The sequence below is a fragment of the Mytilus californianus genome, unplaced genomic scaffold (genome assembly GCF_021869535.1).
Source record: "Mytilus californianus isolate M0D057914Y unplaced genomic scaffold, xbMytCali1.0.p SCAF_3, whole genome shotgun sequence".
Lineage (NCBI taxonomy): Eukaryota > Metazoa > Mollusca > Bivalvia > Mytilida > Mytilidae > Mytilus > Mytilus californianus.
Window position 1 is genome coordinate 41,303,791 of NW_026262679.1, and position 60,948 is coordinate 41,364,738.

General features: G+C 32.3%; 1 protein-coding gene across 2 annotated transcripts; it reads right to left on the reverse strand.

The window, feature by feature from the left end:
- Positions 1-10,968: 10,968 nt before the first annotated feature.
- On the reverse strand, positions 10,969-57,059 carry LOC127734584 (integrator complex subunit 3-like). Of its 2 annotated transcripts, none has more exons than XM_052244535.1 (32): positions 56,660-57,059; positions 54,548-54,631; positions 52,977-53,060; positions 51,231-51,344; positions 50,272-50,356; positions 47,037-47,103; positions 44,856-44,997; positions 44,344-44,473; positions 43,649-43,746; positions 42,865-42,912; positions 42,015-42,158; positions 41,732-41,819; positions 41,209-41,288; positions 38,069-38,160; positions 36,310-36,401; positions 35,403-35,549; positions 34,117-34,246; positions 30,734-30,791; positions 29,764-29,864; positions 28,302-28,346; positions 27,284-27,403; positions 26,520-26,613; positions 25,084-25,143; positions 24,586-24,654; positions 24,021-24,096; positions 21,821-21,934; positions 21,093-21,141; positions 20,320-20,487; positions 19,706-19,797; positions 19,045-19,117; positions 13,981-14,164; positions 10,969-13,699 (listed from the first exon to the last, which is right to left on the reverse strand). In XM_052244535.1, the coding sequence occupies exons 1-32, from the start codon at positions 56,735-56,737 to the stop codon at positions 13,631-13,633; spliced, it is 3,075 nt and encodes a 1,024-aa protein (XP_052100495.1). In that variant the 5' UTR covers positions 56,738-57,059; the 3' UTR covers positions 10,969-13,630. The 2 variants fall into 2 exon arrangements, with proteins under 2 accessions (XP_052100495.1, XP_052100494.1); XM_052244534.1 differs by having other exon boundaries at positions 35,403-35,552.
- Between the last annotated feature and the right edge of the window lie 3,889 nt (positions 57,060-60,948).

Below are 60,948 nucleotides of genomic sequence, written 5' to 3' on the forward strand. Positions count from 1 at the left end.
TAATAATGCATTAAGATTGACTTATTGCAACCGTAAAAAAGAATACAATAAATTTAAAAATAAACTAGAAAAGTTTTTTTTTCAATCCTTGATAAAACAAATAAATGATATAAATCCAAAGAACACCAAAGAATTTTGGGGTAGCATTAATAACTACAAAAAAAGAACAATAAATGTGAGCCTGCTATTTCTGCCAAAGAATGGGAGATTGACATTATTAAAATATACTTGCTTCAAGTGAAAATGATAAAACTGATACTTAAATCAAAATATAGAGAACAAAGACCATAACTTTATTAATACATCCCTTAATGTCCCTATTACATGTAAAGAAATCAAAGACAGTGCATTAAGAAGTTAAAAAAGGGAAAATCTGGAGGTCCTGATCTGATAATTAATGAGTTTCTAAAGGTAGGGTCAAACACTAGTTTTACTTCTGATAAAACTTTTTAATAAGATACTTAATTCAGAAAAATTTCCCAAAATTTGGAACATTTCTCTATTGACATCAATTTATAAATCTGGTGACCCATCTGACTGTGGGAATTATAGAGGTATAAGCATAACAAGCTGTCTTGATAAAGTATTTACCTCCATATTACAAAAAAGACTTAGTGATTTTCTTGAAACAAATAATTTATTATGTTCAAATCAAGGTGGTTTTAGAAAAAATTAAGGAACTGTAGATCATGTCTTTATTTTAAAAACAATAAAAAACAAATATTTGTTTAAATGCAAAAAGAAACTATACGTGTGTTTTGTAGATTTTAAAAAGGCTTTTGACAGTGTCTGGAGATCAGCTCTCTTCTGAAAATTACAAGATAAAGGAATCCAAGGCAAATTTTATAACATACTGCATGACATGTACTCTAATATGTTATATTCATGTAAATATCAGAATATGTTTACTAAGTCTTTTCTTGCTAATCAAGGAGTCAAACAAGGAGACAGTTTAAGTCCTACTTTATTTAATATATTTGTCGATGACATAGGGAAATACTTTGATACCAAATCAACTAGTGCAGTTAATTTACATGATCAAAAATTGAACCATTTATTGTATGCTGATGATTTGTTATTGATATCTGAATCTGCAACTGGTCTCCAGAACTGTCTTGATTCCTTGCAAAAATATAGTGCTGAATGGAAACTGGATGTGAACTTCAAAAAAAACAAAAATTATAATTTTCTCTAAAAAAAAGTAAATAAAGAAAATTTCTACTTTTATTACAGTTCTAATGCAATCGAAATCGTTGATTATTATAAATACTTAGCAGTTGATTTTCATAGCTCTGGAAAATTTATACAGGCAGTGTCAAGCATCTCAGATAAAGCTAAAAAAGCATATTTTGTGTTGGTCTAAACTCCCATACAGTGAAAACTTGTCTGTTAAAACTTGTCTCCAGCTTTTTAACTCAATGATAGTTTCGAAATTTTAAATCCCAATTCGGAAAAAGAACTAGAATCAATTTGTATGTATATTGAAGAAGCTCTTGATTTGAGAGACCACCATACTGTTTCATCGGATAATAATCCTTTATAGCCGCATTTACACATATATCTTATGTATAGGTGACTGTGTTTTTAAGTAAAATTATGAAAACTCAGAGTAATCATGATGTATATGTGTATGGTATCATGAAGAATTCTGAATGTTATGGTATCCATAGACCATATCTAGAATTGACTTATGACTTGTTGTTACATTAATCTTTATTTCATTTATAGTAGATGTTATTATTGAACATATTATTGTCTGTACTTGGATCACGCCTCTATTGTGCTCTTTCCAATAATATATTGAATTGAATTGAATATTACAAAATTCTTGGGACATGTTTTGACCATATAATACCAGATAGATGTATAGTTCTTTGGGAAAAGTTTCTTCAAATAATATAAATATGTGCCCTTTTGTACTAAGAAGTGGTTTTTCCAAATATTTTTTTATCACTTGAAATGTACCCCTCATAAAAGAGGGATAGTCATTACTTAGAGGGGTTACACCTCATTTGTGGGGTTGTTCCCAACCAGTTTATATGAAAAGTGTTCATAAGAATTATCTTTATAAAAAAGCTAACTATGTACCAAAATGCTGAAATTAAATAATATGCCAACGAAGTTACTGACTGCAAGAGTAAACTGCAACGATAAAATATTTCCATGTACAAACCTCTGCCAGGGACGTAAAATGAAAAAAAATATTGTGTCACGTGATCTGTACGTGGGTCTACTCGAAAAGAATAGTAATTAAGCTGGTTCTCGGCTGACTAGTCTACTACACTTTGTTCATAGTTTGAGTGAAGGCAGCCAAGGACGTGTGTTAGTTGTACGTCCTTGGTGCATATCATATAAGAAGTCAGTTGCTGTATGACCCATAACATTTAAATTATTTCCATATTCAATCTAAATATTTAATTTGAAAATTTATTTCAATTTTTAATCGAATGAGATATATTATATTGATATTTAGTCGGTGACATTGTATAAAATTACCAAATTTCATATTTATTGTTTATATGCTTATATCTTCTTTTATTCATGTTATAATATTTGTGCTCCTAAAACACGTTCAAGTGTCCTTAGTGCAAAAACTTTGTTCTTAATGCACTATGAAGACTTAGTCCTTTGCGGTATTGCTTTCTACACATCGCTATGCGGAGTCGTTCTTTTTTTATAAAGATATTTAGTAAAACAAAATAATTTTTGGTAAAGATAATTTCCTGTAAAAAATGACGGTCTTGTAATCGGCGATGGACGTTTGCGCTTTTTCATAGGACATTTGTGCTTTTTTAACGGACCTTTGCGCTTCAATTCATAGGACATTTGCGATTTTTGTATAGGACATTTGCGCTTTTACAATAATTTCTGTATGGATAAAAGTTAAACAGTAATTCCATTGCAAATTCGTGTTTAAAATTCATGTCATAGCACATTGATATATAGAGATTAATACATGGCCTTTTCCATATCGGCCTGGGTATCATCCCGAGACCCCCATATCAGCCCGAGACGTAGTCGAGGTGCTGATATGGGTCGAGGGATGATACCCGATCCAATATGGAAAAGGCCATGTATTAATCTCTTTATCATATACTTCCGAAAATAAAGAAGATTAACACAGGAAGCTGATATGGATTTTCTGCCCAGGCCGATACGGCCATATCATCCCGGATAGTGACGTCATTGGGCTGATACGGGGTTATCAGACCGGGTGTGCAAATTCCACTTGTTTTCTTCCGGTCGTTACACATATGCAAAAAGCACTGTATTAGGCATGAAGTATATGATAAAGTTATATATACCTAAAAGTAAACATTATAAAGTTTAGTTATCACAGGTCAGTTTTTGCTTGATACCTGAAGCCCATATTTAAGTCTCTATATCTTATAATTCTTGACTGAGATGCCTGTTCATCAATATAACGAATTTTAATGTTATAAAGCGACTTTTGTTCAATGATTAAAAATCCATCGTGGCATATGCAATGTGTCCTCTTTACTTTCTCTTTAACTTTAAACTCTATATTTAAGACTGTGTCAAAGTGAACTAACTAACGACAAATATAAGTCGAATTTATTTACGTAACTCATTAAAATTACAGGTAGACGGCTATAGATAAAAAGAGCAAATGTCCGGTCAATTTACTACAGGTGTATCAAAATTTAAAGCGCAAATGTCCATATTGTTTGGAGAGCATCGTGTTACAGGTAAAAAAGCGCAAACGTCCTGTGCCCCTTGTAATCATTTCACTTTTCACATCTCAGCTGACACTCTTTTATTTACAACAAAAGATTATAAAAAACACCTGTGGTTAGTGTATAGGTAAATTCAAGCTACTGCCACATTCAAGATGTTTTTTCTAACGGTTCCTTAAAAAGGAGGGTCTGGATAGGGGTTTACAGAATAGAGAATATTGGGTAAAAAGTGTCGAATAAAGGCAAAACAAATTTAATGAATACAGAAAAATCGGAAAAAAATAAAGAATAGAGAATGATAGAGTGCTAACAGGGGCGGGTCCAGGTGAGGGCGTAATGGGCGTACGCCCCCCTCCTTTTCCAAAAAAAAACAAAAAAAAAACTATCGTAATCTGCTAATATTGTATTGAATATCGCCAGAAACATTCAGGCAAAAGATGAGAATCTGGAAGTCGTTTTGGGAAAACCAACCGGACAAACCAGAGTCAATTACATCAACCTTAACTGATGTAAGGGCATGCTCGACTTTATTTCCAAACATCATGAAAGTTCTATTCTTACTTGCTTTGACGAGCGTCACGTCAAGCTCCACCGAAAGAGCTAACTCGTCACTTTTAAAGTTGATCAAGAATGATTTGAGAAGCACCATGAAGGAGGATCGTCTAAATGCTCTGCTTCTTCTTTATGTTCACAGAGACATTAAACTCAATTATGATAAAATAATTGACGATTACGCCATGAGAAATCCGCGTAAAATGGTTCTAATGAATCCACTCTAGTCAAACCATTCATTGAAAATGAGAGACCGTCAGTATTTCTGTGTTCATTTTAGGTTTTGCGTTAAGGTACATTTATACAAGTAACATGTGTATTTGGTATAGCATTTTTACTTCCCATCTGGATAGCCTTTGGTAGTATCATATTGTTTCAATATCCATTAGTGAGTAACTAAGTGACATTGACCTACATTTTGCCATGAAGTTCAAGCACCATATTTATTTATGTACCATATACCACCTATCGGAACTAGACAATGACATAATTACTTTAATTTAGTACTGTTACAGTAGTACAATGACGTCAATTTTTCATATTCAACCATGTATTCAACATTAAAGCCTATAATATTTAGAACGAAAGAACTTTATACTTCAGTGTTTGTTTGTCTTGTATCATGTGTGTCGTTCAACGAAACCAGAACTTAATCTAAAATAGAGAGATATTTATCAGTCTGGCTACCTCATAATTTGATGCTAAATTGTTGAAATCCAGGAGCTTCTGAGCTTCCCCATGGACCCTCTACAAAGGCAACCGTAATTACGTAAATACATGGTTGAATATGAAAAATTGACGTCATTGTACTACAGTACTAAATTAAAGTAATCATGTCATTGTACTTCCGATAGGTGGTATATGGTACATAAATAAATATGGTGCTTGAACTTCATGGCAAAATGTAGGTCAATGTCACTTAGTTACTCACTAATGGATATTGAAACAATATGATACTACCAAAGGCTATCCAGATGGGAAGTAAAAATGCTATACCAAATATACATGTTACTTGTATAAATGTACCTTAACGCAAAACCTAAAATGAACACAGAAATACTGACGGACTCTCATTTTCAATGAATGGTTTGACTAGAGTGGATTCATTAGAACCATTTTACGCGGATTTCTCATGGCGTAATCGTCAATTATTTTATCATAATTGAGTTTAATGTCTCTGTGAACATAAAGAAGAAGCAGAGCATTTAGACGATCCTCCTTCATGGTGCTTCTCAAATCATTCTTGATCAACTTTAAAAGTGATGAGTTAGCTCTTTCGGTGGAGCTTGACGTGACGCTCGTCAAAGCAAGTAAGAATAGAACTTTCATGATGTTTGGAAATAAAGTCGAGCATGCCCTTACATCAGTTAAGGTTGATGTAATTGACTCTGGTTTGTCCGGTTGGTTTTCCCAAAACGACTTCCAGATTCTCATCTTTTGCCTGAATGTTTCTGGCGATATTCAATACAATATTAGCAGATTACGATAGTTTTTTTTTTGTTTTTTTTTTGGAAAAGGAGGGGGGCGTACGCCCATTACGCCCTCACCTGGACCCGCCCCTGAATTATGAGCCAGTCCATGCGAAAAGGTACAAAAAGTCCTTTTGATAAACTTTACAGGAAACGTTGTTAAAGATCGTTAAAATATTTTTGAAAAACGATTTTATCTGAAAAAATTTATATTAATGTAAACATTCATAAACTTGTCAAGTCTGTCCCGAATTTGTCAAATAAAACCGTTGCCCACTTTGATTGCACTGATATCTGTATTGTAAGCGAGAGACTTATCCCCACTGCTACCGTTGAAAAAAAGGGTAGGTTGGGGTGGTAATAGCTTAACGTAAAGTTTTAATCATGGTTCAACTTTATTCTAGTAGCTTTTATCAAGCCAAAGATAAATTTTATTCCAAACGGACGTTTCTTTTCAGTAAGGTTTATTGTCGAGCGGGAGAAGTCAAGAGATGACAATATTTCTATACTCAAGTCAACCCTTTGGGTTTGAACAAAAAAGGGGATAAGGGTAAATATTGACTAGACAACAACCCAACGACATAGAAAATCAAGACATTTAGAGTCAACATGTAGTCTTTTATAACAGAGAGATCCCTATACAGAATATCAAGCTCAAAACCGCTTCATGTATAAATAAAGTAATTTAATATTATCTATCGATAACGATATCCCAACAGGCAATGAAATGTTTTGTATGGTTGAAAAGTTTTACCATTTCATTTTCATACGACCGCAAAAAAATTTGCGGTCGTATATTGGTATGACGTTGGCGTCGTCGTCGTCGTCGTCGTCGTCGTCGTCGTCGTCCTCCGAAGACACATTGGTTTTCGCACAATAACTTTAGTTTAAGTGAATGGATCTCTATGAAATTTTACCATAAGGTTTTATACCACAAAAGGAAGGTTTGGATTGATTTTGGGGGTTATGGTACCAACAGTTAAGGAATTGGGGGCCAAAAATAAGCATTTTTGTAACTTCCAGACAATAACTTGTGTGTTAGTGTATGGATCTCTCTGACATTGTACCACAAGGTTCCACATCACAAAGGGAATGCTGGGATTGATTTTGGGGGTAATTGCCTCAAAAGTTTAGGAATTAGGGGCAAAAAAGGGGCAAAAAACAAGCATTTTTCTAGTTTCGTGACAATAACTTGTGTGTAAGTGTATGGATCTTTCTGAAATTGTACTACAAGGTTCCATATCACAAAGGGAAAGCTGGAATTGAGTTTTAGGGTAATTGCCCAAAACGTTTGGGAATAAGGGGCCAAAAAGGAGCTAAAAATAAGCATTTTTCTAGTTTCCAGACAATAACTTGTGTTCAAGTGTATGGATCTCTCTGAAATTGTACTGCAAGGTACCATACCACAAAGGAAAGCCTGGGATTGATTTTGGGGGTAATTGCCTCAAAATTTTAGGAATTAGGCGCCAAAAAGGGGCAAAAACAAGCATTTTTCTAGTTTCAGGACAATAACTTGTGTGTAAGTGTATAGATCTTTATGAAATTGTACTACAAGGTTCCATATCACAAAGGGAAAGCTGGGTTTGAGTTTGGGGGTAATTCCCCTAAACGTTTAGGAATTTGGGGCCGCTAAAGGCCAAAAAACAAGCACTTTTCTAGTTTCCAGACAACAACTTGTGTTCAAGTGTATGGATCTCTCTGAAATTGTACTGCAAGGTACCATAACACAAAGGGAATGCTGGGATTGAGTTAGGGGGTGATGAATCATAAGGAGGTTCAAAAAATTTGTGGGGGGGGTCCTTTTTTTTTTTCCTTTTTTTCCTTTTTTTTTCTTTAAAATTTTCCTTTTTAAGTTGGTTATTTCTGATTTATATATAAAATCAAATAATAATGATATGGTTTGAATAGGTAAATTTAAATTTTTTAAGTTTTTAGACCACATTCATTCTGTGTCAGAAACCTATGCTGTGTCAAATATTTAATCACAATCCAAATTCAGAGCTGTATCAAGCTTGAATGTTGTGTCCATACTTGCCCCAAATGTTCAGGGTTCGACCTCTGCGTCCAGCGGAGCATTTTATTTTATATCGATCAGTGGAAATCATAAAAGGTACATGTAATAAAAACTTTTTTTGTTTTTGCTCCTTAATGCCACTTGCTTAGCAGAGAAACCGCAAGTACAAATGTTGACGTCTTTGGTTTGACCCGGCCGGGGTTCGAACCAACGACCTCCCGCACTAGAAGCAAAAACACTATCACGAGAAATCCGAAGCGGTCAGAAGAATACAATATCATACCAAAAAGCTAAAGTGCAATAAACAACTGTAGGATATTAATTTTATCCCATAGAAGATAAATTCTCCTATAGGATAATAAAAATCCCATAGGATTTAAATATCCTGTAGGATATTACAAATATCCTATGGGATTATGACTTTATCCTATAGGATTTCTGAAAATCCTGTAGGAATCATATGGGAGAAAATAATATCCTACAGGATTTTGTCACTGTTTTCACTCCAGTTGCCGAACCAGCCAAGCCACACCAAAAAAAAAATTGTATTGTTTTACCTATCCCCAGAGGTACATTATTGCCAAATTTGATGATTCTACCGTTAAAAAAAGTGTGGTTCCAATTTGCACTCATGAGAAGTGCAAATTAATCCAAGAACATGTTTATGGGTTTATACGACTATGGTATGCGGTATGGGGTTTGCTCATTGTTGAATGCCGTACTATGACCTATAGTTTGTTAACTTCTACTTCATTTGGTCTCCGGTGTAGAGTTGTCTCATTAGCAATCATATCACATCTTCGAATTTTTATATGCCGGTAGTCTCCAAAGTATGTTGCTAGTGATGAATTTTTAATGACAGAAATAGCATCTCTTTCTCGATAAAGCATAAGCAACAGGAGAGGCTTCGCTCCATGGAACCTCCTACAAGGGCCCAAATCCCCTGGCCGAGGTTTAGGCGTACACTTAAAAATGGGCTATCTGCGCCACTGATATATATTAACATAAGAAAAAGAAAACAAAAGTAATGAAAATCAACATCTAATGAAGTTTTAACATTGGGTGACATATTGTTGAGCCTTCAAGAATTATTTTGTGAATCTCTTAGTTTTCAATATATAGTCTTGTACAATAAGAAAGTTGTTTTTATTGTCCATATCTGTAATGTTCGGATCACCATAAAGTAACGTATCTATGTTAAGTGTACCGACTAAATTAACAAAACTGTCTTAATCTTAATACACCTGGCCTGTCTAAGAATATCACATATATCTTTGTCTTCCTTAGCACTTGGTTTGTGATTAGTATACTATAACGTTTGTTATACTACACAGAAATCGTAATATTTTTAGAATTGTCCAAATATTATCTTCATTTGTGTGAATACACCAACAAAATGATAAATATATCGCCGCGAAATCGGCTTTAAAAGATAGAAAGCTAAAACAAAATTATCTGCAAAAAATAGTTTGGTTATAGAAAAGGGTAAAAAGAATCATTTAAAAGCCCTTTGACGTTGTCGCAGACATGGAAATGAATTCTGATATAAAGGGCGAAGGACTTTAATTTAGAATTGGATGCTTTTTTTAATAATGTTATTGGGGGTGTAAAAGCGTTGACCAAAACAAATTTTTGTATGAAGCGTTTCATATTAAAAATGCAATTCTTATAATTACATCTGTATAGCGTTGTTATCGTAATCGGATTGATATAAAAATAAGAAGTCAAGATGTGGTATGATTGCCAATGAGACAACACTTCACAAGAGACCAAAACAGAAATTAGGATGTTTTGATTTGTTATTTTTGTTTTGTTTGGCCATCCAGTCGTGGTAAGTGAGTGATTGGTTTGATACGATTACCAGCTATTCCGTGTGTTTTCATCTATGGCTGTTTGGGGATGTTGACTACCTGGTGTTGTAGTTTCAATCAGTTGTTGGTGTACCTCTTTTTCATTTTTTTCATTGTTATTGTTTTTTTTATAGTAAGAGGTTCCCAATATATGTGTGGTCACTTGAAACTACAGGAACTATAATGTAGTTTTATTTATCTTGGTTGCCAAAATTAGTACTTTGGATGAAAATCACCCTCTACTGGTCAATAAGTGACATTTGTTGTTGAAATGCACATCTGGTGAAGTAGAATTTGGTACTGTTAATATTACTGTAACTGGTCCAAAAAAATAGTTACCCTTCCGGGGCACCTGAGATCACCCCTAGTTTTTGGTTGGGTTCCTGTTGCTCAGTCTTTGGTTTTCAATGTTGTGTTTTGTGTACTATTGTTTGTCTGTTGGACTTTTTCTTTTCAAGCCAGGCGTCGTCAGTTTATTTTTGACTTATGAGTTTGAATGTCCCTTTGGTATCTTTCGCCTCTATTTTGCTTTATAAATGAATAATGATACAAACTATAAATATTTTGTCATAATGCTATACAGTCAATGCAATGTTGTTCAACATAATTTACGAAATTTAATCGAGTAGAATAATTAATGAGGTGCGTACAATTTTCTACTAATTTTGTTTTTTCTCATGGAGCCATATGTAGTTTTTTTTGTCATGTAAATTTCTCACTTATTATGAGTAATAGGATAAATATATTTGTTATATTGGATCCTTGCAAGGTCTACATGTTCTTCAATTAAGGTTTACCTGACCTTGACCTCATTTCATCAATCAGTGATATAAGACACCATGTCCCCCTTTCACTATCCTATGTCCATGTTGAGTAAACCATGATTTTGATGTCAAAATTTTAACTTGGCATGTAATTTTAAAAGTTCAAATTATACAGAGCATGTGTACTAAGTTTCAAGTTGATGTGCCCAAAACTTCATGGTTTAACCACCTTTACCTGATAATGCACTTATTTCCCACGATCACATTTCTATGTCCAGCAAACGTGTAATTGGGATCAAAACCCCTAAGATTAAAAGTTGATGTAACCACACCTTCATGGTAAAGTATTTAACCTAATAAGGGACTAACTAATGGATGGACAAACAGAGGGATGGATGCAGACAAAAAACATAATACCTCCAACCTCCTATTGTAGGTGGGCCATAAAAGTAGCATAACTACAACCAAGCAAATAAAGACCAAAACAACACAAGGCATATTATCATGGTCGACAATAATGCCAAGGAAAAATGTTTTTTCTATGATCAAGTAAATAACAATATAAACACCTTTATCCTTAAAGGAACTGCTCATAACTTGTAAAAATAACAACTCATAAAATAAGGTATGAAAAATTTTATGTAACAATTATGACATGAATGTATAAACAAATGGACATGATAAAAATATATCAAATATTTAAACAGTATAGAAACCAGACATGTCACACTCATTCTACTGAACTGTAAGTAAGAAACATGAACAGACACCTAAAATTCATGCAAAAGGTGATTCATGGGTTGAGACCCTACACATTTTTATTTTTGATATTTTGTACTGAATGCAAATTAATATTAAAATTACATTACCCATAATTTCTACTTTTACCCATGGTCATGGGAAATATAAACTATATAAAATGCACTATGAAAAGTCCGAAAGGAGAGATAACTAAAAAATCTACAGTAAATTACATTGTATATATCAAGTAAATTTTCTCTCATGATCAGACAGTAATAATTATTCATTTAATGATGTACTCCAACAAGTTAGTAAAATATCAAAATTAAAAATGTGTTCCCTTTTTAGTGTGAATCACATTTTTCATAAATTGCATGATTTAAACATGGCATGCTACTTAATATGTGACAGGTAGCTTTTAAAGTACATGTTTTTTTTTTTTTTTTCATAAAGTCAGATCTGAATTCAAAAGCCTTATCTAAGTATTTCAATCTTTAGAATCTAAGATTACACCTTTGTTTCTACTAGTTGTGAGACAGCAATACAATATAAAAAGTACAATTTTTGATAGTGGCTGCTTTTCTGCGTACTTTAAGTTACTGATGAAGCTAGAGGATCCAAGAAGACTGGACCCCTCACCATGACTACTATGGTTAAAAAGAAAATATAACAAAGTAACAAATGGCTTAAAGAGGGTCTCCCTTCATCAACCCTGTAAAGTTCAAAACTTTTTACCTCATATTTTCAGAGAAGATTTTTGAAAATGATCAATTCTTGATCAAAGATTGTTTCTCGTGGCCTTGTTTTTCATCCACTCAGAACCAAATGAGGATATTGTGTATAGGTCTTTCTATACATCATTCCCACCAATTAGCATAAAAGAAATAGATGAAAATGTGAAAAGTAAATGGACTGCAAAGACGCCAAGTAATGGCAGTAAGACTGATGCCAAGGGATGGCAATAACTCACACCAAGGCCAGGTGAGCTAAAAGGTTTTCTATAAAGTGTTGTCAAAAAGCTTTCCTTAGTGTTGACTTTAAAAGGGAACATACAGTAGACAAGATTTTTACAACAGAGACATAGCAGTACACAACAATTGAAGGGAATATTCCAAAAGACACATCACTTTAACAGTTGAAAGAAAAGAGAACCCTGCTGACATTGTGATGTAAATGTTACTATAGTGATTTAATGTGTTACAAAATGATTCTTACATTCTTTTATAATTCATACTGACGTCGGAACAATTACTCATATCCCTTATCACACATTCTTTCAATCTGATGAAACACAACTAACATTCAAATGAATGGTTTAATTATATATTGTCTTTCCCGGCAATTTAATTTTATCTTTTACTTTCAATACAAACATTACAAATCCTTATACACCTGTCTATATCAATTGTATTCATTTGCACCCAAGAAACAAATAGTTACGTAAGTCTTATCAAAGCATTTTTACCTGCTGGTTACAAAACAAAATTGTAACATACAATCTCTTTTAATCTCATAAAATTCAAATGTACTCTTTATGTGAGAAAAAAATACGAGGGGTGTTTGAATTAAAATGTTCCTATAAAATGTTACAGCAACTGTTTTACAGGAAATAAACAGTAAAGAAAAATGTTATCACAATTGAGGCTATATTTATTTAAAATAAAGCCTAGATTATCTGCAAGACATTTCAAATAAAGTAACATGGCTAAAAGCAGCATTAATTTTCATAACCAATCTAACTGCCGAATTTTAGGCTTTATGAGAGTTTCCATATCAATTGGAAAGAAACAGGTCTATCTTAAAATTCAGCTGTACTCAGATAATAACAATATCTGAAATCTTTTATTTTCTAACCACTAATAGATGTACAAGGCTAAATATATATATATGCCCTTGCCATTTATATCCAGTAAAAAACAAATAGAAAAATTGTGGGACTTTGGTGGAATAATAAAATCCTGTCTTGGATGCTGTAAAGCAGTTTAATTTACATTTTTGTTTAAATTTTGTGATTTCTTTCACAAGGTTATATTTTTGCATTCTTCTTATCGTGATTCTAATATTCCTTAGAGATCAAATTTACGGGACGGGAAATTTTCACGTTTTAATTTGAAATGCAAAATATGCAAAAATAAACTCCCCAAAAAAAATTTCTCACTGTCAGTAATCATATATAGCAGTGCCAGATCCACGCCATTGTTTCTTGAAGCTCTGTTAAAAGTTCTTAGTCATTCATCTATGGTATTGTACTTATTATCATATATAATGTTGCTTCTTTGTTTACATGGCTCCATCCTTATACTCAAGTTGAAAATACATATAACTAAATGACAGCAAAAACAGACTTTCTATGCTGCAATGTTTAAAAAGTTTCTTCACATTTTGTTTGCACCACTTAACAAAAACAACAAAATAAGACAGATTCTAGACATCTTTTTAAGAAATTTCTCTTAATGTTCGTAAATCTGCAGAACTAATATGATTTTAAAGTATCCTCTGTAGTAAAATTCATAATTAAACAGACAAAGTTTTGACATTTTGTTCAGTCACTGTCGTCATCTACTGGTAAAGCCTTCTTTCTTTTCTTCGGTTTTGGTTTTATTTCTTCCTCCTGCAAAAAAATTACAAAAATCAATTACTCTTCCTTGTGGGCACAATCAGATAACTGTAAATATATAAACAAACTTTTTACAAGAAAATTGCAATTGAACTTAAACTAACTCACATGCAACATAGGATTTGAATATGGTTGATGGAATCTACAATATATAGTGTTGCTAATTAATATTTACTTCTATCATTTTGTAACATTTTTTTTTTATGCAAGCAACTTCTCCTTTCAACTAAAATATACCCAGCTAAAAGAGATTTGGTAATGATGTGAATACTTACAGAACTACTCTCAGTCTCACTACCACTGCTTTCCTGGACTTTCTTGGACTTTGACCTTGGCGGTCGAATGTCTAGTCCCATAGCTGCACTAGCACTAGCTGCCTTTCTAACAGGAAGACCCCTGAGCACTCGCGTGCTCTTTATATCATCAATGTCTTCAGCTAAAGCCAGAAGATCACTAAATCTGTAATGTAACACATGCATTAATTTGTGAATGCAACAAGATGCATACTCTTCACTGCTTTAGGTTTAGATCTTTTTTTATAAACTATTTTATGTTTAATAATGAAAATACTAGGCACATATCTATCATAAAATATTCCCTCCTTCATGGAATTAAATATCTTTAGAAAATTATATAAATGTAAGAAACATATTTGAATAAGAAAAGAAGGAATATGGGTTGGATTTACAAAATACAATCTCAGAAAACGCTAGAAAAAAACTGATGTATCATAGGAACAGTGATTGTATTGCTGTTCCTTATCTAAACTGTTACTACAAGGTCCTAAATGGTGACATAAAGATATTTAACATCATAGGAAGTCATCCCCTAGTGTTCATTTGAGGGGTACTCTTATATGTTTATCTATCATTAACTGTTATATATCTCAAGAGCCTGTGTCGCTCACCTGTATTTACTGATGCTTTGGAAATCATGTAAAATAAGGTTAAAATCATAATTAATAGTATGAGTTATTAGATATTATAATGATATCTAAGATAATAACAAAAAACCCAAAATTTTTGTAAAATTACTAACTCAGGGGCAGCAACCCAACAACGGGTTGTCGGATTCGTCTGAAAATTTCAGGGCAGATAAATCTAAATCTGATGAACATTTTTGCCACCTGTCAGATTTGCTCTAAATGCTTTAGTTTCAGAGATATAAACCAAAAACTGCATTTTACCCCTATGTTCTATTTTTAACCAAGTCGGCCATGATGGTTGGAAGGCGGGGTCATCAGACAAATTTTTAAAACTAGATACCCTAATAATGATTATGGCCAAGTATGGTTAAATTTGTCTCAGTAGTTTCAGAGAAGAAGATTATTGTAAAAGATTACAAAAATTTACAAAAAATTGTTAAAAATTGACTATTAAGGGCAATAACTCCTAAAGGGGTAGACTGACAATTTTGGTCATGACAACTTATTTGTAGATCTTACTTTGCTGAACATTATTGCTGTTTACAGTTCATCTCTATCTATAATAATATTCAAGATAATAACCAATAAAATGCTCCGCAGGGCGCAGCTTGATACGACCGCAGAGGTCGAACCCTGAACAGTTGGGGCAAGTATGGACACAACATTCAAGCCTGATACAGCTTTGCATTTGGATTGTGATTAAATATTTGACACAGCATAGGTTTCTGACACAGAATGAATGTGGTCTAAGAACTTAAAAATATTAAATTGGACATTCACCTATTATGGTCCAATATCCAAAATCTAAATACATGGTTGTCAATGAACCCACAGAATTCAATTTTTGATGAAATCAAACAAAGTTTAATTTTGGACCCTTTTGACCTCAATGTGGACAAAGTTGATAACGGGGCCCAAAAATCAAAAATCTAAATACATGGTTAGATTCAGTATATCAAAGAACCCCTATATATTCAATTTTTGTTGAAATCAAACAAAGTTTAATTTTGGACCCCAACTTGGACCAACTTGAAAACTGGGCCCATAATCAAAAATCTAAATACATGTTTAGATTCGGCATATCAAAGAACCCTAAGAATTCAATTTTTGTTAAAATCAAACTAAGTTTAATTTTGGACCCTTTGGACCTTAATGTAGACCAATTTGAAAACGGAACCAAAAATTAAGAATCTAAATACACGGTTAGATTCAGCATATCAAAGAACCCCAATACTTCAATTTTTGATGAAATCAAACAAAGTTTAATTTTGGACCCTTTGGACCTCAATGTTGACCAATTTAAAAACAGGGCCCAAAAATATTAAAACTAAATACACGGTTAGATTCAGCATATTAAAGAACCCCAAGAACTCAAGAATAAAACCCCATTGAAATTGGTCAAGAAATAAGCAATTTATACGAAGTATCTTCTTTTGCACAATACTGTGCAATTAAATATTTCTTGCTATTGCGCAATACTGTACAATTGACAATTTCTTGCTATTGCGCAATATTGTGCTATTGGATATTTCTTGCTATTGCGCAATACTGTGCATATGAAGATTTCTTGCTATTGCGCAATACTGTGCAATTGAAGATTTCTTGCTATTGTGCAATACTGTGCAATTGAAAATTTCTTGCTATTGCACAATACTTATTATATAATAATTTACACATCCTGTTTGGTGTGTATCTCCTACCATATCATTATTATTTGCTTTTAAATATAAATCAGAAATAACCAACTTAAAATGGAAAATTTTAAAAGAAAAAAAAAAAGGAAAAAAAGAAAAATCCCCCCCCAAATTTTTTGAACCCCCTTATGATTCATCACCCCTAAACTCAATCCCAGCCTTCCCTTTGTGGTATGGTACCTTGCAGTACAATTTCAGAGAGATCCATACACTTGAACACAAGTTATTGTCTGGAAACTAGAAAAATGTGTTTTTTGGCCCCTTTTTTGGCCCCCAATTCCTAAACGTTTCGGCAATTACCCCCAAACTCAATTCCAGCTTTCCCTTTGTGATATGGAACCTTGTAGTACAATTTCAGAAAGATCCATACACTTACACACAAGTTATTGTCATGAAACTAGAAAAATGCTTGTTTTTTGCCCCTTTTTTGGCCCCTAATTCCTAAAATTTTGAGGCAATTACCCCCAAAATCAATCCCAGCATTCCTTTTGAGATATGGAACCTTGTGGTACAATGTCAGAGATATCCATACACTAACACACAAGTTATGTCTGGAAGTTACAAAAATGCTTATTTTTGGCCCCTTTTTGGCCCCTAATTCCTTTACTGTTGGTACCATAACCCCCCAAAATCAATCCCAACCTTCCTTTTGTGGTATTGAACCTTGTGGTAAAATTTCATAGAGATCCATTCACTTAAACTAAAGTTAGAGTGCGAAAACCAATGTGTCTTCGGACGACAACAACGACGACGACGCCAACGTCATACCAATATACGACCACAAAAATTTGTTTGCGGTCGTATAAAAACTGCAAAATTTCCTTAAAATTACCAATTCAGGGTCAGCAACCCAACAACAGGTTGTCAGATTTGTCTGAAAATTTCAGGGCAGATAGATCTTGACCTGATAATCAGTTTTACCCTCTGTCAGATTTACTCTAAATGCTTTGGTTTCAGAGATATAAGCCAAAATCTACATTTTACCCCTATGTTCTATTTTTAGCCATGGCGACCATATTGGTTGGTTGGCGGGGTCATCGGACACATTTTTTAAACTAGATACCCTAATGATGATTGTGGCAAAGTTTGGTTAAATTTGGCCCAGTGGTTTCAGAGGAGAAGATTTTTGTAAAAAGCTAACGACGACGGACGACGCCGACGGACGACGGACGCTCAGTGATGAGAAAAGCTCACTTGGCCCTTCAGGCCAGGTGAGCTAAAAAGTAATTGAGCAAAATCTAAATAAAACAAGGGGGGTGGGGGGTTGAAAGCACTAAAAGGTGTGTATAACTTACAGCTTAATCGTATGAGGAAAAGTAACAGTGTTTTATTGATCACAAGTGTGCTAGCAATACCGTAGATACTCGCCTAATAGTCGATCCTACTATAAGTCGGGGGCCCTTTTCAGCTCCAAATTCTAAGGATTTAGTCTAGACCCTCGTATAAGTCGGACAAAATTTGGGCATTTTTTTTTCAGCTGACAGTAACTGAACGCCGGTAAAACCAATGCAAATCCAGGAATAATACTCATTTCTGCATTAATGTTTGTTTGGTTTGAATTTAGTTGATGCTCATCATGATAATTTATATTGCTGTTAATAATAAAGATGTATTCATTTCTCTTGTTTTGTTCACTGTTCAAATGTTAGATTAGCCATGTGTTGTTTACGTAATGCATCAATGATTTTGTAGGGTATGACTAACAACCTATTGTTTGAGAAAAGCGAATATAAGCCAATATGAACCTGAAAAATTTAAAGTCAATCAACACTTGATGAAAATATTTTTCACAGCATACATAACTCGGTGTTAAATGAGCATGTACACTTCATAATTCTTATTATTTTGTGATGATTAAAGGATTAAAAAAATTAAGTGAAGCTAATCAATATATTAAAATAACTAACTCCAACTCATTAGTGTCATCTGTTTACCTATCACTGATAGTTTTCACACCTTTAGCAAATACAACTCTTTGTCTCTTAATTGGGGTTATCAATGGATTATATTGGCTTGTCAATCAATTTTGTAATTTTTGTTTACCTGAGACACTTTAATGAATAATATTTTGATTTTGGGAATGAATCTTAAAATTATTTTTTGATTATTATATGATTTATAAGCATTGAATTGATATCATGATATCACAATAATGACACAATAACTCCGCTGAAAACATCCTTTCACATATTTGGTACATTGTTATCTCCTTTTCATTTTTGGTTCTTGGCTCTTCTTTTGGGTTTATAGGAAAACCATGTGACCATGAAAATCAATACACAAACCGGAAACAGTAGAATTTCAACACGAATTTGCAGAAAATGTTTACCAAAGAACAAATAAAACACAAAGACAGTATTGTAGTCATTTATTTTCAACAAAAACTTTTTATTTATTGATTTATGTAGGTTTGGCAATCAAAAACGTAGTTTTGACCAGGAAATTCACTCCTGACCACTTTTCTCAAGCTTGGATTTTTCCTCTGGTCGCTAGATCTCGTCTATTAGTCGGTCCCCCTCTCTGGATTATGAATTTTACTCCCAATTTTCCGACTAATAAGCGAGTAGGAACGGTAATTATGCACACTTTTTAGAATTTCGCAAATGTTTTCATTTTTGTACCTTTTTGCATGGACTGGCTCATATGTCTTTGAAAGAACATTCTCATTATGTAACTTATCAATTGCAATATTTTAATTTAGATATATACTAAATACTTACTTAGTTTTAAGAGATTCACTTGCTGTTTGCTGTACCTGTTGTAATGCATGCTGTATATTTTCATTGTTTAAAACTAAAATGAAGAAATATATTTAAAAATATTTGATAGCCCCAAAAAAAAACTCAAATTAAGTATGGTATGTATTTCAATCATACATTTTAAAGTATCTGTCCATTCAAAAAATTAAGCAGAAAAAAATTATTCAGCAAAGGGGTAGCATGATAATAGACATTATTCATATATATATCAATTATTTCAAATTATCATGATTTTAATCATAAATGAAGAAGACGAAATAGTCTGGTCCTGTAGGCTTGAGAGAGCTTACAATGCAATGTTCCATATAATTTATATTCCCAAGAGACAATACTCCTTTGAAAATAAGTGTTTGGCACTGATCTTCAAACTTTGTAAGACATTGCTGATATAAATCTTTAATATAAATTTCACAAACATCTGGCAAGAATTGTACATGTGAGAGCACTTACTCGACATGATTGACAGGAGTCAAGGTTTTTCTATGTTACCCACTCTGCCTTGTATGTAGACAAAAACAGAAGCAAAATAAGAATTAACAAACATGGGTAACAATGAATGCCAGTGTTATCATACAATGAAGCCATACAATATTATACAGCAACACTATAGTTTTATACTCACATGATATATTTTTACAGACTTGTCGAACATGATCTAGGTGTAAAAGAATCTGTTCTATGCTAGGACTGTCTTTCTTAGAAGATGACCCTGACCTAAAACATGGAATAAATTCTTATATTAAAAAATATAGATTACTTCCTCCTTTTTCTGCTGCTTAAACAAAAACTTAAATACTAGGCAAATTTGAAATGTTCAAATTCAAAATGTGTTAAATTATCAATGAAAGCAGCCAGCAGTTTGAGCCATATGGTCAGCCAATGTCTCCCTTTCCAAAGCATCCATCAAAATACTGTTAATTTGTTGCTCCATATTATTGCAATTATTGAAAAAAAAGACTTAATTATTGTGATATCAGACATTGTTGCATGCAAATAAAGCTTTCAAAATTGAAAGTGTGAGTATATATTCTTGCAAAACTATTCCCCTTGCAATTTTTACAATAATTAAAAAATTTCAAAATTTCTGAATATACAGTATCTATCTTACTTCATGTTTTATCTCACATTGGTAAATATCTAAAAAAGGAAAATAGGAAAAAAGTTGTTTTTCTTTTCATATGGTAATTGACATGCTTACAATGACTATAAAATAGAAAAGGACTCTAACATACATACCTTTGTCTTTTCTTTGGAGTACCATTAAACTTTGACACTTGTTGATTGATATGCTCTGCTAATTTATCTTCAAATTCCTGAGCCCAGTATTTCAAAATTGATACAACAAAATAGTCTGTTTTTTTACAGTCTCTACACATAATTATTCTTAACAGATCTGGTGAGGGACTGAAAAATAAATCATTTATCAAGGTCTTTATGATATGAATATGAAAATCTAAGTAATTTAGGTGTGTAAGATTATATAGTAAATGGATATGAACTGGTGTGTGCTGTATCAAGAATTTGTGTGATTAGCACCTGAAATTTCCAAAATATAAAAAAAAACAAAGACGACAACAACCCGACAACAGTTTAGACTAATATTTTGTAAAAATCATCTTCCTGTGCATATTTTTTGGGTCCTCAATGCTCCAACTTTGTACTTGTTTGGCTTAATAACTATTTTGATCTGAGCGTCACTGATGAGTCTTATGTAGACGAAACGCGCGTCTGGCGTATTAAATTATAATCCTGGTACCTTTGATAACTATTTACTGATTATACATAAATATTGTCGTGGTGCTGATCATGAAATGCTGCAAAATCTGGTATTATTATGTTTTCTGTCGATTTTCATAATTCTGCACAAAAAACTAACAAAAAAGTATCAATTTGTCTTTATATAATACAATATTGCAAATACATAAAAACAGTTAAATAATTATATCTTTAAAAAAAATAAGTTCTTTAAAAATTGTTTTATAGATCTATCAGTCGTTTGATATACTTACCATTCTTGTTTCAATAAGACCAGTATACTGGACAAAGCTTCTGCGTGTTCTAAAAAATAAAACAGGTTGTTCATTACATCAAGTTGGAACCACATTTTATGATTAGTCACTATTTTTTTAAGCCTTAAAAACAGTCAGTAAAAAATTGCTAAGATACATCTACACAAGGAGCAAACTTCAATCTCTCTCCTACAGAAAACACTAATTGTCAAATCGAGCCATCTGACGCTATAAGATTGTGGAATCTGAATAAGGTACATAAATCAAGTCTGTTAAAAAAAAAATTCACATTACACAATATTACTAAAATAGATAGGTCTTGTGTAGACTTATATTTTAGCCAAGGAAGGAACCTTCAAAATGGGGTTAACTCTTACAGAGTCCATTATATATTTTTACCAGAAGAACCATATAAGCTTGAACCAATTTTAAACAATGTCTGGCTTGCTGCAATATAGGATTTTTTTTTTAAAGTCTCAACCTCAGGTTAACTGGCTGATCAAATGAAATCTGTAAGGTTAATATGTTTACCTACGTGTAATAAATTTAACATGCATAATGCTTTCAACCAATCAGTTTTATTTTTATTCCTACATGAAGTGGGAATAGTGTAATGAGGTTATTTGCAAGCACAGGCAATACAAGAAGCAAACTATATTTTATGAAATTTTGTTTCCTATATATAATATTGTCTACACCATATGTGGATTTTATCATACAGAACTTACGTGTGAAATCTAGTTTTGGTAAAATGGGCATAACATGTTCCACCGGTATATTATGTGCAGATATTAACTGCCATAAGAAATACTGCTCTAAAGTTTCCCAATCTAAACTGGCATCTGAAATATTGTAAATTTGTTATTATTGTTTTTTAAATATTTTAAAATAAAACAAGTGCACAGAGTCCGAAATACCTGCATGTCAGCATGTTTGTCAGTATTCACTTTTTAAAAGTGGACTAACAGTATGCTACATTCTATATTCATTATCAAACTGACTGTGAGCACTAAAGGGTTAAGGTTGCATTCATTTTTCAGTAGGAAATTCGGAGTAACCGTGAATAAAACAACAATTCAACAACACCTAGGAACTAAGAAAACCATATGGAAGTAGATTGAAAAGTATATGCTATATCCTATATTAATATTCAATGTTCTTGTGAGCATTGAAGGGTAAATATTGTATTCATTCATTTTGCACAGTGGGAACTAACAATTAAACATTGCAGTGTATTAAGCTTTGGCAGGCAAAACTACAATTATGGACAAAGGAAGATAACTCAAATTTTGAATATTACATACATGTGATGGACTGGAGATTGGGAAATTTTGGTCAGGAGTTTAAACCTCAGATCAGGAGGTTTTTTATGGACATTAATTTTGTTGTAAATGTAACTCTCTTATGTAAAAATTGTCTTTTAAAGTGTTTTTTCTTCAATCTTGCAACTTAATGTAATATATCAATGTGTTTACAGTCTCCTTGTAATGATATCAGTCAAAAGAAATATTGAGAAGATTCTGTTTCTGGTTTTGTTTTAGATTGTTGATTGTTGACTGCTTGAAAATAAAGTACTATTATTTAACCTTTCCTTTGAGTACAAAGAGGAAATTAAAGCATAGTGTTTTATTCATCATGTTCATGCCTGAATCTTTTTTATTTCTATTCAATGGCATTGGCATAGATATATAAGAGAGAAATATGTTATACATTTACAACATGATAAATAGATGAAAAATAAGAAACAATAACAATAGTTGTGCATGGTTTTTAAGCATTAATAAAGTCATTTTGCTAGAAAACTTGAGACTGTCATTGTTTCAAACACTGTAAAATATATTAGCTAAAGCACTGCCTATAATACATTGACAAATAAAGCACTGGTCTTGTAAGAAGTACAAGCTGACATGGATGCTTTTGTTAATACACTTGACTCTTTACTAAAGTAATCCTGATCCTGGTAAAAGTTTGTGTAATTGTTAATCTTAACACTGAGGAGGCTGTGAATTGTCTATGAGTCAATGTTTTTCTGCTGTCAGTTTGGATCTTCCTGAGCATGCTGAAGGTCCTGTAATGTCCACATTGGAGTGTGAAATAGGGAGTATTTCTTTGTTGAGTTGAAAATTTATTAAATGTTTTTTTTGGCCTTAAAACCTCCTGTAGTTCCGATTGATGTTTTGACAACAACATTCCACTTTTTTATCAATCTTATATTAATTTTAATTCTCTCCGCGCCAGAAGTCGCATACGGTCTTTCTTTATCGATACCAGTATTTATCTTTGATCATCCTTGGCATGTGCCATAAACAGAAGTCATATTATTATCCTATCACCTGTTTATTGTTTAATCAAACTGTTATCACTTGTTAATTATCTGCAGGCCAGGTTAAAATCTACACATGTTGCGTAATCAGGTATTGTCAGTTACACTGGATACGTTCGATACACTCTGGTTTTACGTTCATAAAATTTTTTACATTCAGGATTTTTTTTCTTCAACAGGAGGATAGGAGGAGACCCCTGAAAACAGGATTATTGTACTCCCTTTGGGAGTTTCACATGTATGATATTACATCAACATTGACATCATTGATATCTTTTAGAACAAATACTAGATTGATGCACCATGCACAATTTATGTAATTTTTTGGACAAGTATAGTTATGCACATACACATCATTTTGTAACTTGAATATCTGAGTATATTTTTCATTGATAAATTTCTTGAAATGTTCATGGATAGGATGTATAGAATGTTGTTCTCAGTCCACTATGTATTTTTTTAATCTCAAAAGTAGTGATAAAGTCTGGAAAAATGGATAACTATCAAGCTAGCCACATAAAGTGTTGTCCAACCACCCCTCCCAAATACATTTTTTCCTGGAATAACCCTTATAAATGATACACTTTTCCATATTTATTACTTACTTAAGACAGACAGAAATGAATCTTTTCTGAACATGATTAGGTGGCCTTGCAGTATCTGACATATTAGCTCTTGGAGCTGAAAAAATATATACTTAAATCAAAAATATGTTGTACTTTCTAAAATATAAAAATTGAATAAAATAGTAATAAGAAAAACTAAGTAGTTAAATTTTTATCATAGTTTTTTTTATTACAATGCTTTACGTCTTACTTATCTGTGGTATAAGTAAAACTGTAAGCTCATTATCATACAATTTTTTTTTCTCCATTGCAATCATTGTTAGCCCTTAATGCATTAACTTCATATATCAAATATTAATTTTTTAGAAGGAAATAATAAAATACAATTTATTTTGGACCACACTGAAGAACATGAACATAATCCAATAAAATATTTGCCCTCTGTGTACTTTGGATCATCCCCCAAAAATTACTGAAGAAATAAAGTCTAAATATCTACATTGAAATTGCTGTTTTTTTAAATTTACAATATATCTGCAAATTCAGCTGTAAAGTATATTTTCGACAGAAACAACATAATGCTAGTTTATCAACAAATAATTACCTGTGCACCATCTATTGCTGACACAATCATGTGTAACAACTCTGAATTCCCAAGAGCTTGGCTCTGGAACTGTTTAAAAAACAATAAATCTTTAATGTTAATACTCAAAGAATTAAAATCCTACATCAAATAAATATTTGCTTTTCAAATGTCAGAGGAAAAAAATGAGGATTGATATGTACTGTTTTTATTTTAATTTCAATATTTTAAGGTGGTGCTTAAATATGATGCAGAATACATATTCTCAAAAAAGTAACTGCATTATTTTGATTCATATTTTGACTTAATATAGAAACAAGGGAATAACTTTTGTATATACATGTATTTCTATGAAGAATCTTGCATGCATAACATTGGTGAGAAATTCAAAGAAAGAAAATCATTTTGGTGTGGCATGTCAATGTGGTTTACAGTCTTAACTTTTTCAAACCATAAATATATCATGTTTACTACCTTTAATTACTTGAAAACCTTAATTTTTTTAATAATGCAACTTACATTATTATAAGTATCTGGCATCAAAAAGGTAAACAATCTAACATCATCTTCTTGACATAACTGTAAAATAAAATTGTATAAAAAAAAAAACAATCATGCCATGCATATAAAATCATCAGATATCATATGTAAATATTTGTGCTCTCTCAAGCATGCGAGGACTTGGGTCCAATCCTAAAACAGGTTAAAAGAAAGACGTAAAGATAATATTAGTTGCTTCATCAAACATATACAGAAAGACAACTTCCTCCTGAGCTAGCACAGTAAAAATTTAACTGAAGAACCTTGTGCAAAGAAGAGAATATTTATACATTAACATTTTATTGTCCTGTCAGAATGTGAATTAAATATTTGACAATCAATCATTCAAACATGTGGCAATCATGCATTTTTAAATCTGACAGTAGCATACAACTCTCAAGTCACTTTATTGTTTTAAGAACCATTACATATTTTGTGATCATTTGAAATGTCTTCACTAAACGTCTAAATTCATTTTTATGTCTAAGTGTGACATTTATATACCCCACCATCAATAGTAGGGGGCATTATATCATCTTCGCATTTGTTCGTTCATCCGTCCATATGCCTGTCCCATATCAGGTTAAAGTTTTTGTTTAAGATAGTTAACCATGAAGTTGTGATCACATCAACATAAAACTTAGAACACATGTTCATTATGACGTGAACTTTTTATAAAATTATATGCCAAATTAGTTTTTACCCTCTATTTCATGGTTCAGACGAGAAAATGTGATAGTGAAAGCAGGGTATGGTGACCTATGGACACATAATCTTGTTCTTTCTTAAACAAATAAGCCTGGGAAAACATGGTTTATATATATACGTTCAAATTGGGCTTTGAACTAGTTTTTGTAACTGAGTATTCTAAGGTACTTTGTGTCTTTGGTGTTTTTGTTATTTGTGTTTGTGTCTAGTACCATTCTAATGAGTAACATTAATGTACAACCCTTCCATATTCTTAATTTGCCTGTCAAAAGCCAGGAACATGTAATCCAGTGGTTGTGATTGGTTGGTGTCTACCATATTTTTTTTTTTTTGTTGTATAAATCATGCTTTTATTTTTCTCAATTGAATTGTTTCACATTTTGTCTTACTGTGGCTTTATATAGCTTACTATATGTTTTTGGTTTTGCTCATTGTTGAAGAATGTACAGAGACCTATTATTGCTTAAATCTGCCTCATTTGGACTCTGTTAAGGAAATGGTTGTCTTCTGGCAATCATATCACATCTCCTTATACCATTTACATCCTATTCAACCAATTTTTACAATTTCCAGTGCCAAATATACAAACAAACTGAAATTTGTTAAACTAAAAGTAATACAGAATGCTGTATATGTAAATTGCATAAGAATTAGGTAAACAATGCTTTTTTTTTTTACTTTACATTAAATACAAGCAAAATATTTACCTTGAGATCAGACATCAAACAAGATTCTAAATCTTTGTTATCCATACTTTTACAGAAATCTTTATACGTCAACATTTTTTCATCATTTGCCTTGCTGAAATCAACAAATTTTAATGAACATCAAAAACCAATAATTCAAGTAAACATAGAACTCTTATTTACAGATATGTTGAGATTTTTAAGCTCCTATCATTGATCAAGTGTATGTTTTTTGGAATGGAAAAGCCAGCATCAGAAAACGTTTTAAAAACAAATATTCCAGTAACTGATATTCAGTACTGAGGTACCAGATACTTATATACTAAGATGCATGGATGCCAATAAAACTGGACATTGGATGTCCATGATTTTTCATAAATAGCTATTTGAAATGGACCTATTAAGAAAATTTAACATTAGGTATTGACCATAATAAAAATGCTTGAAAGTCAAAATTTGCATTATACATACCACTTTCTTCATAGGCAAAATAAAAATAATAACATTTTCAGGCCAGTAATCCTCAAGTCTAAATTCAACATTTTAATAAAAATATTCATAAATAGTCTTTTATTCCTCTATCAACTTGCTTCTTAAATAATGACATAAGTTCTGCATCATGATTATGTCAAATGTAATTTAGACAGATAAAATATGTAATATGTACATGATGTAGAGAATCTGATTTTTATTTTAGTTTTGAGTATGAAAACTTTTAGATTAAATACTTCTTTAATCACATGCACATGCATTTCTTCAAGAATCAATTAATCAATCACACTTACCCAACCTTAAGAAAATACAACATATGGTATCCAATACGAGGTTGTTTTGCATACATCTCTGTTAACAGCTGTAATATAGGCTGTCGATTTGGGTCTTCTTCTGCCATAGAGGCTAAGAATCTGTAACATGTAAAGTATAATTTTCACATGTTTTGGTTAAATTTCTGACAATGTACACAAATACAGAATAGAATTTATTGGTAATTGTAAAAACAGTAGATTTTATACATTTCATGTATGTGAACCTCAATATATGCTGTATACAAAATGGATAGATGGATGGCTGTTAAACATCCAGTGGAAAATTAAATGCATATTCAGGACAAAAACATGATAATAAGATATGAGTATAAAACCTGCTTTGTACTAAACCGTCATGCTGAGCCGGATTTTTAATGTGCAAGTTTACAAGGTATTTTTCTGCAAGAAGACATGTCACCTTACCCGGAAACATTATTCCGACTCTAAGCCAACCAGTCTTTGTTCTTACTCTTAAATGCTGCCTTCTTAGGGGAGAAGCAGTAAATACCATTTTTTTAAGTCTTTAGTTTGACCCAGCCTGAGTTTGAACCCACAACCTCCTGCACTGGAGGCGAAAACACTGCCACAAGACCACTGAAGCGGTATTATTCAATATGGAGAACATCTTTAAATCATACCCTGTTTTTTCCTATGTCAATTTTCAATTTATACCCAAATGTACATTAAGATTTTCATATTGAGTTGTAATGGTTAGTAGTAAAATTTCCATACAGCCAGAATGTGCAATGTGTTTAATATAAAGTTTGAAACAAAGTAATATTGAAGTACTGTTAAATAACTTATTTTCACAAACAATTTTATTCTACATTTACTTTCGAAAGTAGTCATATACAATGAATATATCAAACAACAATAATGTTAGAAAATTTCAAACAAAATTATTTGGAAAAATGGCTAGAAAGGGCTAAACTAGTAAAAAAAGTACCTGCAAAAATAAGTTGGTTTTCATTAATACTGAAAATAATGCTAAACTTACCTAAAAATTACAAATAATGGGGATCCTATAGAATCTTCTATAGACCTATAAAGAAAAGAAAAAACTATTTATTTAGTAATATTACCATTCAACTATACACTAAAAGAAAAATAACAATACATGTAGAGCAGGGCTTCCAAAATTATTTTTAGCCAGCCGGACATTTTATATATTATCCCGATTTTAATCCCTTAAGACAAAATAAACAAAAGGCAGTTATGGTAATCAGTTGCCGAGTTGGCCATCCCAATGATTGACATTAAAAAAAACGATATTAAACTTTCTTTGATTCAAATTTGAAGTTCTGACGTAAACTGTTAAATTGGCAGTGCATCATTCGAAGTGTGCAACATCAGCGTACTTATATCTGCCTTAGACTCTTTATTTGTGCAAAATAACGTTGTCAAAAACTTTACTTTCATTTTTTGGTGTAATACCGGATGATATCTTGACAATGGTAAAACATGGACCAGAGACGGATACGTAAATTCCGTATACGTATGCAAAGTATGAAATCTTTCTATGTTATTTCTTCAAGAATATATTCGAAATAAACGTGAGATAAAGGTATCAATGACAATTTAAGCATTTTTTGAAGAAATTAGGATGCATAATTAAATGTCACACCTGCGCACATGTGTACTAGTTCAAACAGAGACATGTCTCTGGTTCAAACAACGTGGTTATGACGATTTTTCATTTTCACCTTTTTAATTATTTCTGATGTAAATCTTTTTGACTAAATTAATTAGATGCAAACCGCTGAAATGTAAGAAAATAACTTTTGAATAGACCGATCAATGTCCGGTTCAAAATAGTTTACCTGTCACCTGAACAGGTAAATTTCAGCTGTTCATCAACTAATTAGCCTTGATTAAAATGAGAAGGTATTAAAGTAGGGGTTGTTTTGATAGTACTTAATGATCATGTCACTTTTATGACCGTAAATGTGTGGCTGTTAAAGGCGGAATGTTGGGTCAAAAAGATCGTGAATTATGTTAAAATGACCGTCTCTTAAGAAAGCCTTGAAAACTAAAAAGTAGATGACCGTTTCATGCTTTTCCCAGCCGGACTTTTACCGGACATTATACAAATGTCCGGCATATATGACCGTTTTGGAAGCCTTGATGTAGAGTCACATTACCATTCAAATCTCAATAAACAAAAATACTTCAGACAAACTAAAACCTTTATTAGAAATCTAATCATCTTTTTCAATAACTGCATACATGAGCCGATATTGCTAATTTTAATAGAGGAGTAATATTCAATATTATTTCAATAAATGAAAAATGAAGTTAATGTCAGTGTAACACAAGACAATACACATCTTAAGGTCTTCAATGACAACAGATGACAAGCCCCAACATTATAGGACAGGCTTTAACTATAAATATATGTACTTTGTTCTTGAAATGAAAAGAAATGTAAGTTATTTCTACACTGTTACAGTATTACATACTCATCATCAAGCTCCATAGGAAATAAATTACTACTAAAATGGTTGACTAATATCTGACATAAACAGTGTGACAGTGAGTAAGCCATCTCATCAAACTCTTCCTGTAATTAGAAAAAAACTTGTTTTTAAAACTGCTTTCAATATCAATCAATGTTTTAAAGATACAAAAAAATAGCGGTTTTTATCTTTACCAGCTATGTTTACAATTTGAAGTTAGTTTTAGTGTTTTCATTTTCATTCTCATCTATAACAATACAAAAGTAATAATAAAAAAATTCAAAGAAAAGGGCTTATTTGAAGCTGATCCTGGCATTGAAATACGCTACACTATTTCATTGTTAAAGATGAAATTTATTATTCAGGTGTCTGTGTTTGGTTTCATTTTCTTGTTGTATGGTAATGACCAGATGACTAAGTTATCTTCAATAATATTATCACTATGTTAATTTAAAACCCCTTTTCTTAGAGAAGTACTCTTCTAAAAATACATAATTAAACTATTTGATTTATCTCTATCATCTTATGAGTACAATATAAAACATCCAAACTGGATGCTTACATAAAATTGATTGACTTATTAGAAAGGGGTTGCAATATACATTGCTGATTCGTTTACTGCAACATTTTTAAAAACAGCTTATATCATAAATGAACATGTAACTCCGAGCAGTGTTTTTCACATTTCGTGGTTTGAACGCTTCAGTGATTTATAAACATACACTTCACTTTTTTTCCAACGCATATAGAAATACATTCCTTCCTCAAAAAGAAAACATCTTTACCGGACAGATGCACTTATACTTAGAAATATTCATGTAGCTCTAAATCTTTTTTCTAGGGAATTGTTAAATCTGAACATCTTAAATACATTATGTTATTACTATAAACAGCAACAGACAAGATAAATGTGTTGGTATTCTAGTAAAATAATGGTATTCTATTCTGAAACTATTAATAACTAGAAACTTACATCTTTAACAACCATTTGCATCAACCTGTCCATGCTCTCACACTGTATTTCTTGATCTCTGAAAAATAAACAATTTGTACTAGTGTCTCATCTATGTTTACTCAAATTTGGTGATAGAAAAGTTTCTATTAAATTTAAATTCCAGCAAGTATGATTAAATGTTCTTAGGAAGAGATTAACCATTTCATACATGTATATTACTGTATAGCGAGTTATTTTGGCGGGGTGTTTATTTTCGCTTATTTTGGATGATAAACAAAAATCACGAAAATAAATTCCGCGAAAATTTATGCATACTTTTGGTAGTTTCGAAGTTAACATGGTAAAAGGATTTTGTAAACGATCTATTTTTTCCTGTCGGCAGGTCAATAAAGGTATATGTTAGTTTTAACAAGATAAATGCCAAAGGGCATTGTACATAAATGTATTTTATAAAATGACTGGCAGGTGTGTATACCCTTATTAATAAGTGTCAATTAGAATAAGAGTGTAAGGTACTCTTATCAGGTAATTGCCCTTATTAATTAGTGTCAAACTATATAAGAGTTGTAAACACTCATGATAATTTTGTTACCTAATTAGTAAGTACATCAAAGGTCCGGTCAAATTTGTAACTAATCAATCGTAAAATTTACAAGACGTTTGAATACCTGTAACAAATATCTAAGTTAGCGGTATTCTAATTATTAACTGTATCAGAATCTAATCAATAAATGAGAGGTCATTCCAGTAAACAATAAAATGCTCTGCTGGGCGCAGCTTGATACGACTGCAGAGGTCGAACCCTGAACAGTTGGGGAAAGTATGGACACAACATTCAAGCTTGATACAGCACTGAATTTGGATTATAATTTAATATTTGACACAGCATATTTTTCTGACACAGAATGAATGTGGTCCAAGAACTTAAAAAATTTTAATTTACCTATCCAAACTATATCATTATTATTTGCTTTTATATATAAATCAGAAATAACCAATTTAAAATGGAAAATTTTAAAGAAAAAAAAGGAAAAAAAAAATCCCCCCTCCCAAATTTTTTGAACCCCCTTATGATTCATCACCCCAAACTCAATCCCAGCCTTCTCTTTGTGGTATGGTACCTTGCAGTACAATTTCAGAGAGATCCATACACTTGAACACAAGTTATTGTTTGGAAACTAGAAAAATGCTGTTTTTTTGGCCCCTTTTTGGGCCCAAATTCCTAAAAATTTGTGGCAATTACCCCCAAAATCAATCCCAGCCTTCCCTTTGTGGTATGGTACCTTGCAGTACAATTTCAGAGAGATCCATACACTTGAACACAAGTTATTGTCTGGAAACTAGAAAAATGCTTGTTTTTTTTCCCCTTTTTGGCCCCTAATTCCTAAAATTTTGAGGCAATTACCCCAAAAATCAATCCCAGCCTTCCCTTTGTGGTATGGTACCTTGCAGTACAATTTCAGAGAGATCCATACACTTGAACACAAGTTATTGTCTGGAAACTAGAAAAATGCTTGTTTTTTTTCCCTTTTTGGCCCCTAATTCCTAAAATTTTGAGGCAATTACCCCCAAGATCAATCGTAGCCTTCCCTTTGTGGTATGGTACCTTACAGTACAATTTCAGAGAGATCCATACACTTGAACACAAGTTATTGTCCTGAAACTAGAAAAATGCTTGTTTTTTTACCCTTTTTTTGGCCCCTAATTCCTAAAATTTTGAGGCAATTACCCCCAAAATCAATCCCAGCCTTCCCTTTGTGGTATGGTACCTTGCAGTACAATTTCAGAGAGATCCATACACGTGAACACAAGTTATTGTCTGGAAACTAGAAAAATGCTTATTTTTGACCCCTTATTCCTAAACATTTTGGGCAATTACCCCCAAACTCAATTCCAGTTTTCCCTTTGTGATATGGAACCTTGTTGTACAATTTCATAAAGATCCATACACTTACACACAAGTTATTGTCATGAAACTAGAAAAATGCTTGTTTTTTTACCCTTTTTTTGCCCCTAATTCCTAAAATTTTGAGGCAATTACCCCCAAGATCAATCGTAGCCTTCCCTTTGTGGTATGGTACCTTACAGTACAATTTCAGAGAGATCCATACACTTGAACACAAGTTATTGTCCTGAAACTAGAAAAATGCTTGTTTTTTTACCCTTTTTTTGGCCCCTAATTCCTAAAATTTTGAGGCAATTACCCCCAAAATCAATCCCAGCCTTCCCTTTGTGGTATGGTACCTTGCAGTACAATTTCAGAGAGATCCATACACGTGAACACAAGTTATTGTCTGGAAACTAGAAAAATGCTTATTTTTGACCCCTTATTCCTAAACATTTTGGGCAATTACCCCCAAACTCAATTCCAGTTTTCCCTTTGTGATATGGAACCTTGTTGTACAATTTCATAAAGATCCATACACTTACACACAAGTTATTGTCATGAAACTAGAAAAATGCTTGTTTTTTTACCCTTTTTTTGCCCCTAATTCCTAAAATTTGGAGGCAATTACCCCCAAAATCAATCCCAGCATTCCCTTTGTGATATGGAACCTTGTGGTACAATGTTAGAGAGATCCATACACTAACACACAAGTTATGTCTGGAAGTTACAAAAATGCTTATTTTTGGCCCCTTTTTGGCCCCTAATTCCTTAACTGTTGGTACCATAACCCCCAAAATCAATCCCAACCTTCCTTTTGTGGTATTGAACCTTATGGTAAAATTTCATAGAGATCCATTCACTTAAACTAAAGTTAGAGTGTGAAAACTAATGTGTCTTCGGACGACGACGACGACGCCAGATGACGACGACGCCAACGTCATACCAATATACGAACGCAAAAATTTTTTGTGGTCGTATAAACATCACTTAAACATAACAATAGACACTTGTTTGTCAAGTTTTACAACTTTTTAACTGCAACAATTTCAGTATCCACCAAAATATTTAATTGGGATTTAAGAATCCACCAAAATAAAAACCGCCAAAATTTTTCGTATACTTTGTTGCCCCCAAATCGCGAAATTTTATACCTGCAAAAATAACCCGCTATACGGTATTAACTGTTTCACATTTACATGGAAAATAATCTACTCTTTCTTTCTAACTGTCAAATATGATTCCAAAATTCCTATCCATAAATAATATATCTTAACCTTAGATAGGTGGATACTATAGAGGGAAAGATGCATTTAAACTAAATGTTTTACAAATATTCCAACATTCCTATACAAAAACATGAATAAATCATTAAGCATTATGCAATATAGGCATATACTTTTTTTTTTATCATTACCTAAATTCTCTTCTCTAAATTGTACATATGACATCTGTACAGTTTAGGAAAATACAGTTTAATAACGTGTTTAGGGAGCTGGGAACTTGAGTAACCTACTTTTCATTCATCAATTGTTCAACATATTCCACCAATTCACCATTAAGTTGAGGTAGAAAGTTGTTAATGTCAACAGGTTGATATCTAGTATCCTGGATTGGCTGGAACTTTGTTTCTTCTTTTATTTTACCTACAAATAACAAATAGTATAACTTTTAATATTCTGCTTTCAATCACAAACAAATTCTTAGGAAACACAAAAAAAATATGATAAAGCAACATGAATTGCTGTTGGATTTTTGTATTACTGGGTTGCTGTCAGGATGAAGCATACCTATCATCTTTTATTTACGATTTAGGATTCAGTCTGTATTACTGGACATACCATCTTATTTTCACATAGTAAGGCTGACTACACATAATAAGATTATTTATTATAAGATGTTTACAATGTATATCTATTTTCCATCTCTTAATGCCAGGCCATGATTATAACAAAAATTAACTTCTAACTATCTACAGTATATCACAAATAATAAACACGGGAATAATCTTTCTTGGATTATTCTCTTCAACACTAAAGGCAGGTTTACATTATGTCTTTTATGTTCTCAGTATAAACTTACTATTTGTGAAAAGTATTGATTGTTTGAGAACATGATTATTTGGAATAGTTAAAATGACCAAAAAAAATAAGAAAAACTACTGTTATATGATTGTCTTCAATCACTGGAGGCCGATACATATGACAGATTGTTGTCAGTGTGGTTCTCAATGTAATCATGGTTTTCCTTACTATGAGATTGTTGATGGTTTAGATGTATGAGTTGGGCGTAAATAAACCTAATGGTATACCATCTTCTTCGTCACTAAAGGCAGCTCCATCTGACAGGTTGTTGTCTATATGATTATCTGTGTCCATGGGTTGGGGAATTAATAAGGGGAGGGAGAAAAGTAAGCTAAACAAATCTAATGGTATATCATCTTCTTCGTCACTAAAGGCAGCTCCATCTGACAGGTTGTTGTCTATATGATTATCTGTGTCCATGGGTTGGGAATTAATAAGGGGAGGGAGAAAAGTACGCTAAACAAACCTAATGGTATATCATCTTCTTTGTCACTAAAGGCAGCTCCATCTGACAGGTTGTTGTCTATATGATTATCTGTGTCCATGGGTTGGGGAATTAATAAGGGGAGGGAGAAAAGTAAGCTAAACAAACCTAATGGTATATCATCTTCTTCGTCACTAAAGGCAGCTCCATCTGACAGGTTGTTGTCTATATGATTATCTGTGTCCATGGGTTGGGGAATTAATAAGGGGAGGGAGAAAAGTAAGCTAAACAAACCTAATGGTATATCATCTTCTTCGTCACTAAAGGCAGCTCCATCTGACAGGTTGTTATCTATATGATTATCTGTGTCCATCATTGAGTCCAACATTGATGCCATAGAAACCATTGGCTCTTTGTTATTTGTAGGTTCATCTTTAGCTACTGCTAATACACATTAAATAAAAATCATCAAAATTAAATTTCAAACAATGTATTAAAATTAGTTTTTTCATAGTGGCATCTCCAGCAAGGTTGATCAAAGATAATTTTCTAATATAAAGATAATAGAAAGGATTCCATTTTTTTCCCTTGACGAAGCAATATATGGTGTTTGAAGAAGATTGTATTCAAGACAAGAACTCTAGATGACTTCATGCTTTAGTCTCAGAAGTCATATAGTAAATTGACCTTTGAAACACAACCTTAGAATTTAAAAGATTTCAATCTGGCTAAAGCTGTAGATTAAAAAATGAATACAAGACTTGGCTTAAATAGTGACAATAAAAGCATATAAACAGACTGACAGGCATATATGTTTATTATATACCTGTGCAACAATCTTGAGACATTTCAATTACAGAAAGTAGTCATCTACTATTTTTTTTTTGTATCCTTAATGCATTAGTTTCATTCTCCTCTCTAACAATGTACTTAATCAAGATGTGTAATATTGAAAGGGGCAACAATAACATACTACTCATTAGAAAAACAACTTTACCTTTATAAAAATAAGAAGATGTGGTATGATTGCCAATGAGACAACTCTCCACCAGAGACCAAAGGATAATAGAAGTTAACAACTTTATATCATTAATAACTTGAATATATTTTTAAAAATGTAGCTATTTGTTAAAATAGCTACTTTTTTTTTAAATGAACATATCTAGTTATATTAACTTTACATTAACAGATTATGTCATACCTTCTTGTGAACAGAATTCAGTAAAGTTTTCACGAATCAACATCCTCAAATCTCTGTCCAGCTTACTGTTTTCTAATAATGGTTCAAGAGCTCTGCGAAAAAAAAACTTAATCTCTATTTTTTTTTAAGCAAATGTTTACCATCAGATGTTATCACTGTATAGAATCACTACCAGATAAAGGTAACCCCGAAGGAGTGGAGAAAACAAATGTGAAATCAGGCAAGGTCAAATTCTTCTTATTTTCATTATATTCTATGTTTTGCTGACAAATAAAGTTTTGTGATACTGATTCCTAATAATGTAGCTACTATTTAGGGCCGATTATGATCTTTAATTTGCCTTCTCTCTCTTCAAACCTTCAGAATTGGATCGGGTGGTTTCTGATCAAAGAAGCATGTGACAAGTTCAAACTTGTTAAAACACATTTATCCTTCAACTATTCATTTGACATTGTTGTAGAATAAAGTTATATCATATTTAAGCTTGAATTTCGAAAATTACTGTTGTTTTCACAGAGAAATTCATGTCAACAAAGCGGCAAATAGTTGTTTACTGTACGGAGAATAGAATAAATAATTTTTGCTATCATTGTTTCTTTGCCTCTGGGGTATCTATATCCAGTATTGATGCTTCACAGTGGTTACACACAAGAAATAAATAAATGAGGAATGTGTCCATGGGACACTGTCCATGGGACACAGATGATGCCCCCGCTTGCATATAACGTTAAAAAGGGACATAACCCAAGAACAGTAAAAATGACGCAACCAAAATTAGAACTTGATCTGTGGTTATTAGCATTGTGCATAAGTTTCATAACATTTGGTTAAGGCAAACTAAAGAGAACAGAAACAGAAACGATTTTTCCATTTGTGAAGGGGCATAACTCTAGAACGGTAAAAGTGACGCCACCAAAGTTAGAACTTGATCTGTGTTTTGTGGTAATAAGCATTGTGTATAAGTTTCATAACATTTGATTGAGGCAAACTAAAGTTAGAGAACGGAAATGAAAAATTCAGCAATTTTTCCATTTGTAAAGGGGCATAACTCTAGAATGGTAAAAGTGACGCCACTAAAAATCAAACTTGATCTGTGTTTTGCGGTAATATGCATTGTATATAAGTTTCATAGCATTTGGTTGAGCGACATAAAGTTAGAGAACGGAAACCAATTTTGGGACGTACAGATGTACAAGGATAAACCTTAATGCCCCCTCCACCACGGCGGGGGAATAAAAATCATACACAAATCTGTAAAGAATTATTTTCATTTTCATTTTTCATATCAGTTGATAATAAATGGAAAATGCTTTAATGTAAAGGACTTTAAACAAACAGAGTTATGAGAACAAGCTCTACCAGTGATTATGTATTTCTAATTTTTTCTGTCACGTCATCAGGCATGGTCGCCTTTTTTCATGCTGTCACAATAGGAAATTCAGAGGAACGCAAGTAAATTCGACGTCATAATTGGATTTTAGCCAATGAAGAACTGAGATCAAACGAACCACACATTGATTAAATTTTTTTATACAATGGGTGCAGAAAGGGATAAATTGAAAAAGAATTAGAGAAATATAATTATTCAATTTTAATTTTTCATAGACCATTTATCAGTATCTGGATATTCATGGAAAAAATACAGAAGTGACATCTTACTTTATATTGTTATGCATTCCAATTCTAATGATACACAAGATAATACACTTATATCAGGCAAAACTAAGTACATACATGTTTTTACAAATACAATACTTACGGTAGAACTCTTTTATCCAGAATAACTCTGAAAGCTGTGTATATTCCTAATTTGACTTGAGCACTTAATGGGAGACTGAAATTGGTTAAAATCTGAAGAAGAAAAAAACAACAAATATTATTCATTGCTAGATATAAAAAAGTACAAAGTAGATGTGTTTTGACTGTTTGGTTTGTTGATTTGCTGTCTCATTGACCTTTATCCCACATCTTTTCATTCTTATTATCCAAAATGCTTTGCTGTCTATTCAGTATTGCTGTAAGGAAGTGATTTGACATTTCATCCTATTTAATTGTGTTAAAAAATTTCTTTGGCATCAAAATTGGAAGTGCTACATTAATTTAACACAAGAAACATATAGATTCTACAACTGCATCGAGTGTGATACGATATTTATCCACTCGAGACAGTTAAATTTTCAAATTTAAAACGCGAGGCTCGCAGAGCGTTTTAAATATTTAAAATTTTACTGTCGAGAGTGGATAAATATCGTAATACACGAGATTTGGTGTTAGAATCTGTTTCTCTAATGATTTTCAAACAATATGCAGGCAAACTTATTCCGTCTTTTCGAATGATCTGTAAAAAGGTGTGTTCTTTCTATGTGACGTCATCAGGCATGGTCGTCTTTTTTCATGCTGTCACAATAGGAAATTCAGAGGAACGCAAGTAAATTCGACGTCATAATCGGATTTTAGCCAATGAAGAACTGAGATCAAACAAACCACACGTTGATTAAATTTTTTTATACAATGGGTGCAGAAAGGGATAAATTGACAAAGAATTAGAGAAATATAATTATTCAATTTTAATTTTTCATAGACCATTTATCAGTATCTGGATATTCATTTGATTTTAATTGTACATTTGTCATCTTAAACTCAAGCATTAAGATAACCATCTGATTTTCTGAAGCTTGTCATTTATTTGTTGTACAATATAATGAAAGAAACTTTAGTGAGCTAGCTCACATACCCCACCCCATCTATAATTATTGCAAACCAAATGATATTTTTTCACAGATTCACTTGAAAGTTACCTGTCGATTTAAACTTTTGTAAGTTCTTTTGTCCCATCTAATAAATACAATAGCTATTATTCTCTGTGTAGTTTATTCAATGGGACCTTTAAATTTCTTCCAAAAGAAATTTATCACTCACTGATTAATTTACCTGAACAAAAAATTTAACTTTCAATGATGAAAATACATGTACCAATACCAAATAAGGACTCACAAAACTGCATGTGATGTTATATTTATTCAATAGCACAAATACATTTTCAATTTGTTCAATATAAACACTGATTCAAAAATTTCTGATCAAATTTTTAATATTTTACCTATTAAAATTTGCTTTTTTTGGTGTGTTTGACAAATAAAAAATAGAAAATGATGATGTTTAAATTAAGGCCTTCATGTATTCTATAACTGAACAACCACAAAAAACATGCAAATTCATTGGAACAATACTAAAATTTTGTCAGAAATAAACTTTTTATAATTGAATCAGTGTTTATATTGAACAGATTGAAAATATATTATTGATATTGAATAAATACAACATCACATGCAGTTTTCTGAGTTTTATACATGTATTTCAATCAACAAAGAAGATAATGTTTTGGTCAGGTTAATTAATCAATGAGTGATAGATTTCTCCTAGAAGAAATTTAAAGGTCCCAGTGAATAAACTACACAGAGAACAATAGCTATTGTATTTATTCAATGGGACAATAGAAGAGACAAAAGTTTAAAACGACAGGTAACTTTCAAGTGAATCTGTGGAAAAGTATCATTTGATTCGCAATAATAAGGGATATTGTTACAAGTCAAAGTCTTGAAAAAAGTGTACCTCATATCCAATTTTTGTGAGTATTAAACTCATACAAGGTTTCGATGAGCCAAAACAATCACACAAACTTGAAAATGAACTGAAAAGAAATGTAAGTGCTATTCCTGTGACAAGAATCAATATCATGAGCATGTTCCCCTCCAGAAAAAAACTAATTACCCAGTTAATATTTTTCTGATTTTCAAACTCATCAGAGGTTTTGATGAGTGGAAACTTCCAAACAAATTCGAAGCAGATCTGAATAAAAAATGAAGGCACCATCCTATGACAAGAATTAAAATGGAATATTTTTAAGCCCCAATCCCGAAAATAGGTTACCATTTCAGATTTTTTTATTATCAAACTCGTCTATGTTTAATGAGTTGAACATTCATTTAACAAAGCCAGAAATATATTCAGATCACTAAACAATGTATGGAAATCATCACAGTACAGTAACACAACGAAATTGTTGAGGGTATAATGTTTTCCTTTGTCCATCGGTCTGTCATCCTCTTCACATTTAAATGAATGTTCAACTCATTAAACATATAGATGAGTTTGATAATAAAAAAATCTGAAATGGTAACCTATTTTCGGGATTGGGGGTTCATGATGTCATTTCCTGCACTTCCATCGTTTCTTATTGTACTTCCCAGGTATGTAAATGTTTCTGTGATGGGAAGATCTTTTCCATCTACTAGGATAGGAGTTGGGTTAGTGATGTTAAGGGTCATGACTTCTGTTTTCGTTTGGCTGATTTTAAGTCCAACTTGACTGGCAAAATCACAGTACAGTAAGCGGACCAAACTAAAACTGTACCAGAGTTGTGTATTATCTACTCTGTTATACGGATCAGAATGCTGGAGGATGACAGAAATCGATCTAAACAAACTGTCAGTTTTTCATACCAAAAGCTTAAGAAGAATCCTGCACATTTTCTGGCCAAACAAAATATCCAATAAAGACCTTCTAAGACAGTGTAATCAAGATAGCATGGGTACAATATTAATGAGAAGGCGTTGGAAATGGATTGGGCATGTGATTAGAAGAGATAGAAATTCCATCACTAGAACAGCCTAACATTGGACTCCAGAAGGAAGGGGTAAGCGAGGATGACCAAAAAACACATGGAGATATACTGTAGAAGGAGAACTGAAGACCATGAATAACACATGGGGAACAGTAGAAAAGATGGCCAAAGACAGACAGAAATTGAGAACCTTTGTTGCTGCCCTACATGCCAATGGCATACCAGGCAGTAAGTAAGTAATTTCGTTGTGTGGGGTATAATAATATGTCGCTTACCCTACACAGAAAATCTAATAATGTTGCAGTAATGGCAGGATGGGGTCGGATGGAATGGTACATCACTAAAATGGCAGGTTCTATATAAGTAAAATAAAATCATTTATGTTACATTGAAGAAAACATATAACTGCTAAAAATAACAAACAATATCCACTCATATTTTTACTTTAACTGCTGCACAAAATTAATGCATCAATTTCTCCTGGTAACTCTTTTAGAATAAGGAATTTCAACCAAAAGCAATTTTTTCTTCCTAGTATTTATAACGTTTCTGTTCTATTGTTTGAACTATTAATCTCTGTTAAAGAATTGGAATTTATATTTGATCAAAATGAATAAAACATTTCAAGTGTGCTATTAAACATGTAACAGTTAATAACTACTGTTCAAAACTATAAAAAGTCACAAAATTATTGTGTTTCTGAAGAAATATCTTAAATTGATTTCTAATCAATAAATATTTTATAAGAGATGGTGCATTTAACAGAACCAAGAGAGGCACTGAGTATATTTTACTTACCAATATTCATAATACTGTCCCTTTCAGGATCAAAGAACAACCAGTCATAAAACAGAGCCAGTTTGGCATTAGTGGCGGCTACGTTAGACTGTCAAAATAAAAATATAAAGATCACTTAAAACATCATCTATTTTTCAGATCCTCAATTCAGCAACTAAGAAAGCTTGTTGAAATAAACAGATTAAACTGTAAATTAATCTGCTCATGTATAAATTAAAATATGAATGCAGTTCTTTGAGAAAACTTGATATCCTATCAAAGCATAAATCTACTATATACATACCGTGCAGGTTGTTAGTAACCAGCCAATCACAGCCCATCGTGGGATAATATCTGAACACAGTAATTCATTTGGTGGGTGAAATACAGCACAGATATAGCGTATCAAATCACAACGAAGTGACTGGCTCTCTGGTGTTGACAGGTACTGTTTAATTATAAAGAATTAATCAAATGTTATAGTTTTATTGTTAAGTCAGGAATTTCTCTCTAAAAATGTTTACTGTAATTACATGGAACATTAATGTATGTATACAATTTTGAATTTCGTAGTAAAATAGGTGACCACTAACAGCATTGGACAATGCTTAAAAGATTTAGAATAATAAGAGAAAATATTTTGACAGGTTTTACTGTAATTTTACTCGGTTTTATTAAGATTTGTTTCTATATCTAGTAAAATACATATAGTACAGCATATAAAGTTCAACCAAAACAATTAACTGAGCATCTATCATGAGGATAACACACAGCAAGAGCTTAAATCATTTGACTTTTTCAATTGAAGTTAACTAATGATAATAAAACTTTTGCAATCCCTAAGCTAATATCTGAAAACTAGAATATATATAACACATCATACAAATTTATCTTAAATATTTTTTTTAAATAGGAAAAAGTAAAATAACATAAATATAGAACTCCAAGGAAAATTATAAATGGAAAGTCCCTTATCAAATGACAAAATCAAAAGCTCAACACATCAAACGAATGGAAAACAACTGTCATAGTACTGACTTGGTACAGGCATTTCCCTATGTAGAAAATGGTGGATTAAACCTGGTTTTATAGCTAGCTAAACCTCTCACTTGTATGACAGTCACATAAAATTCCATTATATTAAATACATTTACCTGTCTCTGAAACCAGTCTTGATATCTTTTCTGCTGGCCAAATTTGACCTACAACAACAAATAAACAATTAAATATATTAATGAATAAATAAACAATACTATTCGAGTCCAAATTAAATTAAAATTGTCCACTAAATAAGACTATTACCTCCATATGCAATTTTAGAGAAAGCAAAATAACATTTGACATTAATCAGACATTTACAAAATTGTTTAGTTGTGACTTGGATCTTCCAATATGAATTCAGGTCATGAGCAATAATTGTGTTAACTTTTAACATGCAATCATCCAAAGAGTTAGAACAAAGACAATAACAAAACAGGATATCAACACATTAACATGATGTATCCTAGAATTTCTGGAAATGACCTAAGGTGAATGAAAAATTTTCCATGAATGTAATGGCTATGAACTTAAAACTGATGCTACAACCTTCAGTCAAATTAATGACATACCCTTTGCAACATGATATTTAACTTGGATCAAAGTATTGATTACAATGATATGGCTTGAATACTAATTGTTTACATGTTTACTGTGACCTTCTCTACAAGATATAAACGTTAGTCACATCTGTTGAATGTCCTGACATACCTGAATGTCAAGGGTATTAATTGAGGTACAATTTGTGTAAAATCTAGTACTGCAAAGTTATAGACTAATAAACTAACATGGCTGTACCAGGTTCTGAAGACATCTTGATATTACTTTTGTGGTTATTACATAATATTTATTATGGTAAAATGTAACATGTAAAGTATGTCAATAAAATTATGAACAAACCTTGGTTATGAGAAAGACTAATTTGTTTTCCATGTCAGGGGTCAGTCGGCTTATCAAATACTTCTTTGAAGTTCGCATCATCATCAACTGTGTTAATCCTGTAAGAAATTAATTACTTTTTTTTATATAAACTGCATTGTTTTTATAAAAAAAAAAGACTCTAACGTTGAGATGGTGTACATCAATGTCACATTTGTCTGCCATTACAACAATATGTTTTCATGGAAAAATATTAATGTGATAAGAGAAGATATTTGATGTTCTAGATTGAAAATTATTATCACAATTTTAGTAAATTTGCATGAAATACTTACTTGGAACTAACATCAATCAGTCTCACGACATCATTCAGTAATTAAGAAAAAATTCTATCAAATGGATAAAGTCAAGTAGTGTACAATAAGTGTATTAAGAAACCAACAATCAATGCAGAAAACAGAACACAAAGTGCATGAATCATCCTTTTTTATTCTGTAATGTATTTGTATTGTGGTGGATAGTTGTCTCTTGGCAATCATACCACATATCCTCATTTTTATATTTATAGATTTTGTAGGTAAATTTGCATATTTTCATGGCATTTTAAATGGCTTCCAAGTAAGAGTTAAATATTTGAAGGAAATTTTTATTATCAAAGTTAAACTAGTTGTTCCTAATTCTTAATTTAGCTGATTTTTCTCCTTCAGTAAACTGACCTGTAAAATGTGGACTTATTGATGTTGGATTACTTAACATATCTTTCCACAGGCTCTCAACTTCTGGTATCCTAGCAACATACTGTAGTAATCTAACTAAATCTCGACCAATCACAGCACAGTCTGTCCACTATAAAACAGAAATGTTCATTTAATATTTATAAAGAGTATTGAACTATCTGTGAGAGAAGACATTTCTAACTTGTTAAATTGTTTCAGATCCATTTGTGTCAATTCATAAAATATGTTGACAATAACAATGAAACCTTAACAACCATAAAATCCTCAAATGTTGTATCTCATTCTCTTTGAAAATGTTTAAATGTAAGCTGTATATTTTTCTTAATGATTGTAATCACTAAGGTCACCTGAATTAAGGTAAAGAAAAACTTCACATAGAAAAGTTATTTCCCCTTGAAAATCTCTGTGCTGTGATGAAATTATGAACCCTTTATGTTGTGACAATTTAATCATTTTTAACAAATAACTATCATTTACATATTTTGTATTACCTTTTCCCTGAGTAATGATACACACAGATCTACTTCTCTCTTCCTCAGATTGACCAACATGTGTGCTGTATGATCCATAGTCAGTCTCAGATACGTATAGACCACCATGGAACACAACTGTGGAAATTTATCTAACCATGTTCTATAAATAGATGAACATGCTTAATGTAAATATCAAACCATGTTCTATAAATAGATGTACATGCTAAATGTAAATATCAGTCTTATATACACTTTATTGATTCCTTTATCATAAGTTACTTTAAATGTGTTAAGGTTAAAGACAAAGTCTTGCTAAGGGATGTATTGATCTTACTGTAAGGTGTGATCAATTGCTTGTTGCATGCTTAATATCCAGAGGCAATTATGTGACGGCTGCATATTCAGGACGAGAAAGAAACTATTGACAACTAGACATCATTGAGATGGGAGCCATCTCTGTGGGCCCCGCTGTGAATAACGTGTGGTAAAAAATTTGTATCTTTACCATACGACATGGGGTTGTCATCTGAAACCAAAGTTTTTGACACACCCTCTGGTGTTGGTTAATATACATGTCAAATATAAACTTTGAAATCATAAAGGTTCTCAAGATATAGAGCGGACACGATCTTTACCAAAGGACACGGGGTTGTCAACTGAAACCAAAGTTTTTGACCTTGACCTTTGACCTAGGTAGTTGTACAAACATTATTACAGGGTGTGTTGGTTAATATACATGTCAAGTATGAAGTATGAAATCATAACGGTTCTCTAGATATACAGCGGACACAATTTGTTACGGACGGACGGACAGACAGATGGACAGACAGATGGACAGACTGATCACTATAGAGCGAACTGCCATTCGGCGGGGCCCTAATTAATACTATAGGTAGATTCTGCAAGGTGGGACAATAGGGATGAAGGTTGGGAAATTTGGACAGCACCTGGAAAATAATGATATGTTGAATAGGGGCAAATAGTTTGCCTTGCAAAAGGCCACCTTCAGATCCATCACAGAGTTGTTGCAGGATTTTTCAACATGCAAAGAGTGTGGCACTTTCTTGACACAAGGCAAGGGATTCAGTGATCCAATTCTAACTGGAAAGTCTGTGAACTTATACATCCTTCACAGCTAAGCAGCGCCCTACTTTGGCAAGGATTTTAATGCTGGTCAGAAAAAGACCCAGTTGACCATATTTTTATACTCCAGCTATAAGGTATGAGCTTTTCTTATCATCGCTGAAGACCATCCAACAACCTTCACAATGAGGAAAGCAATCAAAGAGTTGTTTCTTAAAATATTGGTTATTTCCATGTATTTCTCTTTAAATTTAATCGTAAGGCATCTATTTCATTTTCTATCTTTACAAATTAGTTGATGTCAAATCAACAGTTGTGGACAAATATATCTCAGATGTATTTAAAATTAACATAAAAGGTCTACAGATCTTACTTATCACAATCTTTTTGTAAGTGAGTATAAGACCAATGGTCAACAGTAGATATGTTAGATTATAAGTGTTCATAAAAAAAACTTTGAATTTGCATCTAGCATTTGTTTTTTTTTCTTCATCTTTTTCATCATGCTCAACTTTCCAAAAATAGTGTGTTGCCTTGCTGCTTCGAACTTATATGAGCAGAAATGGAAAAGTCCACGTTTTCGCACCATTTTATGTCCTGAAGAAGAATCTGCGCAAGATTTGTTTAATATTGGCACACCATTTTTACAGAGTTGTGGAGTAACAAAATGTGATGTGGACAGCAAAGACACCAGACAACAGAAGTCATTCCTATGTGTTAATACATGTTTCCTGTCAGACATTACAGTAATTCAATAATGGTATATTTCATTCATATATATATCAATATGTTGTGGCATGTTGAATGCTTGATCTACCCAAGAGAAAATATGTGGTTTAATCAGAGAATAACATGACTCCTAAAGTTTCAGACTTGAATTTTCAGTTCATTTTAAGAGTCATGACAATGATAAGAAAAATTCTTGAATCCATGAAACTAAATGAAACTTAACATTTCTGTCCATATTCAGTCTATAAAATAATATATCAGTAATTTAAGAAGCCCTTTTTCTTGAAATTTACAATGTACATTATAGACTTTACTATTAACGGTAATTCTGACAAGATACTAAAGCAGTGTTCAGTCAATATTGTAATACAATATAATACAACTAACCTGTATTCTGCGAAGATATCCAAGACTGCTTCTATCAACCAGATATTCTTTGGTGACACATCACCTCCTGGAATGTATCAACATGTATTAAATGATTTATTTTCAAATGATAGATTTTTTAAGAAACTTTTCTTTAAAAAAAAATACTGATAAAGATATGGCTTAAGGATGTTCGCTCCTCTTGTCTTTGAATTTTTGTCAGATATTCGTAATCCTCTGGTTTTATCCATGAGATGCCATTAAAACAATTTGACCACTAACCTCTACTTTTCTTTTCATAATGTTATTACACATAGTTTAAAAAGCCATAGTTGAAAATCTTATAAAATCCTTTTCAAAAAAGTTTTTGAAAGGAAAAAGGTGTCTGTGCTAAATGTATGATAATTCTAGAGAGAAGCATTTCCTGTTAAATTTTCAATGGCTTATATCTCATAAACAAGGACACTTAATTTTTTTCTGCTACTTTAGTTCCACTATTGAAATACTATCAATTCATAACAATCTTCTAATAAAATGCTCCGCAGGGCGAAGCTTGATACGACCGCAGAGGTCGAACCCTGAACAGTTGGGGCAAGTATGGACACAACATTCAAGCTTGATACAGCTCTGAATTTGGATTGTGATTAAATATTTGACACAGCATAGGTTTCTGACACAGAATGAATGTGGTCTAAGAACTTAAAAATTTTAAATTGGACATTCACCTATTATGGTCCAATATCCAAAATCTAAATACATGGTTAGATTCAGCATATCAAAGAACCCCAAGAATTCAATTTTTGATGAAATCAAACAAAGTTTAATTTTGGACCCTTTTGACCTCAATGTGGACAAAGTTGATAACGGGGCCCAAAAATCAAAAATCTAAATACATGGTTAGATTCAGCATATCAAAGAACCCCATATATTCAATTTTTGTTGAAATCAAACAAAGTTAAATTTTGGACCCCGATTTGGACCAACTTGAAAACTGGGCCCATAATGGAAAAATCTAAATACATGTTTAGATTCAGCATATCAAAGAACCCTAAAAATTCAATTTTTGTTAAAATCAAACTAAGTTTAATTTTGGACCCTTTGGACCTTAATGTAGACCAATTTGAAAACGGAACCAAAAATTGAGAATCTAAATACACGGTTAGATTCGGCATATCAAAGAACCCCAATAATTCAATTTTTGATGAAATCAAACAAAGTTAAATTTTGGACCCTTTGGACCTCAATGTGGACCAATTTAAAAATGGGGCCCAAAATCCAAAAAACTTAATTCACGGTTAGATTCAGCATATTAAAGAACCCCAAGAATTCAAGAATAAAACCCCATTGAAATTGATCAAGAAATAAGCAATTTATACGAAGTATCTTCTTTTGCACAATACTGTGCAATTGAATATTTCTTGCTATTGCGCAATACTGTACAATTGACAATTTCTTGCTATTGCGCAATATTGTGCTATTGGATATTTCTTGCTATTGCGCAATACTGTGCAATTGAAGATTTCTTGCTATTGCGCAATACTGTGCAATTGAAGATTTCTTGCTATTGTGCAATACTGTGCAATTGAAAATTTCTTGCTATTGCACAATACTTATTATATAATAATTTACACATCCTGTTTGGTGTGTATCTCCTACCATATCATTATTATTTGCTTTTAAATATTAATCAGAAATAACCAACTTAAAATGGAAAATTTTAAAAGAAAAAAAAAAGGAAAAAAAAAAAAAAAAAAGAAAAACAAAAAATCCCCCCTCCCAAATTTTTTGAACCCCCTTATGATTCATCACCCCCAAACTCAATACCAGCCTTCCCTTTGTGGTATGGTACCTTGCAGTACAATTTCAGAGAGATCCATACACTTGAACACAAGTTATTGTCTGGAAACTAGAAAAATGCTTATTTTTGGCCCCTTTTTGGCCCCCAATTCCTAAACGTTTCGGGCAATTACCCCCAAACTCAATTCCAACTTTCCCTTTGTGATATGGAACCTTGTAGTACAATTTCAGAAATATCCAAACACTTACACACAAGTTATTGTCATGAAACTAGAAAAATGCTTGTTTTTTGCCCCTTTTTTGGCCCCTAATTCCTAAAATTCTGAGGCAATTACCCCCAAAATCAATTACAGCCTTCCCTTTGTGATATGGAACCTTGTGGTACAATGTCAAAGAGATCCATACACTTACACACAAGTTATTGTCTGGAAGTTACAAAAATGCTTATTTTTGGCCCCTTTTTGGCCCCTAATTCCTTAACTGTTGGTACCATAACCCCCAAAATCAATCCCAACCTTCCTTTCGTGGTATTGAACCTTATGGTAAAATTTCATGGAGATCCATTCACTTAAACTAAAGTTAGAGTGCGAAAACCAATGTGTCTTCGGACGACGCCAGACGACGACGACGCCAACGTCATACCAATATACAACCAATAAAATTTTTTTTAATTTTTACGGTCGTATAAAAAGCTTGTTATTTTGAAATAGAGTAGCAAACTTCCTTAAGCCAGTACTAGTCTATTTAAATTCTTGTTTAATTACCGATACTCATAAAAGCTTCACATATTGCTTGAATACTGTATTGTATTTCAAACAAGCAGTCAGTACACAATAGCATATCACATTGTATGGTTATGTTTTGGAAAATAAAATGGCTATCTTCTGTTCTTGGTTTGCTGTCTCATTGACATGTAGCTCATATCTCTTATTATTCATATAAATGTAGTGCTAATTGATGCTAACTGTGGAATACTTTCCTTTTTCTTTGATTGTTCATAACCAATTTTTATAAGTTTGAAACGGGATGTGTATGTTTTGAATACATGTTAATGAATCATTCAGTACATCTTTCTATAAATGTGATTTGAGAACATAATGACAAGATTTAACCCAATCTGTCTGGTAAGACGAAAACATAATGAAATGATTTAACTTAGCCTGTCTGATATGATTTCATGAACCATTTGTTAGATAAGATAAAACATTCATTTCAACTTCTTCTGCTTGTTTTACAAGACATAATTACATCTCCATCTGCTTGATATAACTTGAACACACTGACATGGTTTATTAGCCATCAGTATGATACGACATGAACAGCCAATGACATGTTCCATCTATCTTTCTGATAGATTTGGACACACAATAGTAATTTTCAACTGTCATCTGCCTGGTAAAACTTGTATAAATGAGATTTTCTACCGGCAATAGAGTTGAACATAAGTGATATACATTACCTGCCATCTGTCTGATTAGACTTGTACACACACTTTCTGCTCCAGTAACTGTATTCTTCACCAATTCTTTGCAAAACCATACAATCTGTTCAATCAAAAACTATGTCAATTGTTTGTGATATTTATATACTACTGGTATTTTACAAGGCTTTTTATCTTTCATCACTGATTAATACTTCTCCTGTTAATCATTTTAACAATCAAGTTGTTTATTTTTCTCAGTTCCTTATTTGTTGAAATTTTATTATGATGTCAAATACCTATGCCATTTCTACAGTTCAGTATTGATATCATGGTGGCAGGAAAAAAGGAACTAATGCAACACAACATTTATCCCCCTACACTGTCCTAAGAAGTTAAACTTTCAAACAATCATAATCAAAATGCCTCATCTATTAAAACTTGAAAAAAACCAGGTTTTTCAAGTGTATAAAATTTTGATGAATTGATAAAATCTATATCAAAATCAGTGCTTCATAATAAACATCAAGCAGTTAAAACCTATATGTTCAACTGTATAATGTAATGATTCTTGCCATTTAATACCAAAATACAAAATGGTGGCTTGACAGAAAACATGTGATCAAAAAGTTAGTAACAATAGGCTGTTTGATACATATTTTGAAGAAGACCAGCCATGAAATAACGGAATGGCTCATCATATTTCAATATCCTTAACATTAGAAAGTGCAGTCTGAAGCGGATTTAAGGGGCCCCTTATGGAGCTTCAGATATGATAAATGCATCAAATTTTTACAAGTATCACTCCTAACATTGGCAGTGGTTCTTGCAAATCTTTTGTAATGGGGGCTAATGACCCATAAAAATTTGCCCTTTCCTGATCACTGACAGAAAATAAATAAAAAAAAACATGTTTTTACTTTTTATCCAAATATTAACCTTTGAATGGTGTTATAATTTTTTGGGGTTTGATATATACTGACAGATTAAAAGTATACCTGTTGTCTTGTTGAGTCTAGTAACTTTAACCATCTTTCAAAGATGAGCTGATTTGTTTTTGTTAAAGCTATGGTCATACCATCTCTGCTAAGCAGGGTTAAATCTCTGTAGCTCTACAAAAATGAATTGTACCAATGTCAAAGCATGATATATTTGTGTGAAGATGATAAAATAAAGTTTGTTAAGACTTTGTATCAGTAGATTATAATGAAAATTTGTATAAGCAATGATGATGTGCAGTGTATTAAATTGATAAGCTTAAACTAAATAGCCAAACTTTATAAGGTCAGTTTTGCCAAACAGTTACCAAGGAAATACTAATAATTAAATGTTTCAGAAAATTCTCTACATATAATCCAGGAGATATAACATATCTATACTAGGACCATGTGAATTAATAAAATATCCTCAAGTTTAAAGCAGGGTTTTCAACAACAACAAAAATAGGCTGACATTTTTTCCCAATGCCTTAAGCTTTTATAGCTTTTTTTTTACATTTTTTAATATTTATATGAATTTCAGCCAATCAATAATACTATATCTGTCCATTAACAGAGAGAATTTTGCCACAAGACTTAAAATGATTGTGTTGAACTTTAAAACATGTGAACTGGAAGTAACCATTGGTATTTCCATCATTATTGCATAATACACTTAGCAGAAAACTCTTTTTAAAAATACATTTTTATCTAATACTACTGATAATGTAGATGCTGACTTTTCAGTGATATATAACTCTGAACAAAGACAGAATATGTAAAAATTCTATACATTTTTATCCAATATACAAAATATTTATTCAACGTTTAGTAGTAACTTAATATCCCCAATCCTTACAAAAAACTCCAGGAAAAACATTGACTCTATTTCCAATTCATTTTCATATATGCCATTTCTAGGGCATGGAAATACAGTTCTATGATAGATATTTACAAAGAGACAGTTCAAATTTTATCTCATTGGTCATTTGGTCATACTCAAAAAGGGGGGAGCTCTTTAAATATCTTGTCTTGATAATTAAACGCAGTGTAGTAGTAATGTCTCTTATAGTTTTCTCTTTATAGATATAAGAAGATGTGGTATGAGTGCCAATGAGGCAACTATCCATCCAAGTCAAAATTTAAAAAAGTAAACCATTATAGGTCAGAGTACGGTCTTCAACACGGAGCCTTGCCTCACACCGAACAGTAAGCTATAAAGGGCCCCAAAAATTACTAGTGTAAAACCATTCAAACGGGAAAACCAACGGTCTAATCTATATAAAAAACGAAAAACGAGAAACAGTTATGAACCACATCAACAAACGACAACTACTGAACATCTGATTCCTGACTTAAGACAGGTGCAAACAAATGCAGCGGGTTTAAACGTTTTAATGGTACCAAACCTTCACCCTTTTTCTGAAACAATAGTGTAACATCACAACATAGAAAGACACACTATAAAATATCAACTGAAATAGCTTAACTCACTATCACTTTATTAAAGCATAACTTGAAAATAATCTTAGTTGAAATAAAAATAACAGAGATTTCAATTTTGAAAACCACATATGTATCTGCTCTCTACAATTATGACAATGTTAGGCCTACATGTTCAAGTATTCCAAACATTTGAAAAATGGAAATATTGATTATAAGTTACATTGTCATATTGTATGTTTTTGTACAAATAGAACAAAGTGCAGTTATTTAGGGGGCATTAAGTAATTTCAAACATGATTTAAAAGAGATGAATTAACCTACCCTTGCTGCAGATTTAGGGTCTACTAATATGGAACACCATAATCCAACTTGGACTTCTTCATACTGGAATGATCCTTTGCTGACCTAATTAAATATCATTTAGCATTTTAATTCCCATGAAAAAAAAAATTAAGTATCTCATTAATAACACTTGAAATATCTTCTGAAATAAAACAATGTCATATTTTTCATTTTCATCTATCCTAGAAAATAAATGAATAAAAAAAAAAATACTGTCAGCATAGCAGATTGCTGGTTTTTGGTGTGTTGTACAGTCCAATATTTCAGGTATTGCTTGTTATTAATTATTTTTATACATAATTGTGTATAATAAAACAGACATGTCAGCAAGAGCCCATCTTGCACATTTTTTTTGTGAGGCAACAGAAAACAAATAAATAATACTGATGCAAACATTTTTAGCATTTTTAGCATTAAGTTTTTATCAGTATCAATTTTCATTATTTTCGACACCAGGAATCAATTCAGGATGTGCTCTCTTTGAGTTTTAAGTTTTGTTAAAATCAAGAGACTTAGTATTTTGGCAGCCATTTTTTTAATGGTGGGCGACCTCTAATTTTTGTTCCCCCATATTTGACACCATTATATTAATTTGAATCAGGATTTTATACTAATGTAACACTTTATAGTTGAAATCCTAGATGTTTCTCAAAATTTGTGATTTTTTAACAAAATGTAAGTGAAGTTAATATAATTTTTTTCTCTCAACTTTTGGCATCCTCGATCAATTTTAAAAGAATAACTTATTACCATCGTACCAAATAGAAGTGCTGACAGACATAAAAAGATGTTTCTAAAATTAAGTAATTTTAAACAAAAACTTAGTTTTAATGGCCAAATTCCCTTCACAATATCATTAAAATTAGGTTCTGACATTAGGAACAATTTTGAATAGCATATCATAACCTACATATCCATTTTTGTTTAAATTTAGCCCAAAAGAAATGATCAAAATTTTTGCTTTTTTTTTTTTGAACCAAAGTTTTTTACCACAATTTTGGTCCAAATTATTAAAAAAAAGTAATCAAATGGGCCCTAATAACAATCTCACCATGTAACTCCAATAAAATACTTTTCTAAATTATGAATTAAGTTTCACACTTATAGTACATACAAGGTGGGTATCATAAGGGTCTAAGAGTGATGCGGGATTGGACGATTTTTTTTGTAAGCGTGACACGTGAAAGCCAAATTATTTTGCATGAAAACGGGAAACAAAGTGGGGCGGGACACATGAAATTACAAGCGCCATTATTACAATGATAAGAGGGATACAAGGTGATTCAGCTCACAATAACTCTTGTCAATGTAAAATCACTATGGCACAGACTAGGGAGATTGATGGTATTTTAAAGTGACAACACTAATTACAACTAGTCATATTATACATGTATGAATTTCAACAAGAGAGATCGATGTTTCTGTATTATGACCAACCCTCCACCCCACCCCCACCCCCCTTTTTGCCTCCGTTCACAAAAAAATCAACACTTAAAAAAGAAGAATTGTTTTTTCACTATAAGCACCTAGTGTGTACTGTACATACTTACATGAGTATTCAGTGCATCATTTGCTTCTCTTTCAGATAATCCATTAGTTAGATTAAATATTGTGTTGTAATTTCTTTCAATTTTCTACAAATAAACAGTATAATCAGTAGCATTGTATATGCATGTACAAAGTATATAAAGACTTTACTGCTGTTTCTCGGATATCAGTTAATAATTTAGCATTTAGCTATATGAGTAAGAGCAAATGCTGGTCAACTTTGAGTTACAATAATGTGTCTGGGTTCGGTGATACATGTATGTCTTTTTGCAAACTATTACTTTGCATGTAAAAAATCTGCTTCAGTGTGTAAGTCTAAAACTAAGAAGTGTACATATTCATATCACAATATCATGTTCTGGTTCTGAAATGTGTGTAATATTTGCAACTTGCCATTGGACAATAATTGCCATCCATCAATGAATCAACACCAACAACTTTCCTTTCTGATCTAGGGTTGAGAATTTTTCTGCTATTTCAGTCATTTTCAAAGTTTGCCATTAAGTTTTTTCTGTTCATGCTGTTCAGGTTCATTCCACAGGTTTATCTTGTCAAACATTATATGTGTTGTAAGAAAAAAATCACTTTGCTTAATTTTAATAAACTGTTGACACAAATATGTCTAGCCTTTATGCTATTTTGATAGTGTAATTCAAATGGCTATACTTTAACTTGTAAGCTACATGTATGCAGAACCATGACTGAAGGGGCAGGGCCAAATATCCTTAATCGAAACAGTTAATGCAAATACAACTGCATATTAAATAACATTGACTTAATTATCATAAGCATGTTTGATAAGTGGTTCTTTTTAAACTGACATTAAAGTAAACTTAGCTAAAGTTTCATATTAACTAGACCATGATTGAGGACTTAGGGGTATTTGTATCATACCATCATAAAATATACGAGAAGAACATAACCCGCATCATGCCAACAACTGGTTTTAGAATAAATATGTTTATTTTCGATGCAAAGACCCTATGAGTGAATCAATATAAATTCCAAAAAATGCCATCTTTAATGACCTGACAACTAAGTCGGTTTAAAGGTTTGGTCAGCTTTTGAGTTGATTGATGACATTTTTTGTGCTTTGTATAGAATATTACCATAAAAGATGGGATGTGAAATACCTGAACCTATAAGATGTCTGCACTTTGATTTATATTGACGAATGATGTCATTGTACCGATGATAAAATTTAGTAATAGTTTTGACAAGTTTATGATATCGAAAACCCAGGTGTAATAATTTTAAAGGTAGTACTACAGATTGTTGTGCTACTTGAAAAGTAATCAGAAACAATGAGTGATTGTTAAATATTAAATATTTCATTGTCAAACTGCTAGAAACAAACAAAAAATGCTACCACATACAAGATTCACTGAACTTTTTTTTTTAATTTCACTCGCCGCCCCTCTATTTTTATCCATAAGTCATCATGGTCATCTGGAAAATCTAAAGAACATGTTCTTTGTTTGGCTTTATCAGGTTGTGATGGTAGGATGCCATATATATCAGAGATATTGTATGGAAATTTTTAATACATTTGAGAAACTTAATGTGTATATTTCTATTTCACACTATAGACACTTAGTCAGCCGTAACCGGTTGAGCTAAGGAAGTACTTCTTTAGCTCAGTCGGTTAAAGCACTGCCTTGTAACACAGAGGTCGGGGTTCGAGTCCCGGTGGAGACAATGTGATTTCTCATTAGAATCATGGTCTCCGGTTACAAAAGCTTTGCATCCTTCTGTTGGCAATAGACCTTATCACTATTTGGGAATCTGTGACACTTGAACTATTGACGTCATACAACAATCACATTTCCTTTGTGGCATCAGACATTTTCTATTGTGATGTCAAAATTTTACGGGAACCTTTTTCGTGTCCAGTAATGGTGGACAAATAGCGATAAGGTGTATGCCTAATTTGGTTAAATCCATATTAGATCAATTTAGAGTTCTTTTATATGAATGAGTTACACCCGTCGACCTGAACAATCCACTCTTACTTTGATGTAATAACATTAGCATCCTGACATTTGATTGTTCAGGAAAGTACATAAGTGCGAACGTGGTCTATTCTATATTGGGTGAAATTCTCCCAAACATACCTCACACAATTCATCTTTTGGTTCTATCACTGAAGACTGAACAATTCTCGGTGGTTGTTGTTTATTTAGTGATTCCATTTGCTATAATGTCTCTTATATGACAAAAAGAAAATAACATCTTATTCACAAGTTCATGTGTAAAGGCTCCTATGAAAATGCATTGTCAGGGGAGATAACTCAAATAGTTTTCTTTCAATCACACCGCCATTTTTCGTGCTTCAATTTTTAAATGGTAAATTTACGGCTGTGCAGCAAGAGAGGCAGTATTTGTTTGAATTGTAATTTAAAAAGCAATAAACCAATTTACAATGCTTAAAATGACACAATATTATGCTCTTGAACACCGAAAACAAAGCAAAATTGTTCTGCAAGTTTTTCCTGTGTGATAACCGGAAGTAATCAAGCACTTCATTTCTTACAAGAAAAATAGGTACGTCAATCCCGAAAATAATTGGTTATTTATCATTGTGGTTTTCATTATCTAGCTGTATATCCTTGTAGTGCTTTGGACCGTTGTTGTGTCTTTAGGTTCTCTGGATAAAAATTAAAGCACCCATCATTCATAATTTGTGGGAAATGGATTTTTTTTAACAAACATTTTTTTTTCAACTTAATTTACCATTTTCAATAGAAATAAATCACAAGCACTTGTTTCTATCCATGGGAAGAACCACTATCAACTTATACGTTGATAGTGGATAGAAACAAGTGCCTGTGAAACAAATTACTTTGAGTCCTTACTGAAATAAAAAAAAATCAAGAAATTTAGACTTAAAACATCACTTTTTCTTCAAATACCCCCCCCCCCCCCTTTTTTCCATAAACTGGAATCCGCTTGTATTACGCTACACTCAAACAATGAACTATGAACAAAGTGTAGTAGTCAGCCGAGAACCAGCTTACCCTTCCTAAACACCCAACACAATAGGTGACCCGGCTGAGACTACTATCATACACTGACACAGTTCATAGTAGTACCAGCCGCGGGAATAGTCGGTGCGCGCGCCTTACAAAGATTATTTCATTTTAATCTCTTTTGTCTTTCTTATATTTTGTATTCTGCTTCAATACCATTAAATTTTCAGGATGGTTAGTATGATCTCAGTAAACTAGGCATGTAGGGTAAACAAGGTCTTTATGTGAATAGGTAATAGTCCTACCGTGATGTATGTGTATTTTGCTTTGCGATACATTTGGCTATTAATGGTATCTATTTGTCATATAACATAATTGCCTGACTCAATGAACAGTTTGTTAGTTTTTTACATTCCTAATGCTTAGAGAATCTTTCCATTATATTGTTGATGATCAAGCTTAGCTTAGCTTATATATCGTGACCCGGCTCTTAATCCTTTAAGTTGTTGCTTATTACAAATCCAACTAACGTGGTATATGAATCTGGTTATTTTAATTTAGCCTTAGCAGGTACGCTAAGAACCAAAAGTTCAGACAGGATATTATGTATAACTAAATATTAATATACGTAACTAAGAAGGACCTGAATGAGTTATACATGTTATAAGAACCTTCAATTTTACCGAAATTAATAAATAACCCAGTTTCTATCAAAATTACGACATATTAATTAAAAAAGATGTGGAATTTACTGTTATGAGACAAAACAACAACGACCAAAAAATCTAAGACTTCTACAATTAGTTTGTCAACTTAAAGTTATCAGAATTATTTACTACATAAATTACGCTGCAGTCGTTATAGTCACTGCTATTTGGATGTTACCCACGTTATTGAATAGTCAACCAGCTCACTGCTGAGTGGGCAGTTTCAACACACACTATGAAAGTTGCGATTAAATCAAATGTTCTTCGTTCACGCATCTCTGGAATAACTTTCACTAATTAGTTATCGCCTCGGGTACATGTGATACCGATCGGATGCCTATTTGTTCTTTCTTGCAAAATTCATCTATATAAAATGAATATGTCGTAAAGAAAAGAATATAACCTTGGTTTGCCAATATTAAAATCAAGAAGTACTAAACGAGCCTAAAGCGATGAAATAAAGACTTACATAAGCAGTACATGTCGCACATGATTGTAAAACTTGTTCCGTCAGACAGTAAGATCAATGCTTTACGGCGTCTGTTTCGCCGTTGTGCGGGATGTTTATATGCACACCAACGTTCGGTCGAAATGGGTGCATACATTCCGATACCTCGTGTTTGGAGATTTCCACCAGAGCCCATATGAATGTACAGATATCATACATATACTTTTTACAAGTCATACTCCTAATGTTGTCTTGCCGGTGCCCCTCCCTCCCCTCCCCTTTTCAAAACCCTGATTCCGCATCTGGTCAGGTTCTTTGCACGTAAAGGAACCATATCTACTATAGTCCAAGAAAATTACGGCTTGAGAATCGCAAGGTTCAAATGATTGAAAAATTGTTGTTTTGAAAACACCCAGTGGCAAATATTTCATGCATACTTAATATGAGGACTTATCTAACAAATAGAAAGGTTCTTTTGGGTTGCCAGCGTAAAAGGGTGACACCTATCAGGAAGAGTTATATTTGGTGTTGGCAAAATTGTTCCTTGCAATACGTCACATAATTGCCCTTCAAAAATTTATAGCAGCAAACATTCATTTAACTGCAAAGAGAATGACACTCTCTCGTCACGAGGCATCATATATGAATTATATTCAGTATAGTATAGAGTCGTACTTACATGTATATAGACTCGTACGTGGGTTGAAACAAAATAATGTGTACACGAATGGTCCAAAAAGTTTAATGACTTAAGAATCATACTTTTGACATTATGATTTTCATGTCATTAAACATTTGCAATATTTACTTTATGATTCTCATATCATTAACTTTTGGACTACTCACATTATGATTCTCGTGTTTTTGACTTTTGGACTAAAAGTATTCACATTACGATTCTCATGTCATTAAACTTTTGGACTATTCAATAGTCCAAAAGTTTAATGACATTTTCACTTTAAGATTCTCATGTCATTAACTTTTGGACTATTCACATTATGATTCTCGTGTTTTTGACCTTTAGACTATTTGCATTTACATTATGATTCTGTTGTCATATTCACATTATGACTTGCATTTCATTATCTTTTGGACTATTAACATTATAATTTTCATGTCTTAACTTTTTGGACTATTCACATAATGATTCTCATGTTATTAACTTTTGGACTATTCACATATTGATTCTCATGTCGTTCACTTTTGGACTATTCACATTATGATTCTCATGTCATTAACTTTTGCACTATTCACATAATGATTCTCAAGTCGTTAACTTTTAGCTTATTCACATTATGATTCTCATGTCATTAACTTTTGCACTATTCACATAATGATTCTCAAGTCGTTAACTTTTAGACTATTCACATTATGATTCTCATGTCATTAACTTTTGGACTATTCACATTATGATTATCATGTCATTAAACTTAAAGACTATTCATGTACCGAAAAAGCAGAATAAGTATTAAAGGTACTTCCAATGCTGTAGAAGATGAGACTCATTCTTTTTAGCTCACCTGATCTGAAGGGACAAGTGAGCTTTGCTCATCACTTGGCGTCCGTCGTCCGTCGTCCGTCGTCCGTCGTTAACTCAGAGAACCACTGAATGGAATGAAACCAAACTTTGCATGAATATTCCTTATGAGGTGTTGACGAAGTGTTGTTACTTTGTAGCTGATCCATCACCCAAATGGCCGCCAGCGGGGGACTTCGTTTAACATAGGACCCTATGGACAATACATACAAATGTCTTCTTTTAGAGAACCACTGAATGGAATGAAATCAAACATGGAATGAATGTTCCTTATATGAGGTGCTGACCAAGTGTTGTTACTTTGTAGCTGATCCATCATCCAAGATGGCCGCCAGCGGGGGAGGCTTCGTTTAACATAGGACCCTATGGACAATACATACAAATGTTTTCTTTAAGAGAACCACTAAATGGAATGAAATAAAAAATGGCATGAATGTTCCTTTTGAGGTGCAGATGAAGACCTAAATACATGTATCTTTATATATGGAGATATACTGTAAACTACAAAAATATCAAGAAAAGAAGATCTACACATAAGTCAACATGAGCATAATTGTCAATTGACATCTTGTTGGAGTTATTGTCCTTATACAGTCATTTTCTACAATTTCAATGAATTTATTGGTAATTTCTGTAAACTTTACAAAAATCTTCTGCTTTTGATTAAATTACGGGGCCTCAATCATTATTAGGGTATCTGTTATGATTTTAATTTATTTTTACATGATTTCCAAAACCAAAA

Bases quoted from the DNA above. Each gene is read 5' to 3' on its own strand.
- LOC127734584 (XM_052244534.1), bottom strand. From the start codon at position 56,737: ATGGAATCACTAAATAAACAACAACCACCGAGAATTGTTCAGTCTTCA. The intron at 50,357-51,230 runs GTATACTTTTAA...TTGATTGAACAG, and splicing joins TAGACTCAACAAGACAACAG to ATTGTATGGTTTTGCAAAGA. The intron at 27,404-28,301 runs GTAAGTTTAGCA...TACATGTTACAG, and splicing joins CCATTATTTGTAATTTTTAG to ATTCTTAGCCTCTATGGCAG.